The following is a 72,089-nucleotide window of genomic DNA, read 5'->3' on the forward strand; positions in this document are numbered from 1 at the left end:
GGAGCAGGAGGGGATAGAAAAGAAGAGAAAAGAAAACAGAGGCAGCACTGGGGGGGGGGGGGGGGGGGCAACATTAACAATTGCATCGACAATAACAAAAGAACAAAAACATATATAACATATACATAACATTATTTCATTTTATATTATTTTATTTTATTATTTTATTATATTATATAATAATATAATAATAATATCGACAATAACAAAAGAACAAAAACAAGCAGGACTACATCAGCAAATTAATATCTTAAATAATATCAACAGCCATAATAAAATAATATTATTATATAATAATATATATTAATATATTATATAATGTGTATATATTATATTATATTATTATATAATTATATAATAATAATATCGACAATAACAAAAGAACAAAAACATATATAACATTATTTTATTTTATATTATTTTATTTCATTTTATTATTTATTATATTATATAATAATATAATAATATCGACAATAACAAAAGAACAAAAACAAGCAGGACTACATCAGCAAATGAATATCTTAAATAATATCAACAGCCATAATAATATAATATTATTATATAATAATATATATTAATATATTATATAATGTATATATATAATATTATTATATTATATTATTATATAATAATCTAATAATAATATCGACAATAACAAAAGAACAAAAACAAGCAGGACATCAGCAATTGAATATCTTAATTAAATAATATATTATATAATATATAATAATATAATATATATAATATATTATATATTAATATAATATTTTGATAAAAACTGAAGTGAAACACACGTCATACATATTAGTGGTATTAGTAGTAAATACTATAAAATAAAAATATTAATAAACAGAATGACAATAACTATAATCATATTGCCGTAAATTTATGTAAGAAAGTACATATGTACTGCGAGTGTGTATATGTACACGTGTACAGGTATATCTGTGTATGTGTTCATGTATATAAACATGTATACATGTGTCAACTGTATTATTTGTACTGCGTTAAATAAACATAAAACATTGTTGCAGGTTTTATGGCGGCAGTTGGTGTTTGTCGGTAGTCTCTTTTTATGTGTTTTTATATCTTTAGAACGCACAGAAAGGAGAGAGATGTGTGAAGATGATGGACAAAATTCCCCCAAAAGTGCAGTTTTCCATACTTATTAAATATAAAATGTATTGTTACTCACCTGTAATGAAGCACCATTGTACCGTGTACTTATTTAAGATTATTTTATATTTATCATTTATTGCTCTTTAGGGAGCTGACAGAGTCAAGAAAGGTGAACCTCTACCCGGAATCAAGAAAGGGACTTCCCAAGCACTTCCAGCAAGGACTTCCCAGCTTTCCTAGCACCAAGCCCCTGACTCAACCTCCACAACCACAAGCATGTTATTACTTTCACCACATTTTGGTTTTGGATATGGACATAGTTACAGTCAATGGCTATGTACATTTTTTTTGTTTTGTTTGTTTGCTTCAATTAGTTTTGTGCATCCCTGATTTTTCTCTTTGGCTTGTCAGCCTTTTTTCTTTATGTGCAAAAAATACAAAGAGGTTATTGAAAATAACCTAGTACTTCTGAGAAATAGCGTAGCTGGGATAGGCTCCAGCAACCGAACATTTCTATTTTATTTCTGAGAATATTTGTCAAGTATGTTGTTTTTTTTTTTTTGTTTTTTTTTTTCACACATCACCGCTCAAATAACAGCAAATGAGGAACACGGACAAATAATTTAGCAAAGGTTACACCAAAGCCTGGCTTTACTTCAAGATGTTTCCATGCAGATAATGTTTTGCAACAAGTGCAGGATTTCGTAATTGTTTTTTGATGGTCGGTTGAGTCATCTTATCTATGAATCCAGATGCAAATATCGACAAAAGTATTTGGATAATGATAGATTTTATGTAATTTTGCCTGTAAAATGATTATTTATAATATAATTAAAATATAAAATATTATAATATAATAATTATATATTATTATTATTATTATTTTAATATATAATTAAAATATAAAAATATTATAATATAATAATTGTATATTATTATTTTTTTTTAATTATTATGATTATATTATTGTTATATTATTATTGTTATATTATATTATATTGTTATATTATTATATTATTATTATAATAATTATTATTATTATTCATGGTCGTATCAAAGTGAAATCATTAATTATATGCATCATCAGTGACAGACTTGCATCTGCTTCTGGTTGGTTAGGCCTGCACAGAAGGCTTTGCTGGCCCTGACTGCATACCACTAATACCTGTAATACCATGAAACCATTTTAAGGAGAGTGTAATTATTTTAGTAGTACTAAACATGCGCTTGTTGATAAATGTCAAAGGATGCTCGGTGGAAGAGATACTCGAAGGGAAGGAGGATGTTCGTTCGTTTACCGGAAGCTCTGCTTAACGCTGATAAAAATGAACACTTGATTCTAAGGAAGGGAACTAACACGCATTGTTGTGGTTGTGCTGGCAAACACAAGACTGACTTAATTCTATATTTTATATTATATTCAGTAACAAGAAAAACTAATGAAAGTGACCCTTTTTTAATGATAGGACCATGACACCTCCACAGAGTGCTTTTATTAGCCTTGTATTAGCTTAAGGGAAGGCTAAATTGATAATAATAATATTAATGATTCATTGATGTAAACATGGCAACTCTTTCAGACAATCATGGTTGCCCAAATGAAAAATGCATGTTTTTATTTTAAACTCCAAGATGAAAATAGCGTACAGTAAGACAAAAGAGTGATGCCATTTATAGTTGAGATAGAGGGAAAACCCCACTGGCCTGGTTTTCCCAGTTGCTTCCCAGAAGTAGGAGTTGGTTGAATGTAGGAGGGAGCTGAAAAAAAAAAGATGAGTAAAAGCAAAATACAAAATAACCCGGAGAAAACCCACGCAAGTACGGGGAGAACATGCAAACTCCACACGGAGATGCCAAAACAGAGACTCGAACCCGGGTCTTCCCGATCTTGTGACAGTATTGCCTAAATGCTAACCAGTGATCCACCGTGAAAGCCATGTCATACAATATATTTATTTTTTTTTAATTGTTTTCATTATTAGGTTAAAACTATTTCTTTTTGGTCACGAGCTATTAATATTACTACCGTTTAATATTTCAGGTTTAGATAAATTTGTAGAAGGATAACATTGCCTCTACTGTCTCGATTTAAAGGGATACGTCATTCCGCCAGGACGTCAGTGTAAACATGAGAACACGTGACACAACCAGGAAGTGTGAGTAAAGGATAAATCCGTCTGAATTCAACGAGGCTGCTTCTCGGCTGGGGGAGGAGCCTCCGAACGTCTGGCCTACAAAGATCCGGGTCGGCGATTGGCCGAGTAGGATGCAGACCCCGGATTCAGACACAGCCTCAGTTTCTTTGCCTTTAATTCCCTCCCCTTTTGTCTAACAGGAAGCCGCGCCAGCCAATGGGAAAGAGCCGCATTCACTTCCCGTATCACGTGGTTTCCGGCTACTTGCTCGGCGGCTACCAGAACAGCGGCTACATCGTTATGCTAACAAGAAACAAGATGCATACTCCCATATTGGTAAAGTTTTGCACATATTCGCTTGAAACGTAGTTGCGTAAACTTTAGTATCGGTTATTAACTACACTGTTTATTAATATACTGAACACAGTGAGTCGAGATTGTTTGGTATGACGAGCTCGTTGCCTTGTGTTATGTTAGCTAACTAGCTACTCGTAGCCCCTTTTCGTAAGGTTAGCTCGTAGCTCACTTTTTACTCGGCGTTTAACAGTCAGCTGTCATTTAAAGTGTATGACTGCTTTTTCATTAAATTGTCAAATAAAGCATCATTCGCTATCACGATTTCTGGCTAATAATGTGTTTTCGTTATTGCGGTTAACGGTAATATGTCATAGAAAACAAATGTAACAATGTATGTAAAGTAACAATGTGTTTATTTTTTAAACAGGAACCATCTTTGTACACTGTAAAGGCTATTCTCATTCTGGACAATGACGGAGAAAGACTTTATGCCAAGGTATGCTACAGTAAATGCAATGTTTTGAAATTTGCCCTTCTCTACCCCGAATATTAAAGAAGTTAGAGTAGATTTTCTACTGATAAAGAGTGCCTATTTCTAATTATATTTATCTACAGTATTATGATGACACATACCCCACAGTGAAGGAACAGACAGCATTTGAGAAGAACATATTCAACAAAACCCACCGGACTGACAGTAAGAGATGTCACAATAATTGAATTCATCGTTGAAAATGTTTTATTGTGTCTGTAAAAATGTCATATTTTATGCAAATGTGTTTCATTAGGTGAGATAGCGTTACTGGAAGGCCTGACTGTTGTTTACAAGAGCAATATAGACCTTTTCTTTTATGTGATTGGAAGTTCACATGAAAACGAGGTAAGATTTTTGTTTTTTTTTAGTATTTTTTTTAGTATTTTTAGTATTATATTTCTACCAAATTTATGCTGTTTAATCCAAGCCTTTCCTCTCAACAGCTTATGCTTATGGCCGTTCTCAACTGCCTTTTTGACTCCCTGAGCCAGATGCTGAGGTACGTGCTTGTACATATTTGACATTTTATTTCCCGTATGTTTTTCAGAACAAAAACTTTTTTTTTCTTTCCTTGCAGAAAGAATGTTGAACGTAGAGCTTTGTTGGAGAACATGGAAGGGCTCTTTCTCGCTGTGGATGAAATCGTAGATGGAGGGTAAATTAAAAGTGATGGGTGAATCTCAAAGCTAAAATGATGATTGTGTGTTGATGTTGCATGTGCTGCCCCCTGCAGGGTGATCTTAGAGAGTGACCCCCAGCAAGTTGTACATCGTGTGGCCCTCAGAGTAAGCACCTTCTCCTCCCCTATCTTTTTTTTTAAATATAAACATTCTACATCAGAATCAAAGTGAGTAAAAAAATACATAAAGCTATTCCTAAATTGTCCACTAGGGGCACACTGTTTTTAGTCAGAGTAGAAGACTGCACAATGCTGCATCTGCTGCATCTCTCTGAGGATTGTGCACAGTTCTTCGCAACATGGGGCCGTGCATTATCCTCCAGAAACATGACACGATGGTCGTGGATGGATGACACAACAGTGGGACTCAGAATGCATTCAAAACGCCATTATTCAAATATACCCGTGTAGAAACGTTAGTATCTCTTTAAAGAGGACCCGTCATGCTCATTTTTGGCCCCTTTGTATTGAGTTGTGGTCTCCTATAGAGCAGCTACACACAATAACCTGCACAAAAGCTTTCTAGATCTTCCAGAATCTTCACCTTTTTTATTTCCTTGGAGTACCAAAATGGTCTGTTTATATCAGAGCCATCCTAAACTTCCTTTGGTATCGTTTTAACACGAGAATACAACATTCTAGCGACAGTTATGGGTCAGAAAAGTTGTAGTTATGCTATGATTGTACTGTTATGCTACTGTAATTAGCCTGTATTCCTGCTTTACGTTGTGTGAAGATGTCTGACCATGAACTTCCTTATTTTTTTTTTCAGGCAGATGATGTGCCTTTGACTGAGCAGACTGTCACACAGGTTGGTGGGATTTTCCTCCGTATTGATACACTGCATATGCATGTATGTTGTGGGAATAATATATAATGTAATACTATATAGGATTGTTCATACAGGTATAAATGTAACTATAAGTCATGTTGCAGTTAAATACTGTGAATAGGGTTAACTATCTTACAGTATAATGTTATAACTCATAAGCAAACAATACAATATTTTGTTTTTGTGACTGGTTCCTTCCCAGGTTCTTCAGTCTGCCAAGGAGCAGATCAAGTGGTCGCTTCTCCGATAGTCTGCCCCGGAAGAGCCGCTGTACAGCACTGATCCAGATCTTCCTTTTGCTGTCAATCACAGCTGACAGATTCAGCGTCATTGCTCCTTTCCTTCCATTTCCCAACTTTTAGTGCAGTCTCGCACTCGTGTGACATTCAGATCAGCAGGGGGTAAAATAAGGTCTACTGTACATTCCAGCGCTCACGTTGGTGTTTCTCGTAAACCTCGTGACGGCATTCCATGCTTTTTTTTCTCTCATGCAGCATCGTCTTGCCATTATGATTTTGTTATGATTTTGCATTCATGATCCTAACGTATACTTTGATGTTAACCAAGGTTTATTTTGCCTTGCCTTTTTCCCCCAACATCAGACGATTTTAATAAATTTGTTGATGTGGTGTAACAATTTGCACGACACGATTTCTTTTTGTATTGATTTACATGTATGGAGCTTAGCTCAACGTAGCTTTTGTCCTTCACGGTTGTGATGTGTGATACCAAGCCGATACTTCTTGCAAAAAGCAAGCAGCATGAGAGCTAACATACAAAGTTAACATTTCAACCTGCATAGCACTGATTGAAATGATGGATGCCCACATGACTACTGGCTTAATGACTTGATAAAAGCAAGGGCTCCATCTGCTGGTGTGGGCGTCACAGTGCAACACATCCAGTCAATGCATTGTCAAAATAAAGCCTACATTAAGTACAATGTATGTTATACCAGGGGCCCCAGGAGCACCCAAAAATGGCATAAAATGCCAAAAATTTCGGGCGTCAATTTTTGACAAAAAACGTAAGGGGTTAGTATGTCGTTTTTTTCAGTTTTTTCATCTTGCTGAAAATGCACTTTTCTGGTAAAAACACAGGGGAAACCTCACACACACTCAACAGGGGCCCCGGGAGCACCCAAAAATGGCATAAAATGCCAAAATTTTCGGGCGTCAATTTTTGACAAAAAACGTAAGGGGTTAGTATGTCGTTTTTTTCAGTTTTTTCAACTTGCTGAAAATGCACTTTTCTGGTTAAAAAAACAGGGGAAACCTCACACACACTCAACAGGGGCCCCGGGAGCACCCAAAAATGGCATAAAATGCCAAAATTTTCGGGCGTCAATTTTTGACAAAAAACGTAAGGGGTTAGTATGTCGTTTTTTTCAGTTTTTTCAACTTGCTGAAAATGCACTTTTCTGGTTAAAAAAACAGGGGAAACCTCACACGCACTCAACAGCGGCCCCAGGAGCACCCAAAAATGGCATAAAATGCCAAAAATTTCGGGCGTCAATTTTTGACAAAAAACGTAAGGGGTTAGTATGTCGTTTTTTTCAGTTTTTTCAACTTGCTGAAAATGCACTTTTCTGGTTAAAAAAACAGGGGAAACCTCACACACACCCAACAGGGGCCCCAGGAGGATCCAAAAATGGCATAAAATGCCAAAAATTTGGGGCGTCAATTTTTGACAAAAAACGTAAGGGGTTAGTATGTCGTTTTTTTCAGTTTTTTCAACTTGCTTCTAATGCACTTTTCTGGTTAAAAAAACAGGGGAAACCTCACACACACCCAACAGCGGCCCCAGGAGCACCCAAAAATGGCATAAAATGCCAAAATTTTCGGGCGTCAATTTTTGACAAAAAACGTAAGGGGTTAGTATGTCGTTATTTTCAGTTTTTTCAACTCGCTGAAAATGCACTTTTCTGGTTAAAAACACAGGGGAAACCTCACACGCACTCAACAGGGGCCCCGGGAGCACTCAAAAATGGCATAAAATGCCAAAATTTTCGGGCGTCAATTTTTGACAAAAAACGTAAGGGGTTAGTATGTCGTTTTTTTCAGTTATTTCAACTCGCTGAAAATGCACTTTTCTGGTTAAAAAAACAGGGGAAACCTCACACGCACTCAACAGGGGCCCCAGGAGGATCCAAAAATGGCATAAAATGCCAAAAGTTTCGGGCGTCAATTTTTGACAAAAAACGTAAGGGGTTAGTATGTCGTTTTTTTCAGTTTTTTCAACTTGCTGAAAATGCACTTTTCTGGTTAAAAAAACAGGGGAAACCTCACACGCACTCAACAGGGGCCCCAGGAGCACCCAAAAATGGCATAAAATGCCAAAATTTTCGGGCGTCAATTTTTGACAAAAAACGTAAGGGGTTAGTATGTCGTTTTTTTCAGTTTTTTCAACTTGCTGAAAATGCACTTTTCTGGTTAAAAAAACAGGGGAAACCTCACACGCACTCAACAGGGGCCCCAGGAGCACCCAAAAATGGCATAAAATGCCAAAATTTTCGGGCGTCAATTTTTGACAAAAAACGTAAGGGGTTAGTATGTCGTTTTTTTCAGTTTTTTCAACTTGCTGAAAATGCACTTTTCTGGTTAAAAAAACAGGGGAAACCTCACACGCACTCAACAGGGGCCCCGGGAGCACCCAAAAATGGCATAAAATGCCAAAATTTTCGGGCGTCAATTTTTGACAAAAAACGTAAGGGGTTAGTATGTCGTTTTTTTCAGTTTTTTCAACTTGCTGAAAATGCACTTTTCTGGTTAAAAAAACAGGGGAAACCTCACACGCACTCAACAGGGGCCCCGGGAGCACCCAAAAATGGCATAAAATGCAAAATTTTTCGGCCGTCAATTTTTGACAAAAAACGTAAGGGGTTAGTATGTCGTTTTTTTCAGTTTTTTCAACTTGCTGAAAATGCACTTTTCTGGTTAAAAAAAACAGGGGAAACCTCACACGCACTCAACAGGGGCCCCAGGAGGATCCAAAAATGGCATAAAATGCCAAAAGTTTCGGGCGTCAATTTTTGACAAAAAACGTAAGGGGTTAGTATGTCGTTTTTTTCAGTTTTTTCAACTTGCTGAAAATGCACTTTTCTGGTTAAAAAAACAGGGGAAACCTCACACGCACTCAACAGCGGCCCCAGGAGCACCCAAAAATGGCATAAAATGCCAAAAATTTTGGGCGTCAATTTTTGACAAAAAACGTAAGGGGTTAGTATGTCGTTTTTTTCAGTTATTTCAACTCGCTGAAAATGCACTTTTCTGGTTAAAAAAACAGGGGAAACCTCACACGCACTCAACAGGGGCCCCAGGAGGATCCAAAAATGGCATAAAATGCCAAAAGTTTCGGGCGTCAATTTTTGACAAAAAACGTAAGGGGTTAGTATGTCGTTTTTTTCAGTTTTTTCAACTTGCTGAAAATGCACTTTTCTGGTTAAAAAAACAGGGGAAACCTCACACACACTCAACAGGGGCCCCGGGAGCACCCAAAAATGGCATAAAATGCAAAATTTTTCGGCCGTCAATTTTTGACAAAAAACGTAAGGGGTTAGTATGTCGTTTTTTTCAGTTTTTTCAACTTGCTGAAAATGCACTTTTCTGGTTAAAAAAAACAGGGGAAACCTCACACGCACTCAACAGGGGCCCCAGGAGGATCCAAAAATGGCATAAAATGCCAAAAGTTTCGGGCGTCAATTTTTGACAAAAAACGTAAGGGGTTAGTATGTCGTTTTTTTCAGTTTTTTCAACTTGCTGAAAATGCACTTTTCTGGTTAAAAAAACAGGGGAAACCTCACACGCACTCAACAGCGGCCCCAGGAGCACCCAAAAATGGCATAAAATGCCAAAAATTTTGGGCGTCAATTTTTGACAAAAAACGTAAGGGGTTAGTATGTCGTTTTTTTCAGTTTTTTCAACTTGCTTCTAATGCACTTTTCTGGTTAAAAAAACAGGGGAAACCTCACACGCACTCAACAGGGGCCCCGGGAGCACCCAAAAATGGCATAAAATGCCAACATTTTCGGGCGTCAATTTTTGACAAAAAACGTAAGGGGTTAGTATGTCGTTTTTTTCAGTTTTTTCAACTTGCTGAAAATGCACTTTTCTGGTTAAAAAAACAGGGGAAACCTCACACACACTCAACAGGGGCCCCAGGAGGATGAAAAATGGTCTAAAATGCCAAAAATTTCGGGCGTCAATTTTTGACAAAAAACGTAAGGGGTTAGTATGTCGTTATTTTCAGTTTTTTCAACTTGCTTCTAATGCACTTTTCTGGTTAAAAAAACAGGGGAAACCTCACACACACACAACAGGGGCCCCAGGAGCACCCAAAAATGGCATAAAATGCCAAAAGTTTCGGGCGTCAATTTTTGACAAAAAACGTAAGGGGTTAGTATGTCGTTATTTTCAGTTTTTTCAACTCGCTGAAAATGCACTTTTCTGGTTAAAAAAACAGGGGAAACCTCACACGCACTCAACAGGGGCCCCGGGAGCACCCAAAAATGGCATAAAATGCCAAAATTTTCGGGCGTCAATTTTTGACAAAAAACGTAAGGGGTTAGTATGTCGTTTTTTTCAGTTTTTTCAACTTGCTGAAAATGCACTTTTCTGGTTAAAAAAACAGGGGAAACCTCACACGCACTCAACAGCGGCCCCAGGAGCACCCAAAAATGGCATAAAATGGAAAAAGTTTCGGGCGTCAATTTTTGACAAAAAACGTAAGGGGTTAGTATGTCATTTTTTTCAGTTTTTTCAACTTGCTGAAAATGCACTTTTCTGGTTAAAAAAACAGGGGAAACCTCACACGCACTCAACAGGGGCCCCGGGAGCACCCAAAAATGGCATAAAATGCCAACATTTTCGGACGTCATATTTTGACAAAAAACGTAAGGGGTTAGTATGTCGTTTTTTTTCAGTTTTTTCAACTTGCTGAAAATGCACTTTTCTGGTTAAAAAAACAGGGGAAACCTCACACACACTCAACAGGGGCCCCAGGAGGATGAAAAATGGTCTAAAATGCCAAAATTTTCGGGCGTCAATTTTTGACAAAAAACGTAAGGGGTTAGTATGTCGTTTTTTTCAGTTTTTTCAACTTGCTGAAAATGCACTTTTCTGGTTAAAAAAACAGGGGAAACCTCACACACACACAACAGGGGCCCCGGGAGCACCCAAAAATGGCATATAATGCCAAAAGTTTCGGGCGTCAATTTTTGACAAAAAACGTAAGGGGTTGTTAGTATGTCGTTTTTTTCAGTTTTTTCAACTTGCTGAAAATGCACTTTTCTGGTTAAAAAAACAGGGGAAACCTCACACGCACTCAACAGGGGCCCCGGGAGCACCCAAAAATGGCATAAAATGCCAAAAGTTTCGGGCGTCAATTTTTGACAAAAAACGTAAGGGGTTAGTATGTCGTTTTTTTCAGTTTTTTCAACTTGCTGAAAATGCACTTTTCTGGTTAAAAAAACAGGGGAAACCTCACACGCACTCAACAGGGGCCCCAGGAGGATCCAAAAATGGCATAAAATGCCAAAAGTTTCGGGCGTCAATTTTTGACAAAAAACGTAAGGGGTTAGTATGTCGTTTTTTTCAGTTTTTTCAACTTGCTGAAAATGCACTTTTCTGGTTAAAAAAACAGGGGAAACCTCACACGCACTCAACAGGGGCCCCAGGAGGATCCAAAAATGGCATAAAATGCCAAAAGTTTCGGGCGTCAATTTTTGACAAAAAACGTAAGGGGTTAGTATGTCGTTTTTTTCAGTTTTTTCAACTTGCTGAAAATGCACTTTTCTGGTTAAAAAAACAGGGGAACCCTCACACGCACTCAACAGGGGCCCCGGGAGCACCCAAAAATGGCATAAAATGGAAAAAGTTTCGGGCGTCAATTTTTGACAAAAAACGTAAGGGGTTAGTATGTCATTTTTTTCAGTTTTTTCAACTTGCTGAAAATGCACTTTTCTGGTTAAAAAAACAGGGGAAACCTCACACGCACTCAACAGCGGCCCCAGGAGCACCCAAAAATGGCATAAAATGCCAAAAGTTTCAGGCGTCAATTTTTGACAAAAAACGTAAGGGGTTAGTATGTCGTTTTTTTCAGTTATTTCAACTCGCTGAAAATGCACTTTTCTGGTTAAAAAAACAGGGGAAACCTCACACGCACTCAACAGGGGCCCCAGGAGGATCCAAAAATGGCATAAAATGCCAAAAGTTTCGGGCGTCAATTTTTGACAAAAAACGTAAGGGGTTAGTATGTCGTTTTTTTCAGTTTTTTCAACTTGCTGAAAATGCACTTTTCTGGTTAAAAAAACAGGGGAAACCTCACACGCACTCAACAGGGGCCCCAGGAGGATGAAAAATGGTCTAAAATGCCAAAAATTTCGGGCGTCAATTTTTGACAAAAAACGTAAGGGGTTAGTATGTCGTTTTTTTCAGTTTTTTCAACTTGCTGAAAAAGCACTTTTCTGGTTAAAAAAACAGGGGAAACCTCACACGCACCCAACAGCGGCCCCAGGAGCACCCAAAAATGGCATAAAATGCCAAAAGTTTCGGGCGTCAATTTTTGACAAAAAACGTAAGGGGTTAGTATCTCGTTTTTTTCAGTTTTTTCAACTTGCTGAAAATACACTTTTCTGGTTAAAAAAACAGGGGAAACCTCACACACACTCAACAGGGGCCCCGGGAGCACCCAAAAATGGCATAAAATGCCAAAATTTTCGGGCGTCAATTTATGACAAAAAACGTAAGGGGTTAGTATGTCGTTTTTTTCAGTTTTTTCAACTTGCTGAAAATGCACTTTTCTGGTTAAAAAAACAGGGGAAACCTCACACGCACTCAACAGCGGCCCCAGGAGCACCCAAAAGTGGCATAAAATGCCAAAATTTTCGGGCGTCAATTTTTGACAAAAAACGTAAGGGGTTAGTATGTCGTTTTTTTCAGTTTTTTCAACTTGCTGAAAATGCACTTTTCTGTTTAAAAAAACAGGGGAAACCTCACACGCACTCAACAGGGGCCCCAGGAGCACCCAAAAATGGCATAAAATGCCAAAAGTTTCGGGCGTCAATTTTTGACAAAAAACGTAAGGGGTTAGTATCTCGTTTTTTTCAGTTTTTTCAACTTGCTGAAAATACACTTTTCTGGTTAAAAAAACAGGGGAAACCTCACACACACTCAACAGGGGCCCCGGGAGCACCCAAAAATGGCATAAAATGCCAAAATTTTCGGGCGTCAATTTATGACAAAAAACGTAAGGGGTTAGTATGTCGTTTTTTTCAGTTTTTTCAACTTGCTGAAAATGCACTTTTCTGGTTAAAAAAACAGGGGAAACCTCACACGCACTCAACAGCGGCCCCAGGAGCACCCAAAAGTGGCATAAAATGCCAAAATTTTCGGGCGTCAATTTTTGACAAAAAACGTAAGGGGTTAGTATGTCGTTTTTTTCAGTTTTTTCAACTTGCTGAAAATGCACTTTTCTGGTTAAAAAAACAGGGGAAACCTCACACGCACTCAACAGCGGCCCCAGGAGCACCCAAAAATGGCATAAAATGGAAAAAGTTTCGGGCGTCAATTTTTGACAAAAAACGTAAGGGGTTAGTATGTCGTTTTTTTCAGTTTTTTCAACTTGCTGAAAATGCACTTTTCTGGTTAAAAAAACAGGGGAAACCTCACACGCACTCAACAGCGGCCCCAGGAGCACCCAAAAATGGCATAAAATGCCAAAAGTTTTGGGCGTCAATTTTTGACAAAAAACGTAAGGGGTTAGTATGTCGTTTTTTTCAGTTTTTTCAACTTGCTGAAAATGCACTTTTCTGGTTAAAAAAACAGGGGAAACCTCACACACACTCAACAGGGGCCCCAGGAGCACCCAAAAATGGCATAAAATGCCAAAATTTTCGGGCGTCAATTTTTGACAAAAAACATAAGGGGTTAGTATGTCGTTTTTTTCAGTTTTTTCAACTTGCTGAAAATGCACTTTTCTGGTTAAAAAAACAGGGGAAACCTCACACACACTCAACAGGGGCCCCGGGAGCACCCAAAAATGGCATAAAATGCCAAAATTTTCGGGCGTCAATTTTTGACAAAAAACGTAAGGGGTTAGTATGTCGTTTTTTTCAGTTTTTTCAATGCACTTTTCTGGTTAAAAAAACAGGGGAAACCTCACACACACTCAACAGGGGCCCCGGGAGCACCCAAAAATGGCATAAAATGCCAAAATTTTCGGGCGTCAACTTTTGACAAAAAACGTAAGGGGTTAGTATGTCGTTTTTTTCAGTTTTTTCAACTTGCTGAAAATGCACTTTTCTGGTTAAAAAAACAGGGGAAACCTCACACGCACTCAACAGCGGCCCCAGGAGCACCCAAAAATGGCATAAAATGCCAAAAATTTCGGGCGTCAATTTTTGACAAAAAACGTAAGGGGTTAGTATGTCGTTTTTTTCAGTTTTTTCAACTTGCTGAAAATGCACTTTTCTGGTTAAAAAAAAAGGGGAAACCTCACACACACCCAACAGGGGCCCCAGGAGGATCCAAAAATGGCATAAAATGCCAAAAATTTCGAGCGTCAATTTTTGACAAAAAACGTAAGGGGTTAGTATGTCGTTTTTTTCAGTTTTTTCAACTTGCTGAAAATGCACTTTTCTGGTTAAAAAAAAAGGGGAAACCTCACACACACCCAACAGGGGCCCCAGGAGGATCCAAAAATGGCATAAAATGCCAAAATTTTCAGGCGTCAATTTTTGACAAAAAACGTAAGGGGTTAGTATGTCGTTTTTTTCAGTTTTTTCAACTTGCTTCTAATGCACTTTTCTGGTTAAAAAAAACAGGGGAAACCTCACACACACTCAACAGGGGCCCCGGGAGCACCCAAAAATGGCATAAAATGCCAAAATTTTCGGGCGTCAATTTTTGACAAAAAACGTAAGGGGTTAGTATGTCGTTTTTTTCAGTTTTTTCAACTTGCTGAAAATGCACTTTTCTGGTTAAAAAAACAGGGGAAACCTCACACACACTCAACAGGGGCCCCGGGAGCACCCAAAAATGGCATAAAATGCCAAAATTTTCGGGCGTCAACTTTTGACAAAAAACGTAAGGGGTTAGTATGTCGTTTTTTTCAGTTTTTTCAACTTGCTGAAAATGCACTTTTCTGGTTAAAAAAACAGGGGAAACCTCACACACACTCAACAGGGGCCCCGGGAGCACCCAAAAATGGCATAAAATGCCAAAATTTTCGGGCGTCAATTTTTGACAAAAAACGTAAGAGGTTAGTATGTCGTTTTTTTCAGTTTTTTCAACTTGCTGAAAATGCACTTTTCTGGTTAAAAAAACAGGGGAAACCTCACACACACTCAACAGGGGCCCCGGGAGCACCCAAAAATGGCATAAAATGCCAAAATTTTCAGGCGTCAATTTTTGACAAAAAACGTAAGGGGTTAGTATGTCGTTTTTTTCAGTTTTTTCAACTTGCTGAAAATACACTTTTCTGTTTAAAAAAACAGGGGAAACCTCACACACACCCAACAGGGGCCCCAGGAGGATCCAAAAATGGCATAAAATGCCAACATTTTCGGGCGTCAATTTTTGACAAAAAACGTAAGGGGTTAGTATGTCGTTTTTTTCAGTTTTTTCAACTTGCTGAAAATGCACTTTTCTGGTTAAAAACACAGGGGAAACCTCACACACACCCAACAGCGGCCCCAGGAGCACCCAAAAATGGCATAAAATGCCAACATTTTCGGGCGTCAATTTTTGACAAAAAACGTAAGGGGTTAGTATGTCGTTTTTTTCAGTTTTTTCAACTTGCTGAAAATGCACTTTTCTGGTTAAAAAAACAGGGGAAACCTCACACACACTCAACAGGGGCCCCGGGAGCACCCAAAAATGGCATAAAATGCCAAAATTTTCGGGCGTCAATTTTTGACAAAAAACGTAAGGGGTTAGTATGTCGTTTTTTTCAGTTTTTTCAACTTGCTGAAAATGCACTTTTCTGGTTAAAAAAACAGGGGAAACCTCACACACACTCAACAGGGGCCCCGGGAGCACCCAAAAATGGCATAAAATGCCAAAATTTTCGGGCGTCAATTTTTGACAAAAAACGTAAGGGGTTAGTATGTCGTTTTTTTCAGTTTTTTCAACTTGCTGAAAATGCACTTTTCTGGTTAAAAAAACAGGGGAAACCTCACACACACTCAACAGGGGCCCCGGGAGCACCCAAAAATGGCATAAAATGCCAAAATTTTCGGGCGTCAATTTTTGACAAAAAACATAAGGGGTTAGTATGTCGTTTTTTTCAGTTTTTTCAATGCACTTTTCTGGTTAAAAAAACAGGGGAAACCTCACACACACTCAACAGGGGCCCCGGGAGCACCCAAAAATGGCATAAAATGCCAAAATTTTCGGGCGTCAACTTTTGACAAAAAACGTAAGGGGTTAGTATGTCGTTTTTTTCAGTTTTTTCAACTTGCTGAAAATGCACTTTTCTGGTTAAAAAAAAAGGGGAAACCTCACACACACCCAACAGGGGCCCCAGGAGGATCCAAAAATGGCATAAAATGCCAAAAATTTCGAGCGTCAATTTTTGACAAAAAACGTAAGGGGTTAGTATGTCGTTTTTTTCAGTTTTTTCAACTTGCTGAAAATGCACTTTTCTGGTTAAAAAAAAAGGGGAAACCTCACACACACCCAACAGGGGCCCCAGGAGGATCCAAAAATGGCATAAAATGCCAAAATTTTCGGGCGTCAATTTTTGACAAAAAACGTAAGGGGTTAGTATGTCGTTTTTTTCAGTTTTTTCAACTTGCTTCTAATGCACTTTTATGGTTAAAAAAAACAGGGGAAACCTCACACACACTCAACAGGGGCCCCGGGAGCACCCAAAAATGGCATAAAATGCCAAAATTTTCGGGCGTCAATTTTTGACAAAAAACGTAAGGGGTTAGTATGTCGTTTTTTTCAGTTTTTTCAACTTGCTGAAAATGCACTTTTCTGGTTAAAAAAACAGGGGAAACCTCACACACACTCAACAGGGGCCCCGGGAGCACCCAAAAATGGCATAAAATGCCAAAATTTTCAGGCGTCAATTTTTGACAAAAAACGTAAGGGGTTAGTATGTCGTTTTTTTCAGTTTTTTCAACTTGCTTCTAATGCACTTTTCTGGTTAAAAAAAACAGGGGAAACCTCACACACACTCAACAGGGGCCCCGGGAGCACCCAAAAATGGCATAAAATGCCAAAATTTTCGGGCGTCAATTTTTGACAAAAAACGTAAGGGGTTAGTATGTCGTTTTTTTCAGTTTTTTCAACTTGCTGAAAATGCACTTTTCTGGTTAAAAAAACAGGGGAAACCTCACACACACTCAACAGGGGCCCCGGGAGCACCCAAAAATGGCATAAAATGCCAACATTTTCAGGCGTCAATTTTTGACAAAAAACGTAAGGGGTTAGTATGTCGTTTTTTTCAGTTTTTTCAAATTGCTGAAAATGCACTTTTCTGGTTAAAAAAACAGGGGAAACCTCACACACAGTCAACAGGGGCCCCGGGAGCACCCAAAAATGGCATAAAATGCCAAAATTTTCGGGCGTCAATTTTTGACAAAAAACGTAAGGGGTTAGTATGTCGTTTTTTTCAGTTTTTTCAACTTGCTGAAAATGCACTTTTCTGGTTAAAAAAACAGGGGAAACCTCACACACACTCAACAGGGGCCCCGGGAGCACCCAAAAATGGCATAAAATGCCAAAATTTTCGGGCGTCAATTTTTGACAAAAAACGTAAGGGGTTAGTATGTCGTTTTTTTCAGTTTTTTCAACTTGCTGAAAATGCACTTTTCTGGTTAAAAAAACAGGGGAAACCTCACACACACTCAACAGGGGCCCCGGGAGCACCCAAAAATGGCATAAAATGCCAAAATTTTCGGGCGTCAATTTTTGACAAAAAACGTAAGGGGTTAGTATGTCGTTTTTTTCAGTTTTTTCAACTTGCTGAAAATGCACTTTTCTGGTTAAAAAAAACAGGGGAAACCTCACACACACTCAACAGGGGCCCCGGGAGCACCCAAAAATGGCATAAAATGCCAAAATTTTCGGGCGTCAATTTTTGACAAAAAACGTAAGGGGTTAGTATGTCGTTTTTTTCAGTTTTTTCAATGCACTTTTCTGGTTAAAAAAACAGGGGAAACCTCACACACACTCAACAGGGGCCCCGGGAGCACCCAAAAATGGCATAAAATGCCAAAATTTTCGGGCGTCAACTTTTGACAAAAAACGTCGTTTTTTTCAGTTTTTTCAACTTGCTGAAAATGCACTTTTCTGGTTAAAAAAACAGGGGAAACCTCACACGCACTCAACAGCGGCCCCAGGAGCACCCAAAAATGGCATAAAATGCCAAAAATTTCGGGCGTAAATTTTTGACAAAAAACGTAAGGGGTTAGTATGTCGTTTTTTTCAGTTTTTTCAACTTGCTGAAAATGCACTTTTCTGGTTAAAAAAAAGGGGAAACCTCACACACACCCAACAGGGGCCCCAGGAGGATCCAAAAATGGCATAAAATGCCAAAATGTTCGGGCGTCAATTTTTGACAAAAAACGTAAGGGGTTAGTATGTCGTTTTTTTCAGTTTTTTCAACTTGCTTCTAATGCACTTTTCTGGTTAAAAAAAACAGGGGAAACCTCACACACACTCAACAGGGGCCCCGGGAGCACCCAAAAATGGCATAAAATGCCAAAATTTTCGGGCGGCAATTTTTGACAAAAAACGTAAGGGGTTAGTATGTCGTTTTTTTCAGTTTTTTCAACTTGCTGAAAATGCACTTTTCTGGTTAAAAAAACAGGGGAAACCTCACACACACTCAACAGGGGCCCCGGGAGCACCCAAAAATGGCATAAAATGCCAAAATTTTCGGGCGTCAATTTTTGACAAAAAACGTAAGGGGTTAGTATGTCGTTTTTTTCAGTTTTTTCAACTTGCTGAAAATGCACTTTTCTGGTTAAAAAAACAGGGGAAACCTCACACACACTCAACAGGGGCCCCGGGAGCACCCAAAAATGGCATAAAATGCCAAAATTTTCGGGCGTCAATTTTTGACAAAAAACGTAAGGGGTTAGTATGTCGTTTTTTTCAGTTTTTTCAACTTGCTGAAAATGCACCTTTCTGGTTAAAAAAACAGGGGAAACCTCACACACACTCAACAGGGGCCCCGGGAGCACCCAAAAATGGCATAAAATGCCAAAATTTTCGGGCGTCAATTTTTGACAAAAAACGTAAGGGGTTAGTATGTCGTTTTTTTCAGTTTTTTCAACTTGCTGAAAATGCACTTTTCTGGTTAAAAAAACAGGGGAAACCTCACACACACTCAACAGGGGCCCCGGGAGCACCCAAAAATGGCATAAAATGCCAAAATTTTCGGGCGTCAATTTTTGACAAAAAACGTAAGGGGTTAGTATGTCGTTTTTTTCAGTTTTTTCAATGCACTTTTCTGGTTAAAAAAACAGGGGAAACCTCACACACACTCAACAGGGGCCCCGGGAGCACCCAAAAATGGCATAAAATGCCAAAATTTTCGGGCGTCAACTTTTGACAAAAAACGTCGTTTTTTTCAGTTTTTTCAACTTGCTGAAAATGCACTTTTCTGGTTAAAAAAACAGGGGAAACCTCACACGCACTCAACAGCGGCCCCAGGAGCACCCAAAAATGGCATAAAATGCCAAAAATTTCGGGCGTCAATTTTTGACAAAAAACGTAAGGGGTTAGTATGTCGTTTTTTTCAGTTTTTTCAACTTGCTGAAAATGCACTTTTCTGGTTAAAAAAAAGGGGAAACCTCACACACACCCAACAGGGGCCCCAGGAGGATCCAAAAATGGCATAAAATGCCAAAATGTTCGGGCGTCAATTTTTGACAAAAAACGTAAGGGGTTAGTATGTCGTTTTTTTCAGTTTTTTCAACTTGCTTCTAATGCACTTTTCTGGTTAAAAAAAACAGGGGAAACCTCACACACACTCAACAGGGGCCCCGGGAGCACCCAAAAATGGCATAAAATGCCAAAATTTTCGGGCGGCAATTTTTGACAAAAAACGTAAGGGGTTAGTATGTCGTTTTTTTCAGTTTTTTCAACTTGCTGAAAATGCACTTTTCTGGTTAAAAAAACAGGGGAAACCTCACACACACTCAACAGGGGCCCCGGGAGCACCCAAAAATGGCATAAAATGCCAAAATTTTCGGGCGTCAATTTTTGACAAAAAACGTAAGGGGTTAGTATGTCGTTTTTTTCAGTTTTTTCAACTTGCTGAAAATGCACTTTTCTGGTTAAAAAAACAGGGGAAACCTCACACACACTCAACAGGGGCCCCGGGAGCACCCAAAAATGGCATAAAATGCCAAAATTTTCGGGCGTCAATTTTTGACAAAAAACGTAAGGGGTTAGTATGTCGTTTTTTTCAGTTTTTTCAACTTGCTGAAAATGCACCTTTCTGGTTAAAAAAACAGGGGAAACCTCACACACACTCAACAGGGGCCCCGGGAGCACCCAAAAATGGCATAAAATGCCAAAATTTTCGGGCGTCAATTTTTGACAAAAAACGTAAGGGGTTAGTATGTCGTTTTTTTCAGTTTTTTCAACTTGCTGAAAATACACTTTTCTGGTTAAAAAAACAGGGGAAACCTCACACGCACTCAACAGGGGCCCCAGGAGCACCCAAAAATGGCATAAAATGCCAAAATTTTCGGGCGTCAATTTTTGACAAAAAACGTAAGGGGTTAGTATGTCGTTTTTTTCAGTTTTTTCAACTTGCTGAAAATGCACTTTTCTGGTTAAAAAAACAGGGGAAACCTCACACACACTCAACAGCGGCCCCAGGAGTACCCAAAAATGGCATAAAATGCCAAAAGTTTCGGGCGTCAATTTTTGACAAAAAACGTAAGGGGTTAGTATGTCGTTTTTTTCAGTTTTTTCAACTTGCTGAAAATGCACTTTTCTGGTTAAAAAAACAGGGGAAACCTCACACGCACCCAACAGGGGCCCCAGGAGGATCCAAAAATGGCATAAAATGCCAAAATTTTCGGGCGTCAATTTTTGACAAAAAACGTAAGGGGTTAGTATGTCGTTTTTTTCAGTTTTTTCAACTTGCTGAAAATGCACTTTTCTGGTTAAAAAAACAGGGGAAACCTCACACACACCCAACAGCGGCCCCAGGAGCACCCAAAAATGGCATAAAATGCCAACATTTTCGGGCGTCAATTTTTGACAAAAAACGTAAGGGGTTAGTATGTCGTTTTCTTCATTTTTTTCAACTTGCTGAAAATGCACTTTTCTGGTTAAAAAAACAGGGGAAACCTCACACACACCCAACAGCGGCCCCGGGAGCACCCAAAAATGGCATAAAATGCCAACATTTTCGGGCGTCAATTTCTGACAAAAAACGTAAGGGGTTAGTATGTCTAACCAGGCAATATGGTCTAGACATCAAAGCATAAAATGTGTACGGTTGATAGAGTTAACCAAAAAGCATCACATGCATTCATGGTAATGTTAGCCTGTGAGAAATAAAACTTTATGGCTCAAGTAAAAAACGCTGTATAACTCGTCCATGGGTAAAAAAAAAAAAAAGATCAAATGAAGTTGGCATTCCCCGCACTCAGTGAAACCAGATATGGTTGATAGGAGCTAATTGTCTGGATCAGTATACATGTCAGCACAAATTGTTCACTTCATATCCTAGTGGTTTCACTTCTGTCTGGAAAAGTCGTTTTACAGTCGAAAGGCTTGAAATAGACACGTTTCAGAAAACATTTAGTATATCTTCTGGAGGCACAATACTATAGAAATGAAGCTTGGATAGAACCAAACGTTTCATGTGGCAAAATATGCTGACAGAAGAAATTGAATTCATATAACATAATTCAATTTACATGCTTAAATACCGTTTTTTCTGGACTATAAGTCGCTCCGGAGTATAAGTCGTACAAGGCCAAAAATGCATAATTTGGTAGAAAAAAACATTTATAAGTTGCATTTTTTTTGCGGATAATTCATTTTACAAACTACATGACCAAAACCGACATTACATCCAAAAAATAAACATGAACAGAAAAGGTGTCCAGTGTTTATGGAACATAAGCAATTTTTTCATTTATACGTCGCTCTGGAGTATAAGTCGCAGGAACAGCCAACCTATGAAAAAAAGTGCGGCTTATAGTCCGGAAAATACGGTAATTAAAATCTGGAATACAATATAAATAAAAAGAATTAAACCTCAAAAGGATGAAGGGACGCTAGCGGGGTTAGCTTAGTTTAGCACGTTCGTGTGGTTATGTGTGGGACTTGGTTTTTTCAACTTGCTTCTAATGCACTTTTCTGGTTAAAAAAACACAAAAAACCTCACACACACTCAACAGGGGCCCCAGAAGGATCAAAAAATGGCATAAAATGCCAACATTTTCGGGCGTCAATTTTTGACAAAAAACGTAAGGGGTTAGTATGTCGTTTTTTTCAGTGTTTTCTACTTGCTTCTAATGCACTTTTCTGGTTAAAAAAACAGGGGAAACCTCACACACACTCAACAGGGGCCCCGGGAGCACCCAAAAATGGCATAAAATGCCAAAATTTTCGGGCGTCAATTTTTGACAAAAAACGTAAGGGGTTAGTATGTCGTTTTTTTCAGTGTTTTCAACTTGCTGAAAATGCACTTTTCTGGTTAAAAAAACACAAAAAAACTCACACACACTCAACAGGGGCCCCAGAAGGATCCAAAAATGGCATAAAATGCCAAAAGTTTTGGGCGTAAATTTTTGACAAAAGACGTAAGGGGTTAGTATGTTGTTTTTTTCAGTTTTTTTCAACTTGCTTCTAATGCACTTTTCTGGTAAAAAAAAACACAAAAAACCTCACACACACTCAACAGGGGCCCCAGAAGGATCCAAAAATGGCATAAAAAGCCAACATTTTCGGGCGTCAATTTTTGACAAAAAACGTAAGGGGTTAGTATGTCGTTTTTTTCAGTTTTTTCAACTTGCTTCTAATGCACTTTTCTGGTTAAAAAAACAGGAGAAACCTCACACACACTCAACAGGGGCCCCAGGAGCACCCAAAAATGGCATAAAATGCAAAAATTTTCGGGCGTCAATTTTTGACAAAAAACGTAAGGGGTTAGTATGTCGTTTTTTTCAGTTTTTTCAACTTGCTTCTAATGCACTTTTCTGGTTAAAAAACACAAAAAACCTCACACACACTCAACAGGGGCCCCAGAAGGATCCAAAAATGGCATAAAATGCCAACATTTTCGGGCATCAATTTCTGACAAAAAACGTAAGGGGTTAGTATGTTGTTTTTTTCAGTTTTTTCAACTTGCTGTGAATGCACTTTTCTGGTTAAAAAAACAGGGGAAACCTCACACACACTCAACAGGGGCCCCAGGAGCACCCAAAAATGGCATAAAATGCCAAAATTTTCGGGCGTCAATTTTTGACAAAAAACGTAAGGGGTTAGTATGTCGTTTTTTTCAGTTTTTTTCAACTTGCTGAAAATGCACTTTTCTGGTTAAAAAAACAGGGGAAACCTCACACGCACTCAACAGGGGCCCCAGAAGGATCCAAAAATGGCATAAAATGCAAAAATTTTCAGGCGTCAATTTTCGACAAAATCGTAAGGGGTTAGTATGTCGTTTTTTTCAGTTTTTTCAACTTGCTGAAAATGCACTTTTCTGGTTAAAAAAACAGGGGAAACCTCACACACACTCAACAGGGGCCCCAGGAGGATCCAAAAATGGCATAAAATGCCAAAAATTTCGGGCGTCAATTTTTGACAAAAAACGTAAGGGGTTAGTATGTCGTTTTTTTCAGTTTTTTCAACTTGCTGAAAATGCACTTTTCTGGTTAAAAAAAACAGGGGAAACCTCACACACACTCAACAGGGGCCCCAGGAGCACCCAAAAATGGCATAAAATGCAAAAATTTTCGGGCGTCAATTTTTGACAAAAAACGTAAGGGGTTAGTATGTCGTTTTTTTCAGTTTTTTTTTTTTTTTACATCCAAAAAATAAACATGAACAGAAAAGGTGTCCAGTGTTTATGGAACATAAACAACTTTTTCATTTATAAGTCACAGGAACAGCCAACCTATGAAAAAAAGTGCGGCTTATAGTCCGGAAAATACGGTAATTAAAATCTGGAATACAATATAAATCTAAGAATTAAACCTCAAAAACATGAAGGGACGCTAGCGGGGTTAGCTTAGTTTAGCACGTTGGTGTGGTTACGTGTGGGACTCGGAGCTGGATGGATGAGTATCTTCACCGCCTTGTACACACACACACACTCTCAAAACACACAGGACATACTACCGGCCTTCAAAATAAAAGCGCTTTTTGCCGTCTAACTGTGTAAATAAGAGTGTCATAAAAGTATTATAAGTACATATATACTTTGAATTCCACAAGTACAGGTATTACAGTTTGTTAGATTTAGTAGCAATGCGCGCAGACGCTGACGTCCTATTAGAAAAGGTTGCCAGATTGTTACCAATAAATACATTTTGCTTTACAATCTGAGTGTATTTTATTATATGACTTAAGGTTTGTAGCTTTTATACTCTGAGTTAAAATGATCTATGTATACAGTGGGTGCCCGGGTTCGATTCCCCACTGTAAAAATAATGTGTTTTTTGGAAGGGGGAGTTAAACATTTTGTCCACTAGAGGACACTAATACATTTATATTTCATTGAACTGCTTGACTCTTATAACTTCATTTTATTATTTCCGAATACTTTAAAAGACTTGCACGAATACGTATAAAATGTTTATAAAGCTCCTGCTGATATAAAGTGATAAATAGAGCAATGCTGAGCGTCAGTCCCAACTAGCCAATCAGGAAGGCCCAGATGCCCTCACCAGGACTTGATGTTTTTGCAGAAATAAAGTAGTCAATGAAAGTCTTATCGGCGGTGACCTGCGGACTTATTACCTCCTTGGCTGGTTTCCAGTCTGCTTCGGAAAACCTTGAATGAGAGGCCCTTTATGAGGTGCAATGAAAGCATGAATGGACGCTATGTCGGCGCTACATGCTAAGTGTTTTACTGGAGAAAGAGCTAATCATCCTAAATGGACTCTATTATCGCACCAGTTTACTGTTATCACACCAGTTTGCTGCTTGAATGAGGACGGCTTATGGGTGGGTATGGGTGGGGGTATATTGGGGGGGGGGTTGACATGAAGGTTAAGCAGAAGTAGGGTACTAAATGTGATTAGATGAAGCCGAGATAGGGTTAAAACACACCTAAAGTGCATTCATTGCTTCCTGTTTTTTTTTTTTTTTTTTTTTTTTTTTTTTTTTTTTTAAAGCTATCCCTGCAGTGAATGCGCTTCCATTCACTAATTACAGTTGCACCATCATAAAAAAAAAAAAAAAAAAAGCTACGCAGTCATTGAAATTAATTATACAAGAATTTCGAAACACCATGACTTGAAATGTTGTACATAACCGAGCGGTAAATTTGTCAGAGCGTCGCACGTGAAAAAGAGCCCCTCTCTTTCTTCACCATGTGAGCGAGAGTCAATAAATTACCATCATGGCGAAGCTTGGAGTCTTTATGTCATCGTCAACGAGCCCGAGCGGACATCTGATGGCATGCCCTGCAAAAGAGAAACAACAATGAAAAAAAAAGCCATTATGCTATTTTGGATGTAATGTGGCAAATGTATTAAATAAAGCAGGGGTCTCAAACCTGCGGCCCGTGGGCCAAATGTGGTCCGCAGGACACTAGTTTGAGGCCCCCGCCTTGATATGAAATTATATGGATGCTGTATGGTATCATGTACCCAGAAAAAATTATTACGTTTGATTCATGTTAAAGGTTAAATAACTGTTAATAGTTATCCTCCCTATCCGTGTGGAAGTGGTAAGTTTTGGGCTATTTAAGTTGAAAGGAAATAACTTGAAGGCTACCGTTTAGGTCAGGGGTCTCAAACACGCGGCCCGCGGGCCAAATGTGGCCCGCAGGACACTACTTTGAGGCCCCCGCCTTGATATGAAAGTTTAATGTTTGATATGGATGCTGTATGGTATCATGTACCCAGAAAAAAATGATTACGTTTGATTCATGTTCATGTTAAAGGTTAAATAACTGTTAATAGTTATCCTCCCTATCCGTGTGGAAGTGGTAAGTTTTGGGCTATTTAAGTTGAAAGGAAATAACTCGAAGGCTACAGTTTAGGTCGCTAGCTCTCTAGTTTGCGAGTTAGCATGTGTCTCGAGACGCTGCAGTTGCGCAATATGTTGTAAATAAAAAGAGTATAAATGTGACTATAGTCGTGTTTTGTCATGTCTACAGGGCTCTAATAATGCTTTGTTCATTTTAATATGAAAAAAAATAATTTGTCTACCCACCAACTATATGTGGTTTCTTAATTTTTTATTATTTGCTCTTTTATTATTATTATTATTATATTTATTTGTTACTGATTGATTTATTTTTCATCTTATTTTGTGCATAAAAATAAAAATTAAGATATTTAAGAACAGTGGAATGTTTTATCAGAGCTTTTATTGTAGAAAATCGGAACTAAAGCACTGAAAAAGTTTGTATATTTTTCTGTTTTTAATAAATGCGTTTTTTTTTTTTTTTTCCCGGAAAACCAGACCCTAGCTCCAGTGCCCCCCCCCCCCAGGTAAATTGAGTTTGAGAACCCTGAAAAAAAAAGGAAGTGCCATTTTTTTTATTGTCCGAGCGGGACAAAGAGCAAGACCCTCGTGATGTTTAATGGCGTGCTGTATTAAAATTAAGAAGGCTATTTAACGCTCCAACATTTCCGTGCAGTAAGTAATACTAACACATTAAGATACTAGAAAAACCCTAAATGGGATGAAATAAGTCCAAATAACTAACAATATTTATACTTTTTATATTTAAAAAGCAGGTCATTAAAGGTTATGCTAAAGCACGTGTGCTTTTGCAGGCAGAAAAGAGAAGAAGAAGGAGGAGAAGAAGAAGGAGGAGGAGGTGCGGGTCCAGGCTTGCATGCAGCAACTCTGCAGTCTGACATGCTTTATGGCCCCCGCCGGCCTCTCCGGGTCTCTTTATGGATTCCCATAGAACCGGAGAATCATGACTACTCCTGGAAAAGCAAGCCAAAAACAACACCTTCACCGCTGCACTCCTGCCTGCCTTTTGCCGTAATTCAGCAAGCTGTTTATGCTCCCGCTTGGAGGAGGAAAAAAAAAAAAAAAAAAAAAAAGCATTCATTGTAATGACAAAAATGACTGTAAATTTTGATGCTAATGTTTATTTTTTTGTTGACGTCAGATAAAAATGTCACCGTGAGTGAGGTTGTTTTATTGGACGTCGTTACAGGTTGGTGAAAGAAAAAAAAAAAATGGTGGGCTTTGTTAAGTTACTGCTTTTTCCTCCCTCTTTTTTTTTTGGACTGGAAAAGCACCGCCTTTGCAAGATCGGTTATTTTATGATTTTTTTTTTTTCAAGATTTATGACATAAAAATGTCCAACTTTGATAGGAAAATTAAAGCGCTCCACCAAGGGCATTGTTAATCCTGGAAGATGTTACCCCCACATTTTCCCTTTTTTTTTTTTCCCAAAGCTGGGAATTTCAGAGCGCAGTAATGGATTCATTCCGTATGTGAAAGTACTCAACACTACTTTTGTTTAGACAGCGCCGACTTGGCCGCAAATATAACCTTCCTTCTCAGGTTTGCATTGGCATAATACATCGGTCTTAAACATGCGGCCCGCGGTCCAAATGTGGTCCGCAGGACACTACTTTGAGGCCCCCCGCCTTGATATGAAAGTTCAATGTTAGTTTGATATGGATGCTGTATGGTATCATGTACCCAGAAAAAATTATTACGTTTGATTCATGTTCATGTTAAAGGTTAAATAACTGTTAATAGTTATCCTCCCTATCCGTGTGGAAGTGGTAAGTTTTGGGCTATTTAAGTTGAAAGGAAATAACTCGAAGGCTACCGTTGAGGTCGCTAGCTCTCTAGTTTGCGAGTTAGCATGTGTCTCAAGACCCCGCGGTTGCGCAATATGTTGTAAATAAAAAGAGTATAAATGTGACTATAGTCGTGTTTTGTCATGTCTACAGGGCTCTAATAATGCTTTGTTCGTTTTAATCTGAAAAAAAATAATTTGTCTACCCACCAACTATATGTGGTTTCTTAAGTTTTTATTATTTATTATTTTATTATTATTATTATATTTATTTATTACTGATTGATTTTTTTTATTCTTGATTTGTTTATTCATTTTTCATCCTATTTTGTGAAGAAAAATAAAAAGTAAGTTTTTGTAGAAAATTGGAACCAAAGCGATGTTTTTTTTTAATTTTTTTGTTTTTTATAAATTTTTTTATATTTTTTTTTAATTTTTTTAATAAGTTTTTTTCTTTTTTTTGGGGAAAACATGATGCCCAGTCTCACCCAGATCCGAGCTCCAGTGCCCCCCCCCAAGTAAATTGAGTTTGAGACCCCTGGCATAATATATATTAGCACGTATGCAAGCGAGGGCACATCTGGACTACGCCTGTTGGAAACCCCTCATAGTGCTGCGTCATGACAGCCAGAGGTTACTGGGTTAGCGCTGGTATCAAACAGTCAACACTTTTGCATCGGTGATGATGCAAAACAGCACTAAAAGAGGAATGATCACTCATTTTCATTGGAGGAAAGCATCATGGCCGTAAAGCCGTGAACGTTCCTTATGTGTGTTTGGACTTATTTTATACGGAAAAAATCCAATTTGAGTGTATTTTTGCAAAACAACGTAAAGAGAAGCATCTAGGAGCCGTCTCGTTGCTCCTCTCCTTCTGTCATCTGCTCACTTTCTCCCCTCCCTCCATCCCTCCCTCCCTGTGGATTCCCCAAGCACACCACAACACTGTTAACAGAGACGGCCATGACAGATTTACTGCCACCGTATTTCCATTGGCCGCCAGTGTGACAGCTGTGATTTAACGCCGCTCGCTCATTGGCCGAAAGCCGACAGCTTAATTTACGGCCGCACTGAGATTTGATGCCCGCTGCCTTTGAAGTGAGTTACAGCTCGGTGGCTTATAGGACACAGAAACGGTGTCAGGTTGCAATCGTAAAGTCTTATCCCTGAAGGGAGGTGGGTGCTCCGGTATAATAGCTCTGACGTCATAAGGGGGGGGGGGGGCTGAGACCTTGTGAGAAGAAGAAGAAGAAGAACATAATAATGTGTGATGAGACCGAAGAAGGATACGCGTCCTTCTCCGATTAAATCGGTTAAATCTTCTAAAAAAATCCATCGTCATGCTGACTTCAACCGAAGACCCCGGCCGGGTCGGCGACCGCCGGAGCCCCGTGCAGCGTTCGGGCGACACCATCATCTATCTGTCGGACAGGCCATCCTCGCAAGATCAAGGAGAGCAAATGCCCGGCCTTGGATCAACCTTGAACCGGGAACATTTCCATGAGTAAACAGCATGGCTGTCAACTGCCCCTGCCCTGTCTGTCAACCCCCCCCCAGCCCCCCCAGGGTGAATTCACTCAGCGTTTCCCTTGGATATCACATCCTTTGCCGGGGAAAAGTCAAAGAAATGTTCGTCTTTGTAATGTTACAATGCAAAATTTTATTTTTTGGAAGATGCGGCGGGCCGATAAAAAGCGAGCGGTCAGCTTAGCAAATGGCCCCCGGTCCAGACTTTGGACACCTCTGCCTTAACGATATAATTACTGGACTCCAATTTTCCTGACAAGCCAACTTTAGTTATTGATTAAGACGTTTTTGAAAAAGCCACCACCTACTGACCAAAGTGTTGAATAGGAGTAAAATACGTAAACAGGAAAAGATAAAAGATGGAAGACATGCAAAAAAAAAAAAAAACAACAGCAAACATAAGAACATACATAAGAACAACAACATTATGCATCAAACATCTCATCCTGGTGAAAAAGCCAAGTGGAAAAATCTAAAGAAGGTTTCCTGCTTTCTAATTACATTCATCTGCCCTTAGTATTGAGTCGTGGACTCCTGTAGAGCAGCTACACACAATAACCAGCACACAAAGCTTTCTAGTTCTTCCAGAATCTGCACCCATTCCAGTTGTATTCCTTTAGATTCCGTGCTTCCCGTAAAAACGGTCTGTTTTAATTTATTCCACCCACGGCTCGCATCCCGGCACGCCCACTGCGCTGTGATTGGTCAGCGCTTAGGAGGACTTTTGGTGTTGTTACAGTAGTCGGTAATAAACTGTGATTTATCTTTGTAAAATGTCTGTTTTTAACATATGTGTTGGATCCAGAAGTAGACACTCAATTGAGACTTCAATTATATGTAGCGTTAGCATTTAGCGGTAACGTGTAATATGGTCATTACATGTTTTTTGTGGGACTACTAGTGTTTAAAAATACTCGGGTATTTACTCACTGACTGTGGTGGGAAAAGGCTATTAGCAACCCTGCTTCCTGTATGCACACGTTATAATGCTACACAGGCAACAGCTTTTGTTCCATTTACTACACAAAATAAACTCAGTACACTGAAATTGTTACTTACTACTTGCTATTCAGACTCTTAGATAGGGCTGGTCGATATATTGACATTTTAGAAATATTGATATTTCTTTTAAGCACGAAATCAAAAAGTGTTTCAATATGGCGCCGCCAGAGTGCAAGCTAGCTACGTCGTTATCTTCTGCTGTGTTTACACTGGGGAGCCGCTGTTAGCTTTCAGCACCCCTTAGCTACGCTGAGCGATCAAAGATACGACCGAGGAATGCTGCATGACGGGAATGAAGAGCGAAAAAGACAGTATAAAGGTTGCTGTATATAGACACTATCAGTGAGTGGAGATTCAAAAATGAGGCTTTATTGATTATGTATTTATATATTAGATACGATTAAGAAGTGGGACGCGGTTCTTTTAGAGATGCTACACCATGGAAACATTCCAGTCAGATAATGGCCAATTCGTTCTCAACAAGCAGGATCAAAACTAGCCAACTGCATCATGTAACTCCTGTTACACAAGTTCCCCGCTGCTTTCAGGGACGGTCGTAAATCACAACAAGCACACCCATTACTGATAGTATGTCAACCAACGCCAATATTGGCAGCAGGTCTACTTTGAAGCTAATGTCATGTAATTAACACATCATGCTATTTTTACTGTGATGTCATTGGGTGAGTTTCTCAAATAAACATTGCTAGTTATTAAAAAAAAAAACGCCATATGTATTTTCAATGTTTTGTCTAAAATAGTCATTTCAAAATGAATCACCAGTCAACCAATATTTTATGTTCTTAATTCCTCGTTTCGTCGTGATTAATTGGCTACCGATTAAACCACGGTAAGGATTCAGTGTAAGTAAATAGAATATTTTCATAATAAAAGCATATAAACATGTTTAAGACTTTCTAAATATATATACTTTAACCATTATTAGAGCTCTGTCGACATAATAACACCCCTATAGTCACAACTTTAACCCAATTCTCTTTTTTTTGTTATGCACTGAATAGGAAAATTGTATTAAAATTAAAAACTCCTAAAGGAGTCAATGTCTCACTAACCATAAACTTCACCTACAATAGGAATAAACACATATATTCCGGATGATCATGTTTCATAATCACACACTTCAAGTAAGTTAAAAGGAAGAACAATGTTGTCCGCATTCCCACACAACAGGAGTGGACATTACGACGCCCTGAGAAGCACGTTTTCTACAAAGGTGTGTGCATCTCCTCATTAACATACCTTGGCTGTACGCCACTCTTGAACATACAGCTGCTTTGGACAGGTTGGAACCGACAGCCCGGAGATGCTTTTGTAATGAGTAACTAACCAGTCTTGACATGGGAACGCTTGCTTGCTTCTAATTAAGATATAACCTGATTTGACATCAGGCAGGAAAGCACATTTGCTGCAGCCCAATGCATGCGCGGTGTATTGAAATATAATGTAACATGTGATATGGGCATTACATGGTTTTTGTGGGACTACCAGTGTTTATTACTATTATTATTATGAAATTATTACAGCAGTAGCGGCAGGAGCCAATGGTACGGCCTTGAAAAGAGTTCCATGTCATTCCATGCAATTCACAAAAAAAAACACCCCAAAAAACTTAAACTGTATTATGGAAAGCAGGAAGTGAACAAATGTAACAGTTAGTGATTGTAAAAGTACCAGATGGAGGGGTAGGATTTAATAAGCTTTGCTTCTTCCTACTCCTTTTGGACATGTGGAACTGGGAACTGATTATGGGATGCACTCAATTGGAATCTAATCTATACCAAAATAAATAAAAAAATAATAATAAAAATAATAAATAATGAAAAAATAATTAAAAATTTTTAATTATATTAGGAAAGCAGGAAGTGAACAAATGTAACAGTGACTGATTGTAAAAGTACCAGATAGAGGGGTAGGATTTAATAAGCTTTGCTTCTTCCTACTCCTTTTGGACATGTGGAACTGGGAACTGATTATGGGATGCACTCAATTGGAATCTGATCTATACCAAAAATAATAATAATAAAAAAAATCTTAAATTATATTAGGAAAGCAGGAAGTGAACAAATGTAACAGTTAGTGATTGTAAAAGTACCAGATGGGGAGGGGTAGGATTTAATAAGCTTTGCTTCTTCCTACTCCTTTTGGACACGTGGAACTGGGAACTGATTATGGGATGCACTCAATTGTAATCTGATCTATGCCAAAATAAAAAAAATAAAAAAATAATACAAAAAAACTTCAATTATATTTTGGAAAGCAGGAAGTGAACAAATGTAACAGTTATTGATTGTAAAAGTACCAGATGGAGGGGTAGGATTTAATAAGCTTTGCTTCTTCCTACTCCTTTTGGACATGTGGAACTGGGAACTGATTATGGGATGCACTCAATTGGAATCTGATCTATACCAAAAATAATAATAATAATAAAAAAAATCTTAAATTATATTAGGAAAGCAGGAAGTGAACAAATGTAACAGTTAGTGATTGTAAAAGTACCAGATGGAGGGGTAGGATTTAATAAGCTTTGCTTCCTCCTACTCCTTTTGGACATGTGGAACTGGGAACTGATTATGGGATGCACTCAATTGGAATCTGATCTATACCAAAATTAAAAAATAATAATAATAAAAAAAAATACAAAATAACTTAAATTATATTATTGAAAGCAGGAAGTGAACAAATGTGACAGTTACTGATTGTAAAAGTACCAGATGGAGGGGTAGGATTTAATAAGCTTTGCTTCTTCCTACTCCTTTTGGACATGTGGAACTGGGAACTGATTATGGGATGCACTCAATTGGAATCTGATCTATATCAAAATAAAATAATAATAATAATAATAATAATAAAAAACTTACATTATATTATGGAAAGCAGGAAGTGAACAAATGTAACAGTTACTGATTGTAAAAGTACCAGATGGAGGGGTAGGATTTAATAAGCTTTGCTTCTTCCTACTCCTTTTGGACATGTGGAACTGGGAACTGATTATGGGATGCACTCAATTGGAATCTGATGCATGTTCAAATGAAATAAAACCATTACCATTACCATTACCATTACTAATTCTGCGTACTGCAACGTACTGAGACGGGAGTAATATTTTATGCCAGCCATAAATGCATAACGCTTGAGGCCATCCTTGCGGTCGCTGGCCAATCACAGAGAGTGAAGAGTGAATACATAATGAGCATTTACTGTAAACATGATTACGGATAACGACGGAATGCACGCGTCAAAAAGGCATAATCCGTAACGCATACTTATTCATAACTTGTTTATAGTCGCTGTCTTGTTACACAACACAAACTAAAACTTCAGAGTCAACTTCGTGTAAATCTATTTGACTTCACTCTTCTTTAATATTACACACCCGACGATATCATACTTTGCCGTTGGAAATAATCTGCGCTATAATTGAATCACATACATAATTCATATCGCTGAATAATAACCCCCGGTATTAGTGAATATTACAATATTTGGTAATCATTAATAAGTAATGCGTTCACACAATCCGTGCTCAAGGTCTGAGAAGAACTTATGGCAAATTCTCTCGGGCAATTTCAATAATTGTGGATTAAGTGCGGTAAGTCATTTTCTCCTCATTTATGGCGGCCGGAATTGCTCGACATTAAAATGCATGTGAGATGTCTGCAAGGAGATGAAGTATATTCTCGGAAAAAAAAAAATCTGTTGTGTTCCGGTGACATTTCTTTTGTGGGATTTTAAGACAACGTGTTTATCGAAGTGTGAAGCTAAAGTCGGAGGGAAATATGAAATTTTAACGACCGAATGGTTTAAATATCATTACTAATTAACACAGTAAGGTGAGCTGTCACTGGCTTGACGGATGCTTTTTTTTTCAACTATATATTCCTTTATTAATCATATCTCCGCATGAAAAGGTTCTGCAACACCTTGGGGAAGGGATTTAGCGGCGGTTATTACTGGGATGGTTTCGGCCATCTTGTATCCGCTTGATTGTGATGTATTTGCTGAAGCCGTCCAAAACGGAGCTCCGTTGTAGTGAGATTTACTCGCTTTTGGTGGAATTTCTTTTTGAAGCGCCGTACTTTGTTTACACCTTTGACAGGAGAGGTGAGCGGGTATCGAGATTCTGGCTATCCGTCTCCGGCGGCCTACAGCACTCGTACGTTTTACCGACGTTTTACCGACTCCTATGATCGCTGTGTCTGGCGTATAGAGATGATTTCAGACCCGGATGATTTCAGCACTTTGTGTATGAAGATGGAGTGTTATAACCTCCTTTCTGATCTCCTCCCCCGTCTACCTCACTTAAAGAGGTCCATTGTTAAGTGCCGAGGGCCTGTGGGTGTTGTAAATCACACGGCTGAGGGAGGGGATGTCTCCCACGGGGGGAGAGCGCGCACTCCCAGCAGCCTTTCGGGCTGATCTCATCCAGCCAATGCTAATGCTTTAATTAAAGATCTGGTCAATGGCATAGACGAGGGTGCTAAAGGCTACACGAGGTGCACTTCCTCACGTACCTCCCGGTCCAAAAAAAAAAAACTCATGGAGAAAAGTGCTTGAACAAATCCTCTCCTCACTCAAGACGTCATCATCACAGGCAATCATATCGAGACTATTTGACACTTGGCAATCATCTTCAGAAATAAAGTTTATGCTTTGAGTTATACATATTCAACTCAAACCGAAACTCACCCTAATGTGACTGAGTCCACTTGGTTGCACCATCTATGATGTGGATTTGGTCATCAACTTCCAGAAGTCACCACATTGGTAGACTGGCCAAGTACTGTATGTGTTTTTTTTTTTTGGAATGGAGACAGCTCCCTCTTGTGGCTAAAGCAGGTATTGCTGTTAACAGTTAATGGGAAAAATAGGTTAGTAGATGCAGAGATACATACTGCAATAAGTAGCAAGTCATTTAGGCAACATTTGAGTACAGAAAAGTATAGTACTTCATAGAAATATGCAGGAGCTACAATATTTCTTGAGTGATGAAAGACTAACAACATATAAAGTGAATCAAACAATTTTTTTTTCTGCATAAAACATCTTATTCACTTTATGTAAGCAATAATTCCTAAGTACATGATAATGCAGAAAATGTAAATGTACATACACCGTAGTGATTCCCAGTGTGTGTTGATACAGCAGTACTACGAATAAAACCTGGCCTCAAAACTTCATCTATTCTCGTAAATCGTTACCGAAATTCCAAAAGACAAACAGCGTGAATTATGGACTTATTATCAGAGATATGGATTCTCCAAAAAAACAGCGCTTTACAGGAAGATGGATGCAGGATACCACACAACAAACTGAAGTACGGTTGTAGCACCGGCCTACACGGAGGGAGCCTACACCAGGGATTAATCTATATTCAGTGTGATCCTAAGTAACTTTTTTCATATTGTATCATCACATCGATACAATAAATTGATCATAGTTACAGTGCGGTACTGTATACATCAATATTGTACCACAAAGAACAAACAATAAGAAGTAATTAAATGGTATTTGATAGACGTCCCTGTAGTAGGTTCACATTAGAGTTCGGACTGGATCAGGACCAGAGCCTCAACTAAAGCTAGATTGGATTTAGTTCATTAGTTTACTAATTGAAGAGAGACAAGAATGTTTCTGGAGCTCAATCTAATTTAATAATTACCAGTCACTTTTATTACAAATGTTGATCCAAGATTTGGAGTGGGAGGTGCGATCGGTCTCTCAAAAATATGAAATTTTTTTTATGGCCGTCTCAATAATACGCTAGATTCTAGCAAACTACGGCCCGGGGGCCACATCCGGCCCGCCAAGTGTTTGAATACGGCCCGCCCGTTCTTTCCAAAGTATTTCATTTAAAGTGAACATACAAGTTGGCATCATGGCTTAAGCCGACATTTTCATGGTTTGGCTGTTTTATCAATTTCGTTATTTGATGCGGTCTGTTGTTTACAAAGTGAAAAAAGGGACACAAGTACATAATAATAATCATAATAATATTAAATAATAAATTTATTCTTATTATTATAAATTTATAATGCACTTTACATCAAATAAATGATCTCAAAGTGCACATATAGCAGGTTGCATAACACTTTTACAGATACAATAATTTCGTTATTTGATGCGGTCTGTTGTTTACTAAGTGCTCCTGAAAAAAGGGACACAGGCACATAATAATAATAATAATATAAAATAATTAGATTATTATAATTATTATTAGAACTGTTATGATTATTATAATTATTATATTAATGCTAATTATTATATTAATTATATATAATATTATTGTTATATTTGCATATTTTACATAATAATAATATAATAATTATTATTTTAATTTTATTGTAATTATTATAATATTTTATTATTTTTAAAATATTTAAATATAAATATAAAATAATAAATAATAATAGCAGATTGCATGACAATTTTACAGATACAATAATACCAGGTGGACTGTTACGTGTAAAATATATAGTCTGCCCCCCCCGTAAATTTTGTCATATCAATGCGGCCCGCGAGTCAAAAAGTTTGCCCACCCCTGCGCTAGAACATCTACTGTACTGCATTACAATTCTGGTTGAAAAGTTATTTAGTAAAACAGTCGTTATGGAGTGACTTCCTGTAAGCATCAGAATATTAGAGTGGATTCATTCGGTATATTTGACCCTGAAATGGTATAATATTGAGTCCTTCTATAAAGCGTCTTATTAAATGAGAGAACATAACGTGCACTATGAAACCAATTAACATTTTATTCAGACTTAGGGCCCTAAAACGCCATGCACAATACAATATAATCAGCTATAAAATGTATTTCATTTCACCTCTAAAATAAATAAAGGTGAAGTCTATACATTTATACAAACTAAAATAAAAAATAAAAAAAAATCTGACAAATAATCATGGCTGATGTACTAAAGGGAAATAAGTGGCTTCCTTTAAACTGTAATTTCACATTAAAAGCTTTGTGTCATTAAGCTACATTTTATAAGTTTGTCAATATTTGTTTTTTTTTTTTTTGGAATGTAGGGCCCAAATAAAGTTGTCATCCATCCATCTGCTGGAGCCTACCCCAGCCAATCACAGGGCACATATAGACAAACAACCATTCACACTCACATTCATACCTATGGACAATTTGGAGTCGCCAATTAACCTAGCATGTTTTTTTTTTGGAATGTGGGAGGAAACCGGAGTACCCGGAGAAAACCCACACCACGCACGGGGGAGAACATGCAAACTCCAAGCGGAGAATGGAACCCGGATCATCTGACCTAATTGTATTACTTCTAATACAATTTAAATATATATATTAACTTAATGAGCAGAGGGCAAAGCTGGGCCCCTGACTCCTGCCGTGACATCTAAAATGGCTACCAGTCTAATAAAAAACTATTTAAAAAAAATAAAAATAAACTTGCTGTCTAAGACAGGTAACGACTAAATCAAGTGTTCTACAAACGAACTAATAAGTTGAGGCCAGTGTTTGCAGATTTGAACCATACACAGGTCTCTAGAGACGTGATATAATGTAGGATATCATGAATAAAAACATCACCTAAGAGTCGATCATCTTCATCCGAGGATGTCTAGTAGGTGTTTACGACTGGAGATGAAATGACATGGCACCGTATCTTCACATTCAATCGGGTCGTTCCTTTTTTCCCAGCAGGTCTAAAACTAAGCAGCTGTGTACTACTTTGGTTGTCCTGCTCCATTCCCGATAATAGACCTCTGAAAAAGACGAACTCGATCTGACGGAAAATGTGTTGATGCGGTTGTAACTGTACAGCAAAACGCAGAATAGCATTTCAAGTCATTATTTTTGATGTTAGAAAAAAAAATCCTAATTGAAATGTATTTTTTTTAAATGCAACATCATTTAAAACAATGTGTTGAGATTTTGACGTGAGAGAACTACGTGATGGCAGTGACACATCAAAATGTACTTCGTGACACCAACCCTGCATATTAGACGGGTTGCTAATTACTACAAACGAACTGCTAGTGTTGTTCTCCGCAGAGAGACGCGGGTCTCGAGCTCTGGGCTCAGCAGGACAATCAAAGGTGATCAAAGATCAGCTGTTAGAAACGCCGCACATTCGTCCCATAACGTGCGAGTACGTACGTGTCATTCACTTATTGCCATCATAAAGTGGACTGTTGCGGTTTAATTCCTTCCCCCTTTTGACGTCTACAATGAAGAACAGAAGATACCAAAAAGGTACAAAAAAAATCAAACTCAACAAGTCTGGTTGTGTTAAGATAGTTACGCAAGCTAAGTTGTGTTCAGGTTTTAGTTGCGTTGCAGATCAACGCAACAATACCGAGTCACCAACTGTCTATTGGGTACTTTGGGGGGTGGGGAGTTTATATGGGTCAGACTGTCAGGCGGTTGTTGGAAGGCTGTAGGGGGCTCCATGAGGCTGTGTGGCCAGATGTGTCCTGCGAGTACACGGACGTGCGACTTTCACAACAATCATCCTTGCTGATCCCGCCGGCCGTGCAGAGCCGCCGGTGCCTCAGCAGCCGGTCTGTCCGTGAGAAGGTCTGGAGTTGAAAAGGGGAAAAAGATGGTTTCAGTCAGACTTTGTTATGATACAGTAAACCTCGGATATATCGGAAATTCGCTCACAACGGACAGATAAAAAAGAACCGATTTTTCTGTAATGTATTTCCAATAAAAATTCATTGCATATATCGGATTTTTTTATAACGGATTTCGCCTATTTCGGACAAAATCTCCAGTCCCGTTCCAATGCATTCCCATTAAATTTCCCTCGCATATATCGGATGGCCGCATCGTGGCGCTCCGATTCGCCGAATCGTGACAGGCCGCTATACGACGTCGTTTGCAGCGTTTGCAGCGTTGCCTGCGCGTCCAGGTACATTGGAAACATAGTCAAGGAAGTGCCTTTTTATAACGGATAAAATCCGATTTACGCATATACCGGATATAAATCCGATATATGCGTAAAACGGACATTTTCCGGTATACGCATATAACGGATTTCGCTTATATCGGACAAAACCAGTGGGAACAATTGAATCCGATATATCCGAGGTTTACTGTACATTTAATGGCCACCACATTCGGAACGGCCAACTGGTTTTGCAAGGCTTTGACAAGGATCAGCAAAAAGTGACGACAAAAGAGAGAGAGACAGACAAAGTGTGTGATGAAGGAATTATGAGGCTGTTCAATTGTGATGCTTATGAAGACGACTTTTGTGGTTTCAGTCCCGACTAGAAAGCATCATCGGTATTCGTCAGGAAGGGCATCCGGGAATATAAAAGGGATCAAGCCAAAAACCGGTATCAAGAGGATCTGCTGTGGCGACTCCGTAATCGGGAAAAAGCAGAAAGAAGTTCAGAGAATTATGATTAACGACTTTTCTGGTAGGCTACTGTTGAACTAGCCGTTTTACATGCAATATTTAGAAAAAAGGATTTATTTAATAAGTTAAAAAAATTATTTCTGTGTATTAAATATCCCATGTTAAGACGTGTACAAATATTTTTTTTCTCTTTAAAGTTTGTGGGTGTAGCTTGCATACAGATGCGCTCTATAATCCAGAAATTATGAATTATCTCAATATGGATTTTAGACCATATTGCCCCACCCCTACTATATGGTACAGTCCTGATTTATATCTCAAGACCCGTTGAAAAATATCTCCACCGTTCTTTTCCCCGCAGATACCGTCTGATGGTTATTGTGCTGCAGTTTGCACCAGTAAGGGCCTTGATTTGGGTCGAGGACCACGGCATTGGGAGCCGACAGTCAAGCGTGGTGGTGGTGGTCATGTCATGGGAACGGGGATCTGCAGTTCATCGAGGGAAACGTGGTATTCCGAAGCATAGCCCGGTCACCTCGCTTCCCTGAAGGCACTGCTACATAACGACGGTACTCACACCAACTTTGGCCATTAATACTATAAGCTGTACTCGCTTGCGTTCTCAACTGTTTAGAATGGATGTGTGTTTAGTCATTTTCAAAGGTAAATAAATCGATACTACAGTAAACCTCGGATATGTCGGATTCAATTGTTCCCACTGGTTTTGTCCGATATCAGCGAAATCCGTTATATGCGTATACCGGAAAATGTCCGTTTTACGCATATATCGGATTTATATGCGGTATATGCGTAAATGGGATTTTATCCGTTATAAAAAGGCACTTCCTTGACTATGTTTCCAATGTACCTGGACTGGGCAATGAAAAGAGACGTAAGGTAATGAGAATTTAACTTTATAACAAATTGTTAATTAAGCTAGGCCCTGTTACGCCCGTCAGGCCTACGTTATTTCCAATAGTGAGGTTAAGATCTCATTCACTGCTGTGCTAGTATTATTGACGTCACTCACTTTTATATTTGTCCTAAATCTGGAGCCAGGAGAAAGACAATAGCCAGTGACATCAACAAGATTAGCATAACGATGCGGCCATCCGATATATGCCAGGGAAATTTAATGGAAACGCATTGGAACGGGACTGGAGATTTTGTCCGAAATAGGCGAAATCCGTTATAAAAAATCCGATACATGCAATTAATTTTTATTGGAAATGCATTACAGAAAAATCGGTTCTTTTTTATCTGTTTGTTGTGAGCGAATTTCCGATATATCCGAGGTTTACTGTACTACACAACCCGTGGTATCCAATATGAATTGTATTAAAAGCTACGAGTGCTATATTGACTTTTGTGAGACATTGTACACGGTAACGATGTTGTGACCGGTGAGTGTAGAACTCGCACCGACCGGCGTACTAACCTGATTGCAACGATCGCACTGGTACGGCTTCTCGCCACTGTGCACCCTCTTGTGTCGGTCCAGGTGGTAACGCTGAATGAAGCGCATTTCGCAGCTGTCGCAAGCGTACGGCTTTTCCCCTGTGGACGCCCAAATGACAAAATGACACATTTCTCATTTTTCCGGTTGGTGTCCAAAAGAACCGCTCAACTTAAGAGAGAAGTAGTAAATAATTTTCATTTTCACCTGTGTGTGTAAGTATGTGTCGCTTGAGGTGGTAGCTGCTTCGGAAAGCTCCGTAGCAGTGGTCACAGATGAAGTTCTTCTGAACTTTCAATGCACTGTCGTCGTCGTTGTCCATGTCGAGCTGCTGCAATAAGGGCTGCGAAGAAGGGCAGAATGAGTCCACTGGAGTCTTCTGTTCATGTGCCCGGTTTAAGTTAAATCATTATTAATCCATACAGTGCAATAGTATTGTGTATTAATGTCGATGTTTGAAGAGGAAAAACATACCCGCACTTCCTCCTTGACTTTAACAGACCCTGATTTTTTGTGTTTTTTCTTATGTTGTATATTCTTTCCATCCAATATTCTTGACGTGTGGTAATCCCCATCCTTTTGGATCAGCTTAGTGAGTAAATAAGAAGACATATTTATTGTGGCTTATGATTTTTTTTTTACAAAGCACACACAATAACGGAAGAAATTAAAAGTCTTCTGCGACTTGCATCTTCAGACGATTCAAGGGTATTGTTCTCACCAGTGGTGGACAGCTTCCCGCGGACAAATGGTGTGCATGGTGACCTTGGTGCCCATGGTGGTTGTGGCTATGGTGTGACTGGGTGTGGTGGCTCTCGGAACTGGACCTGTGACCATGACCCATGTGTGACATCATCTTCTTCTGACCCGGAATGTTGTTGGCTTGCATCAGGGCCATGCTGGACAGCACCGCCTCACAGCCCAGCAACCCAGCCTACGAAGACCATCAACAAATCAGAGCAAGTTGTGGAATTAATGAGCGGGGGGGGAAAATGGGGCTGGAAAATTTAAAGTAAATGTGAAAGCGACAGGCCTTGTGGGGCTGGGAACACAATTTTTCAAAAACGGTGATTTGGCAGATGAAGAGACTTTCACTGACCCATTTCATATGGTCTCGGACAGAGTTGTTTGATTGGTGTGTCATCGTCGTGCTTTGAATGTGTGTGTGTTTGAGGGGGGGGGGGCAGTGCTGACTTCAGTCAGGATGAGGGCTAACAGAGGAGACCACAAACACCCAAATCATGGAGGCCAAAGCCTGAAAATAGAGGCACGACAACATAAAGCTACACGCTTCATTCAGGAGCTGAAATACGAGGCGTATTAAATTTTTGTATTCTTTGATTACCCATCAATATCAGGCATAAAACGGGGGGAGATTTTGGTATAGCAGTACAGTCACTGAAACAATTATTAGACCACCATGTTTCTTAAATCGTACCTCATACTTCAGTATGAGGTACATTATTTAAAAAAAAAACCTTAAACGGTATTATGGAAAGCAGGAAGTGAACAAATGTAACAGTTACTGATTGTAAAAGTACCAGATGGAGGGGTAGGATTTAATAAGCTTTGCTTCTTCCTACTCCTTTTGGACATGTGGAACTGGGAACTGATTATGGGATGAACAAATTGAAGAAACAAGGGTGGTTGAATAATTTGTTTACCATGACTGTATAATATATGCACGTTATTACTTATATCCAGTCAGCCTCAATGGTTTGGTGTACAATGTATGTTTGAATGGTCACCAGAAAACACAACAGCAAAAAAAAAAGAAAAAAAGAAACACAAACAGTGGAAGTGCATTATGAAATTTAAAGAGTACATTAATAATAACACTTGTGAGAGAAATATTTAACAGAAACTTTAAAACACAAACAGGTTTCAGCTGCTGCTGGATTTGATTTGATGAAGTAAAACTACTTGCTGCTGCAGTATTGCTATTTTATAACAACACGGTCTGTGTACTTTGTGTGTTCGGTGTTGTGGATTAAAAGCAGGCTGTTGTAAGCATTTACATTAACAGTAACTTAACTGACAATAATAAATACACATTAAATAACACAAAAATATATTAGTTAGCACCAACTTACACAGGGAATTACAGCGTTACTGAAGAACTATGAATTAGAAATGTAAAGAAAACCAGAAAAATCAAACCATTATTTGTATTATTCGGTGTTTTGAACAGAGACAATTAACTAAACGTTGCCGTTAGTCCGTCACACGGTATTAAAACTTACCACAAACGTTCATATTATTTTCAACTGTATTGATAGTTTATCGTTATTTTTTGTGAATTTACCCAGTTACATTTTAAACCAGGAAAAAGTCACACACCAAATTGTATGGCACGTTTCGTGATAACATAATAATGAATCCAACGGTAGAGCATCTCCAAAAAGCAGATGTTTTTTTTCTACGAATAATCAGTGATAGATTCAGTTCTGGTACAAATATTTCAGATTTGGTTAAGCTTGAAGATTCCATTCGTAAAATGTGACACATTTACAACTGTGCAAGTTTGCTATTTACCAACTTACCCCAAAACAGCTCGGCTCGCTGCTTTATCGTCAGAAGAACTGAATAACAAGGACCGGGGATTATTTTGGAGTCGTCTGCTATTTTAGAGTCGAATTTTGACACTGCGAAGACAAACACTGAGTGCGCGCTAAATGGAAGAGACAAGGCTAGGTTAAAAAGCTAGCATGCTAGCCAGTTGTTCGCGTTGGGGGCTGCTACTCTTCCCACCCCCCCCGCCCGCCCCAGACAACACAACAGACAAGCAGGGCGTTGTAATTTCTGCATCTATGCTACAGCCTCCACACACGCGTAAGCAGCTCGTAGTCGAAACTATTAGACACATAGGCGTAAATCGTGCGGAAGAAGCGACTTCTTACCTTTTAATTATTATAGTTTTGTAGATAATTGCTTGCCGGACTTGCAATTTTTTTTCTCAGTTTACAAACAGACAGGAAAGGCTACCGGAAGTGTTCCCTCTGGGGTCGTTGTGATTGGTAGAAGCCCACCCACGTGACTGAACCCGAACGACCTTTATCGGCCGCCATGTTTTTTTTTTACGAGATGCGGGTAATGACGAGTAAGTTCAGCATACAATATAAAATACAATACCGTGTATGTAGCGTGTTATACTGCAATAAATTGGTGAATAATAGACTAGATAAATGTTTACTGTTTTTAATTACTGTACATACGTATTTGGTGAACAATAGACGAGAGGAATGTTTATTTTTTTTTTCAACTACTGTACATACGAATATGAATACAAGTTAACTAATGACATAAATGTTTACCAGTGGTGCTAAAGTAAGTTTTACAAGTAATGTAAACATTTTTTCCACGATCTCAAACTGAATAAATCCTTGATGTCTGTCACATACAAACTGCAACAGGAATAAAAAAGTAGTATTACAAAAAGTATTTAATAAACAAAAAGATGTGGTACACATCAATTAATTGGTATTAAGACCACTTACACAATATAATGTGATCTATTACAAGCTGTCTCAGAAATGTGGTCTTTGAAAAGACATTATTTTTTTTCTTTTATGTGAAACAGGAACACATTTCCATTTTCTGTGCCTTATAACACAAGAAGACGAGTTAATATGAGCATTAATGAGTTAATATTACAATGCTGTCATTGGGATACACCTATTTAGACTATGAATCCTTCTAAAAAACAGCGTTGCATTGTTTGATAGCCATGCTGTAATCATGCATTAACACGTACTCTGTTGGTAACGTGTAATAGTTGCAGTATCTTGCCCTATTTTGCTGATTTAAAACAGAAAATTATTTTCTCAATACATCGATACACATAGTAATACTAGTTCTGTCAACAGCAGCGACAACACTTATGATGTCCGCTCTCCTTGGGATGGCCGCGTCTTCCAGCACAAGACGTGTGCTCCAGTCCTCAGGTAACAAATGCTGACGGCAAACGAGCATCTTGTTGAGTCAAAATTGAGAGCGAGGTATCGACTCTTCCGTCTGTGAATGACGCTGACGGGAGAGAAAAGTAATTTTTCATGTTAGCTGCTACAATAACAATATAGCAGTAGCTTGGCTAATATACAAGTCAATTATGTAAATGTTTTTGCGAGGGTTTTAGCGTCAAAATAGGTATATCCCATGACGCCTGTTGCTAGCTAACTTATATTAACTCGTCTTCTTGCGCAAGAATGCACAGAAATGGGAAAGAAAGATGTGTTCATGTAAGGATTGAGGATGAAAAATTCCAAAAAAGGTAAGAAATTTAAAAAACGCATCTTATAAGACACACAGTGTCCAAGCTTCCAATTATAAAAAGGGAAACAAATGTTACAAATGGCCCGAGTCGGACTCTATCAGAAAGTCAATCCTCTCAGGAGGCAAAGCCCAGTCGTCTTGACTCAGCAGGGCGTGCAGGTAAGCGGTGGTGGCCTTTTCCCTCTGGCGTATCTTCCAGTAGTTCAGCATTGCAAACACACGCTCCACAAGGTTGGGGTGGTCCTCTTCAATCTGTTCCAGCTTCACATTGGGGATTTCTAAAGCAAGTCTGCCGATTTCCCTCCATGATCGTCCTACGCCACGTGCTACAGTCATCAACTGCTTCTCCGTTACTATGGGAGCATCTTTAGAGAAGAGGAGACACATTAGGTGGATGCTGGGCGGATTCACTTTAATTGATTTGTGATATTTGACTTACTGCTGCGCATTTGTTTGGGTTTAGTCTCTTCTACGTCAGGAACTGACTTTCTTTTTCTCTGGGTGTCTTTGTCATATAAGAAGAGGAAACATAACTTCAACATTTAACAGTATTTGAATATAGACTGCAGGTAATGTAGAATAGGTGACATTTTACCGGAAGCCAGTGAGCTGACTTGCAGATCCTTCAACACATAAAGCATCGGGAAGGTTTCTTGCAGCGGTGGCTCCTTCAGCAACTCCAGCAGACCCTGTGCCGACACAGGCCCTCTCTGGATGATGTGATCAAGAAGCTCTGTCACTTTTTCACTTGGAATTCTGCAGGCTTTCACCTGCTCGTATCCGGATGAAGAGAGCAGGGAACAAGAGTCCGCATGCTGCAAAACAAAGTCGGCGTCCGCACTGAGGATGTCTATTAGCTTGACCTTCTGGCTTCGGAGGAACTGGGTAACGTCCATCATCACGTTTAGTCAGGGAACCCTGAGAAAGAACATTTTATATGAAATATTACATTTGTCAAAAGTCAAGCATCTCTCCATTTATGTTTTGAGGTACAAGTAAATTGAGTCAAGTTACTTAGGTGCAAAAATATATTGTTATTTGTATAATAAACATTTCAACTATTCTAACTTCTTTATTGGTATGTTTAAGGCATATAATCAGTTGGTTTTTATACACATAATATATAAAAATAATAAATTTGCCACTAGTTTCACTGAGGAAAACGCAGTAGGTGGCGGTAATTTGGCAAGACTTTATGGTTTTCGTCGTCTTTAGTGCTGCATCTCTCTTACCATCAAAAACACAACATGAACAAAACACACCTGAAAACACAAATATTTACACTTACGACTTGAGAGATGCCGTTTTCACTAGTCTTGTCGTTTTTCCATTGGGAACCAAAGAGAGTATGCAATGAGGGCATCGACTCGGCATCCACTTCCGTATTATGCCCTTGGCGGGTTTGGCCGCCATGATAGAGAGCAGAATACGTCTAATACACTGTAACGTGTTGGCCGCCTAGCCCCGCCCACGTCTTTTGCTCTCTATCATGGCGGACTTTCAGCGCCATGCCATACTTCACTATGTTCCAATGCTCATCCATTCGTAACTATACAATCCTTGTTTGTTTACAGTCCTTCTTGACTGAGTGAGCATTTAGATGAGTGCTGCCATTTAGCGGCATGATGAACACACTGCATCACGACATGGCTGACTTTTAATGTCATCTTAGTGGCTACTATTATATTATGCACTGCGAAAAGCAGCTATATATTTTGACACTGTATTTGATCCATCTTGTCTGGTTGATATAAAAAATACATGAATACAAAATTAAAGATTTTTAATTGAATGCCTGTGTTTAAGGATCAATTAATTAAAAAGTCCCCACAAAACACGTCAAAACAGCAAAACGCTGCCATCTAGTGGTCACATGATACACAACAGTTTAATATACCGCATTTCATGAACCCACAACATCAAAAATGAAAGTTGCTGCTCCAAAGTATTAAATTTTTAAAAAGCCTAAAGAAACAAATGCATGTCTTAATATGTCAAATATTAATTTGGGCAGTGTGCATCATTATCACAAAAGACAAAGTAAAGAAAAGGAAAGAAGAGAACACTAGTGCAATCTGAAACAAACCACTAGAGAGCGCTCTTGTACTTCTAAAGTGGAATTTGGCCAGAGATGTTCAAGTATTTATTTGCCTTTGTGTGCAGAATATTTACAGTGCCTCTTTGTCCGGACATACCTTGCAAAAGTTGAAAAGCCAAACTAAGAAAAACATAGCACTAGTAGCTAGTTAATGTGTCGACTGTGGGAATGATGATTTTTCATCCACAAAATCCATCCATCCATATTTTCTATGCCGCTTATCCTAACCAGGGTTGTAGGGGTATGCTGGAGCCTATCCCAGCTGACTTCGAGCATGAGACGGGGTAGACCCCGGAATAAAAGGAATAGAGCTATATCATCACTTATACATGGAAACATGGCGGCACAGTATGCATTGTATGAGTCGGTCATTCCCGGTGGGAGAAAACCAGGAAATGTGAGAGTCATTGCAAGATAGGTTGCTTAAATGGTACTTAACGAATAGTACTTATGTACTTAACACATAAATATTTCCATTTGTGTAACACTGTCTCTGTAGAGCTCGGTGTCTGAGTGTAGCCTGCTAGCCACAGATTGCCTCCCTGGACGATGAAAATGAAAAATGACGCAATGAGCGGTCTACCTCAGCGCAATAAAGGTTCCCTCATTCAGCACTGTCAGATTTGCGTGTACCGATCAAGCCGGGTCCGTGGTTGGTGTCGACATGATAACGGCACGCTAATTAAAAAGCCATTTGTTCAGTGAGAGACCAATTAAAGGCCAAGCGTTTGAGTACCCACAGTAGCAAACCCACCTAGGAAAAATGTATTAAATGTGACTGTAATTAATATCCAGGCAGATTAATATGCAACTGAATATCAGCGGTGCAATAAACGGGAGGATGGGCCGATAGTGACCTACAAAAACATTAAAACCTGGGAATATATAATATTAAATGGTTAATAAAGCCCATTATGTGTGTTTTACAACAAGCCTCGCAGTGTGTGAAACAGTATCACTCAGCATTTTCAGTCTTTTGCAAGTTTGTACGTGTCACGGTTGGACTTGAGAGCTTTACGGTTCGACCCCGCGATGCAGAGAACAGGACCAAATGCAAATAAAACGTTGAATTTAATGATTTAAAACCTCGACCGTGAACATGTAGATACCCAATTTTCCCAGTTTTTTTGTGCGGGTGTAAACCTCCAGGTTACACCAGTGTCATTTAATTTAACATTTAATCTTATTTTTGTTACCTCTTTGTAGGAACGTAGTGCAGATAAAAAGTATTCTTTTTTAATAATAATCGCAGATAAGCAGAAAACACGGCAATTCGCCAAGCAAGGCAAACAAACGACAACAAAAGAACCAACAACCAGAGGGAGGGAGCGCACACCTGAACTAAATAGGACGGATTGAAATTAGAAACGATCGCAACCGGAAACCAGGCAAGACAGGAAGTCAATACAAAAATAAGAGCATTCAAGGAGAAACTAAACTAGAAAGGGAACAACAAAGGAAGTAGTGACAAAATAAGGGCACGGACACAGGAACTGAGGCAAAGAAGGAAACGGAAAGAGATGTCACGAGAGGGTAACGCCCATATTGTGTTATTAAATTTGATATATTAAACCAGGGGTGGGCAAACTACGGCCCGGGGGCCACATCCGGCCCGCCAAGTGTTTGAATACGGCCCACCCAATCTTTCAAAAGTATTTAATTTAAACTCAACATACAACCTGGCATCATGGCCTGAGCCAACCTTTTGATGGTGGTATCAATTGCGTTGTTTGACATGGTCTGTTGTTTACAAAGTGCTCCTGAAAAAAGAGACACAAGCACATAATAATAATAATAAAAATTAAAATAATAATTATTATATTATTATTATAACTATTATGATTATTATATTTATTATATTAATGCTAATTATTATATTAATTATATATAATAATATTGTTATATTTGCATATTTTACATAATAATAATATAATAATTATTATTTTAATTTTATTGTAATTATTATAATATTTTATTATTTTTAAAAATATTTAAATATAAATATAAAATAATAAATAATAATAGCAGATTGCATGACAATTTTACAGATACAATAATACCAGGTGGACTGTTACGTGTAAAATATATAGTCTGCCCCCCCCCGGAAATTTTGTTATATCAATGCGGCCCGCGAGTCAAAAAGTTTGCCCACCCCTGTATTAAACAGTAGTAATATAAAGAGCTCCTTTATTTTGTTAGTACTTTTTGGCTACTTTGTTCATTTCAACACATACATTTTAATACATGTGTTATTTGATGGCATACTGTATATGAGGTTATGTAGTATAACAATGTAGCATCCTGCTACCAAGCTGGAGGGCAGAAATAATAATAAATAATAAGCCAAAGGAGGCCATCAGTGATGTTCTATGGCGGTACCACCCATACTGCGGCTCCATCCTGATTATTTTGAGTAGTTGGTGGTACCCACATGTACAGTCGGTCCTCATGAAACGTGTGTGTCGCAGTATCAAAGCCACAATAATCAATAAATGAGTAAGCAGACAAAGCACTATATTCGAACTTGACTGCTTGAGAGCTGAGATGGATGAGCGAGGAGTGAAGGTGGGTGTTGGGGGGGGGGGCTATTACCGAATACTATATATACACGTATAAGCAGGAGAGAGAGACCGAAACATGAGCGAATCAGCAGGAAACGTTTGCTGAATGGCGCTTAGATCAATACAAATAACCACACACAGAGAATGACTTCCTCCCGTCCCTAATAATTCACACGGAGAGGAGAGCAATGGAAGTGTTCATCCACAGGAGGGAGGCTGCTAAATGAAATATTGGAGAAGGAAAAAATGAGCGTGCAAAATTGTCTGTTTGGCAATCTCCATTGTCTCTTGCATTTTCAATGTCTGGTTGTTTCGGTGAGGTGGGCGCAGGGGAACAGGCAGCCATATTTGAATCTTCAATGTTTCAGAAAGTTGGTACAGTGCGTCTCCTCCTCCTGTAGCTGTTGCTGAGCATCATATGGGAAAAAAAAAACTGTAGTCAAGTCTATAGCATTTGTGGGGAATTAGATTGCTCTAAGAGCATCTGTCAATAAACGGCTGCTGAGTTTGCCTTAATGCCCTACAATTTATTATGCTTTTTCCATTTTTCTGACCTATAACGGTAGTTAGAATGTTGTATTGTCTTGTTAAACGATGCAAAAGTTCCAGATAACAAGGTTTGGGCATTTGGAAGTCAGCCCTGGAAGTAGTTTGGGATGGCTCTGAACGCTTAGTGCAGGGGTGCTCACACTTTTTCAGCATGCGAGCTACTTTTAAAATGACCGAGTCAAAATGATCTACCCACTACAAAAATGCAAAACATCTATTTATTTTCAAATGTATTGAGGATTATTTGTACGTACAATGTATGTTGATGTACCTTACATAACCAAATGAGCCAATATTGCAAAACACACATAATTAACTATTAACATTTTTTGTAATTACCTGAGTTTACTTTGATGACTTGCACTGAATTGAACCAGCCAGGGATGCATAGTCCGGACAGTAGCTGCTGATAGCCAGCCTCAAGCACACTTCCAAATGTTTATCAGTCATGGATAATATCCGTATCATAATATCCGTATAATATTCCATATCCGTATGGAAGTGATATGTTTTTTGCCTTTTTACTTGGTCCAGTTTTTGCCTTTTTACTTGGTCCAGCTCCTTCACTCATTTTAGTGACCATAAACTTTAGCGAGGGCTTTAAAATCTCGCAATTCGCCGACTAGCTTAGCACTTTGCATCGTTGTTTACGCATGAGCGGTGACCTAAAGGTCAAAATTCAGTTGTCATCTGATTGGTTGTCCTGTATGTCAATCAAGTAACGGGGATGGATGATAGGCTGACATCGTAAGTTCTGCTGCACTTAGAGACGTCGTTTGATTTGATTGGTCGCCCGAAGGGCAACATTCAGTTGTCATCTGAATGGCTGCCCTGTATATCAATCAAGTGACGGCATTGATGCTAGGATGATATTTTTTTAATGTCACGTCGCGATCGACCAGCGATCGACCAGTACCACCTCCGCGATCGGCCGGTAGCTCGCGATCGACTTAATGAGCACCCCTGGCTTAGTGTGACCAATTACGCTGGAGTGGGCGTTCCGTGGGTGGAATGAATTCAAACAGACCGTTTTGGTCATACAAGGAAATAAAGCTGGAAAATGTGACGATTCTGGAAGATCTAGAAAGCTTTCTGTGCAGGTTATTGTGTGTAGCTGCTCTATAGGAGACCACAACTCAATACAAAGGGGCCAGAAATGAGCATGACAGGTCCCCTTTTAAGGGATACTAACATTTCAACACAGGTAAATTTTAATAATGGCGTTGTGTCATTCATCCACGACCATCGTGTCATGTTGTAGAACGTCGTATTCTCGTGTTAAACGATGCCAAAGTTCCAGATAATGAGGTTTGCACTTTTGGAAGTGAGTCTTGGAAGAAAATTGGAATGGCTGAAAACGCTCGGTTTCAAAAGGCGTGGTAAAACTGTCCATTTGTGACATCACAGAGGGGCAGACTTCCTTATGTAAAAACTCTTTAGCCTCCCCCAAGTGCTGTTCTGCTGTTTACTCGCTAGCAAGCCACATTTGTTTTTAATTCCTAAAGACGCCACAATGGTTGGAGTTCCTGATTCCCTACCAGAAAAAGAAATTCCACACTGGACTGTTTTGTGAACGTTCAATAGCAATAGCCGAGTACCATCCAGTCGCAACAGGTGAGCTTGAGTGGGTGATTGGAACGCAGAGCGGAGTGACCGAATCTAAATAAGGCAACAAAATCAGTATCCAGTCCAACAAATCAACAAAGACAAAGACAGAACGTAAATTAAATAAAAAAAACTGGACTGAGAGCCAAGAAAGGCTTTAGCGTGAATCCCACGATGCCCTCTGCTCTGCACAATTATTGTAACCAACGTATGAAATTTAATTACGCCGCAGATCTAATTTAGTACATCAGATAAGAGTTATTCTTAACATTCTCCCACCCTGCCTCCTTTGTCTTCGGCTAATCCTTTTTGCAAACATGGAGATCCAGCGGAAGAGAGGAAGAGACAAACTGAATTAGTGTTCTTTTCATCATCCATGACCGGCAAGGCATCTGATAACCCTGATCTCATTAGGAAGAGTAATTGTTAAATTGTCCCTCCCCTCTTCCACGCCGTATACACATTAGGTGCCCCTTTCAGCCAGAGGAAGCGTTTGTGTACGTTTCTGAGTAGGTACTTCCTGCCTTCTAATGGCGCCAACTTCACTTTTGAGCATACTCGTTGTGAACGGAAGCAAATGGAGATTCGTGGCTGACTGAATGCAACCTTTGAAATAATTCCCCATTTGTCTAATACAGGGGTGGGCAAACTTTTTGACTCGCGGGCCGCTTTGAGTTAACAAAATTGTCCCGAGGGGGGCCCGAATATATATTTAATACGCACTATTTTACGCTTATAATTCTGACAGTCCGCATTGAATTATTAGTCTAATTTTATCTGTAAAAGTGTCATACTATCAGCTGTCACTATCAGACCACAGCAAATTACGAAATTGAATTTTACAGTTTTGTTTTTCTGAATCATACATCCGACTTGACTTATGTTGCCAGCTGTTGTATGTTAAAATTTTAAATAATTAGAAGCAGTTGATGTTTGCGAAATAATCACTAATAAATACAATAAATCACTATATTGACAGTTACTATGGTACCCATTATGTCATTGTATGGTCATATCACCTCGTACTTCGGTACGTGACAACAAAAAACCTTACACCATATTAGGAAAGCAGGAAGTGATCAAATTATTATGTCATTGTAGAGTCACATCACTTCTGTACGAGGTACATTATTAAAAAAAACAACAACAAAAACCTTAAACTGTATTATGGAAAGCAGGAAGTGAACAAATGTAACAGTTACTGATTGTAAAAGTACCAGATGGAGGGGTAGGATTTAATAAGCTTTGCTTCTTAAAGAGAGGAGAAATATGATCTCAGGGAAGAAGTACATTTGAAACACTTCCATGTTAGGACTACGTTATGCTAGCCATAGCATTTAGCATAGCATAGCATCCAGTATGTGGAATCAAACTATGGAATGGACTGAGTATACTATATATATCACTATATTGACACTTACTATGGTACACATTATGTCATTGGATGGTCATATCACCTTGTACTTTGGTACGTGACAAAAAATAAAATAAAATAAAACAGAATAAAATAAAATAAAATGTGTCCTTAAACTATATTATGAAAGCAGGAAGTGAACAAATGTAACAGTTACTGATTGTAAAAGTACCAGACGGAGGGGTAGGATTTAATAAGCTTTGCTTCTTCCTACTCCTTTTGGACATGTGGAACTGGGAACTGATTATGGGATGCACTCAATTGGAATCTGATGCATGTTCAAACGAAATTAAACCATTACCATTACTATAGAAAGCAACTGGCGGGCCGGATTCAACCGCTTAGTGGGCCGCATGTGGCCCCCGGGCCGTAGTTTGCCCACCCCTGGTCTAATACCATGCGCATGTATGTATGTACTATTTAATGTAAGTTATTGCATTCATACCTCAAACTCCAGACAGTTCTGGTTTGTCCTTGGTTAAACCGGCCAAAGTCGTGAGTAAAAGACAAGGGAGCATCAACCCGTGTTTGGATTATTGGATTCCTCTGTGGTCTTGCTGTGAGTAATGACCACCACATTTATTGGAGGTCTTACCAGTGTCCTGCTATTAATTAAAGCTTGATTGGAAGAATAAATTAATCTAGCTGTGGCCCGCCCAATCAATAACCCATATGAGGGCTCCATTAAGCACGGCGGCCTGAGTGGTCGGCATGTGATGAGTGTTTTGAACGAATTAGGGGACTCGAACGGTCCTCTTCGATTGAAAGCGATTTTCTTGCCTATTAATCATAACAAGCTCATCAAGTCATTGGCTGCACGTGTGCCTCCAACCAGCCATCCGTGCATGTCGGCGGCAGGCTGTCAAATGATGTCATAAGTGAACACAAAAACAAAAACTCGCTTATAAAAGTACAGTAGTCCAGAAAGCAGGCTGCATTTAACTGGGCAGGGAAAAATTATTCATTATTATGATGTAAAAGCGATACATTTTTTATAGGAAGGCAATTGTGGCGCATCGGGCATTTTTAATAGCAAGTTTGTTGCAATTAATACTGATCGATCTAATTATTGGATCAAAAACTTTGGGTTTATGTACCGTAATCCTTATATGGTAACTGGCGGGGTTGATTTACTCATTTATACAAAAGTACAAGCATCTATTAAAGGTGAAAAACAAAACTAATAATAAATATTTCAGTTCCTCAATAGGTGCTGCTGTTTTGTTTAGCAACAGATTCTGAAATTGACATGGATTGATCTGAAGTTGCGATACTTATTATTATCCTGCTTTATGTGTACTTTGTATGTATGTAAGCTATCTGTAAGACTTATTATTTAATTATGTTTTAATGATGTGTGAAGTCGCCGATTCATTCAAACATGCAATGATGGTTTCAGGATATGAAACTGCATATTCATTTTGTACTAATTTGTCATTTCGATTAGTTTTATTTTATTCATATTTTATCGGCGTGAAGTATTTTGTTCTGAAAATAAGTATTTTCAGCTGTTTATTTGTAGATAAAGTAAAATAAATTGCCTGCATAGATAGATTATTTCACTAGTTTGAAATATTTCTTCCTAATAAAAAGTCTTACATTTGGGGAGCCCTTTTTCATTTAAGATGGATTTAGGCTTACGGTGTTATAAAAAGGTTTTTCCTGTATAAATCACTTAAATCACTGTTTGCTATATGATATATTTAAGTGAAATTTCTGATCCCAACAACCAAACTTTTTCATACCCGTGTATACATATTCAAATTCATTCGGACTCGTTCCATTAAAACAGATCAAATCTTGTGAGTTCAGGCCTCACAGTTGCTGACAGCTGGTGGACACGATGTCAGATGTTCAATAAGAAAGGAAAGCTCACACACCAGTCAAGTTTCCACCGCCGACTTGTTTTCCCAAGACATCAATTTACAAGACTTGTGTAGCAGTCTTCCTTTTGGCTTTCAGCATTTTCGGGGTAAACTCATGCTAACTTATTTACCACAACGTGAACGTAAAAGTAAAAGTACCTCGGCATTGACCTGCATGGATTACATGCTCTATGGGAGTCAAATTGATTACATTTGTTTTACATAATGTCTTAAATATATTCTTCTTATTTCCACATTATTGTCCAGGTTCTCGTTGTACAGGGTAAGATAGTAGAAATATTGCTATATCCATTCTTCATTGTTCGGGCCGTCCCCGAGGTCTCGGCAGCATCGCTGAGGTGGAAAGCTCGTCCAGTCGAGGAAATGAGTCTCGCTGCTCAAACGGCTTCTCTCACACGGATATTATTAAACACGCAGGACAGCTGTTAACGGTACTGTTATGAAGTTGTTCGTGTGAGTGGCGGAAACAATGAACTCCGGCTAACGTCATTAATCGCAATCATGAATCTATTTCTCAGCTGCTCTATCAAATAATGAGGTGGGAGAAAGCAGGCGAGATTTTTTTATATTCGACTTTGAAAGCGCCTCAGTGCACGGACGGATGTGACAAAAGAAGCGATAAAAATGTATGCATAATCGGGGGAGTTTTTTTTTTGTTACCTTTGTGTGAGACCTTGCTTTATTGCTGTACAGGAGGAGAATGGTGAGAAAATACCTTCAACCAGACGGTATTGGGTCATTGGACGCTTTAGGCACCTGCAAATGATTACAATGAATTACAATGAATCGGATGGATATCAATGACTTATTAATCTAGCATTCAATGGATCATATTCACATCAATGACATTTCCAAAATCTCTTTTGTAAGTTTTGTACACATACACATTTTTGTACACGTTTTTTAACTTACAATTAGTTACTTGAAACTCTACGTGTTGACCTTGAATTAGAAATTCTAAACAAAACTTAAATCGTCTCTAATTCTAAGTTGCGAGGAACAAAGTACCTTTGGGAGGAGGCGGGCCATCCGGAACAGATCGGACTGCTTGAGGGCTTTGCCGTCATGGGAAGAACCAGGTATTGTGCAACTCACACTCACACAGAAGCTGTGGGAAAATGATCAGAGTGAATTGTTGTGTAATTTGCGCTGCTTAATTATGGCAAAAATCATAATATAATTCATTCATTTTCTACCGCTTATCCTCACGAGGGTCGCCTATCCTTTGGGGCGAGAGGCGGGGTCCACCCTGTCAAGGGCACATATAGACAAACAACCATTCCCGCCCACATTCGTACCTATGGACAATTTGGAGTCGCTAATTAACCTAGCATGTTTTTGGAATGTGGGAGGAAACCGAAGTACCTGGAAAAAACCCACTCATGCACGGGAAGAACGTGCAAACTCCACACAGAGATGCCCGAGAGTGGGTCGTAATATCATATAAATATAAACGATCATACAGTATATACTAATCATAACATTACACACAATTTCCATAATCTTAAAATTATATTTAAATAACTAAAACTGGAAATGGTATAAACCTTGCCATTATTTGTCATCGCACACTGTCTGGAGGACATATAGCAAGACCATCCCTTCCTATTTATGAAGTCCCTGTAGACATCACTGGGAGGCAAACAAGGGATGCGATTCCCGCCCACACAGCCTATAAATAAAAGAAGTTTTAATACATATGTAGGGTCTAGTAGTCATACCTACATTTACAGTCTAGTACACATTAGCCCCCCCACACAGAGTACAATACACATGTAGCCTATCCATGGTACGCTGCACACAAATGGTCAAGACTAAAGACAGCAGAAATTGAATCGCGGCAGAATAAGTCGACTATTTCTTTCACGGTGCTCATGTGCTCTCCGAACTGGTTAGCTATCACACGGTACTCCTCAAAGCTGGCTACTTTTTATAGCACAATTGCAACACGCGTCCCTGAAGGCACCGGTGTTCGAACGGGGATTGCACAGGGCTGCATCACTCACTCCATCATCTGGCAAAGTTTAGAAAAGGATCGCCGCAACATACGGAAATCGGCATCGGTGAACTCCATCAGTGTCGTCTTTTCTGGCGCACTTATTCCAATTTTACCAAAGGAGGTGAAGTTTGCTGAACTTGAGCAATTCTTGCAGTTTGCTGCCTGTTTTGGGTCTTTATTATAAATTAGCCAAAGCTAAAGTTTGTTTCTTTAAGTTGACGTCACATGCTTTGGTGGGCTTCAGCTACTGGTGTGAAAATGGGCATCTTCGAACAATAAATTAATATGTTTCCAGAAAAGGTGCTAATCGGCAAGTATGTGTGTGTGTGTGTGCCTCACAACGGCAACCCTTAATCATCCAGCTGCAGCGAATTAATTACTACAATCATCAACCCACAGCAAATTAATTATTACAATCAATCACCACAAATGAAACCGGGCCCTAAAATAGCCCTGGGGGTCAAGCGGCAATCAGCATCGCTGGCCTCCCCACAACGCGGGACAAACATGGCGGCCCGCCCACATTGGAAACAAACAATGTTGCTAATGCAGATGATGTTTGATTTCAGTAGCTTTTTGTTTCTTAGTCTGTTATAAAAATGCTTCTGTAATAAAATTAAATCTGTTTGAGTTGATGATGATTTATGGCTTTTTTTTTAGGCTGTAATTGGTAGTGCTATTTATTCCAACACTGCTCATATTTCAGGCTAAACAGTTAGCTAACACACGTACACCAACCGCAAATGCAAGCTAGCAGTAGCATGAAGCTAGCGAACTTGACCAAACTAGTACAACTTTTGAAAAAGCAGACGCATCTATGTAAGTGCTTTATATACCAATATACTTACAAAGACGACAATTTAACAGGAAACAATCGTTTAGAGCAACTTTCGGCGAGTTTATGAGGTTTTCAGGCTTCGTTTCCGCCGTGAAGCCAGCCTGCTTTTCACCAAAGAAAAACGACAAAGCTTGTCTATAAGCGAGAGCACTCTCTAGTGGCCCAAAACGATACTTTCTAGAGAAGACGTCTCACTCTGTAAAACTTTTTAAACCTTAGCGTTTTTAACAATATTTATTAGAACTTTTAGCTGTTTATTACTTTCATTTTAACTAACTTATTTAAACTTGTGAATTATTAATGTCTTTGACCCAAAGACATGACAAAATGCATTAATTAAATCAGGGGTTTTTAACCTTTTTGACGTTTTTGCCTGATTTTTTCAATGCAGAGAGGCCCCGGGTATCGTTAAATATTAACACTGTATAGATTTAATTGATCTCATTCATTTGTTTTCACAGTTTAATAAGCTAACAAGTTTTTACAAGATTTTTATTTCAAAGATTTAACTTTTGTAAGTCTCTAGGTCTCAATGGTCTGAATTTACAAAGCCGTACTTGATGGAGTCAGGATTGTACTTACGTAAAAAAACCCCAAAATATTTTTGGGGGGGACTGGCACCAATTTTGTTTTCATTTTTTTTCATTTTAAAAACACATTACCACCACCGTCTGGTCGAAAGCTGCACTGGAAATGAGCATCTTATGGCTAACATAGCACTAGCATTAGCATTAGCATTAGCATTAGCATTAGCATTAGCATTAGCGGCTAGCCTATCTCTGGTGTCTTCACCTACCTATAGGTGGCGCTTGAGGCCCAAGTTTGGTTGAGAATCACTGAATAAAATGACATATATTGCATGTAGCTAAATGTTAAGTTTGTGTGTTTTGAAGTGGCAAATATTAAACAGGAACTGCACTTTTTAATAAAAAAAAATTTGCCCATCATTCATAATCCTTATGTGAAACATGAATATCGTTCACTTTTCTTGTGTCTCTTCTTTGTCACCTTTCCTCGGCTGTGCTGAACTGGCAGAAACTGAGCAGACCCTGTTTAGGTCCTATGGGACTTGCCTTCAACCATATTGGGTGACATCCCGACGCCGTCTTGGAGACACCCACACCCACACCCGCACACACACTTGGCATGCACGCATGTTTACTGTACGCGTCGAGGATTAAAGGAACTACTTCATTGTGTGTCAGTCCCTCGATGGCCTTTAGCTCCCCCATCAGGGCATACGCCAATACCACAGTCTGATTGGTCTCAAACCGTCCTGACAGGAAATCTATTTGCGTGCGTATGTGTATGTGAGGGATGCGTCTGCATGACAGCTAAATTGAATGCCATCGCCAGCAAGGCCACGAGATCACAATGAGAGAGATGGGGACAGCGCGGCACGGAGAGAGCGACGTTGTTGCCATTAAGCCATCGACAGACAGGTGTGTGTGTGTGTGCGTGTGCATGAGTGTGTAACTGATGGAGTTTTAATGTGGTCCCTGATGCGGAGTCGCTGACACCTTGGGGGAAGGAGGGGGGGTGGGATGGTTATGGGAAGTAGAAGAGGGGAAGATGAGTAAACACTGTTTCTTCAAAGTGAGATAAAAAAAGGATGTGGACTCTCCACAGAGATTTTTTTATTTTTATTTTTGTCTGGGTGGTGGCTTTATGTTGCATTTTTCACCCAAAGTGCAGCATTTATAGTATGAAAAATGTTCAAGATTTGTTGGGATTATAAATTTAAGTTTATAGGATTTGTAGAAGTGTGCAATAATTATTTAAACATAAACATAAGCAGGTGGCTAAATTTGGGAATCCTTGTTTTATTGATTTGAATACCTTTAAAACTAATTATTGGATCATAAAATTCATTTGGTTCAACATCATGGTCTAGGGGAAGAATATAAATAGGATTTATTGAAGTGTGCAATAATTATTTTAAACAAATGTAAGCAGGTGCCTAAATTTGGGAATCCTTGTTTTATTGATTTGAATACCTTTAAAACTAATTATTGGATCATAAAATTCATTTGGTTCAACATCATGGTCTAGGGGAAGGATATAAATAGGATTTATTGAAGTGTGCAATAATTATTTTAAACAAACGTAAGCAGGTGGCTAAATTTGGGAAACCTTGTTTTATTGATTTGAATACCTTTAAAACTAATTATTGGATCATAAAATTCATTTGGTAAGCTTATTGACCCTTGACCTGCATACACACACGAAGCCAATCACGAGAAAGGCTATTTAAGGTGGCCAATTGCAATTTACATCTTCTCTGAAGAGCCTCAAAACAACTGATTGTTCAACATCATGGTCTAGGGCAGAGGTCTCAAACACGTGGCCCGCGGGCCAAATGTGGCCCGCAGGACACTAGTTTGAGGCCCCCGCCTTGATATGAAAGTTTGATATGGATGCTGTATGGTATTATGTACCCAGAAAAAAATATTACGTTTGATTCATGTTCATGTTAAAGGTTAAATAACTGTTAATAGTTATCCTCCCTATCCGTGTGGAAGTGGTAAGTTTTTGGCTATTTAAGTTGAAAGGAAATAACTTGAAGGCTACCGTTTAGGTGGCTAGCTCTCTAGTTTGCGAGTTAGCATGTGTCTCAAGACCCTGCAGTTGCGCAATATGTTGTAAATAAAAAGAGTATAAATGTGACTATAGTCGTGTTTTGTCATGTCTACAGGGCTCTAATAATGCTTTGTTCATTTTAATCTGAAAAATAATCATTTGTCTACCCACCAACTATATGTGCTTTCTTAAGTTTTTATTATTATTATTATATTTTTTTATTACTGATTGATTGATTTTCTTTATTCTTGATTTGTTTATTTATTTTTCATCTTATTTTGTGTAGAAAAATAAAAAGTAAGATATTTGAGAACAGTGGAATGTTTTATCTGAGCTTTTCTTGTGGAAAATCGGAACCAAAGCACTGAAAAAGTTTGTATATTTTTCTGTTTTTAATAAATGCGTTTTTTTTATTTTTTTGGAAAACCTGATGCGGCCCAGCCTTGCCCAGACCCTAGCTCCAGTGGCCCCCAAGTAAATTGCGTTTGGGACCCCTGGTCCAGGGGAAGGATACAAAAGCTAGCTCAGAGATTTCAGCTGTTTGGTTCCACTTTGCGGAACATAGTGAGGAAATGGAAGACCACAGGAACAGTTCTAGTTAAGTCCGGGAATGGCAGGATAACAAAAATCCTGGTGAGAACTAGGGATGAGCGAGTACACCACGATCTGTGTCTTTGTTCACTCATCTAAATTATCTGTATCCGTATCCGTATTTGGAGTGGGTGGGGCATAAACCGGACATGGGTGGGGTTTAATGTACACAGTTCACTTTCAAAAAATTTCATGAACAATTTAGTCAACAATACCCAACAGTCCAGTTCTCGGGTTCCCGATGGATACACAGATTGACTCGGTTGGACCACATGGTGGATTGTAGGATTTATTGAATGAGGGGGTAATGTCCAAATACGCAAATTGTCCAGAATATGCTAGAAGTGAAATTTGAAACAGTCGATGTGAGAAGGTGAAGGCTGTCGAGCGGTAAATAAGAATTGTGTACTTGTACAGGATTTATCGGTCACCACTGACACGGGAGAAAGCGTTCTGCTGACGGAATAACAGGAAGATTTTTATTTTGTTGACATTTACGGAAGCTTAGCACTTTGATTTGTATACTTGCCATAAAAATAAAGGATCGGCGCACTGAGGACCGTACTCCCGGTTTATAGAGACTTCTATCTGGAGCTTTGTTAGTATTCTATACAAACATCTTCTTGCTCTCCTTTCTTCTCTCTCTGCATCCCTCACTCAGCCTTTCTTCTGGGTGTTGCTGGAGTGTCCAAGGTCACTCGCTGCACTGTTGAGCTGAGCCTCGGCACTGACACAGCCGTTTGATGTTGTCAAAGGTGGGGAGTTGGGGGCAGGAGGAGAGAGAGAGAGAGAGAGAGAGAGAGAGTGGGGGCTTTGTGAAGATGAGGATGGAGGGAGTCAGAAGAGAGAAGGAAAGCTATGTTGTTACTTGGGAACGGAAGACAAGAGACAGAGTAAATCACCATGCAGTGCAATTGTGTCCCTGGACTCAGCTAAGAATGGGCTCAGAGTCAGTGCCATGCTCATGGGCAACACCTTCTAAAATCTAGTAAAATTAAGCAAAATAAACAAAGGATCGTTGAGGTTGAAAAACGTGAATATTACATAAAGTATAAAAGTATACAAAACTGTTGTGAGACCAGCAATGTTGTTTAGTCTAGAGACACTGAGGAAAAGACAGGAAGCAGAACTGGAGGTAGCAGAGACGAGGGTGCTGAGGTTCTCATTGGGAGTGACCAGGATGGATAGGATCAGGAAGTAGTACATCAGAGAGACATTACATGTTAGAGGCTTTGGAGAGAGAGGCCAGACTGAGATGGTTGGGAACTGGAGGCAGCAGAGATGAGGATGCTGAGGTTCTCATTGGGAGTGACCAGGATGGATAGGATCAGGAAGGAGTACATCCAGAGGGACAATACATGTTAGAGGCCTTGGAGAGAGAGGCCAGACTGAGATGGTTGGGAACTGGAGGTAGCAGAGATGAGGATGCTGAGTTTCTCATTGGGAGTGACCAGGATGGATAGGATCAGGAAGTAGTACATCAGAGAGACATTACATGTTAGAGGCTTTGGAGAGAGTGGCCAGACTGAGATGGTTGGAAACTGGAGGTAGCAGAGATGAGGATGCCGAGGTTCTCATTGGGAGTGACCAGGATGGATAGGATCAGCAAGGAGTACATCAGAGGGACATTACATGTTAGAGACCTTGGAGAGAGAGGCCAGACTGATGGTTGGGAACTGGAGGTAGCAGAGATGAGGATGCCGAGATTCTCATTGGGAGTGACCAGGATGGATAGGATCAGGAAGGAGTACATCAGAGGGACATTACATGTTAGAGGCTTTGGAGAGAGAGGTCAGACTGAGATGGTTGGGAAACAGGAGGTAGTAGAGATGAGGATGCTGAGTTTCTCATTGAGGGTGACCAGGATGGATAGGATCAGGAAGGAGTACATCAGAGGGACATTACATGTTAGAGGCCTTGGAGAGAGAGGCCAGACTGATGGTTGGGAACTGGAGGCAGCAGAGATGAGGATGCTGAGGTTCTCATTGGGAGTGACCGGGATGGATAGGATCAGGAAGGAGTACATCAGAGAAACATTACATGTTATAGGCCTTGGAGAGAGAGGCCAGACTGATGGTTGGGAACTGGAGGTAGCAGAGATGAGGATGCTGAGTTTCACATTGGGAGTGACCAGGATGGATAGGATCAGGAAGGAGTACATCAGAGGGACATTACATGTTAGAGGCCTTGGAGAGAGAGGCCAGACTGAGATGGTTGGGAACTGGCGGTAGCAGAGATGAGGATGCTGAGGTTCTCATTGGGAGTGACCAGGATGGATAGGATCAGGAAGTAGTACATCAGAGGGACATTACATGTTAGAGGCCTTGGAGATAAAGTCAGAGAGGCCAGACTGATGGTTGGGAACTGGAGGTAGCAGAGATGAGGATGCTGAGTTTCTCATTGGGAGTGACCAGGATGGATAGGATCAGGAAGTAATACATCCAGTGGGACATTACATGTTAGAGGCCTTGGAGAGAGAGGCCAGAGTGATGGTTGGGAACTGGAGGTAGCAGAGATGAGGATGCTGAGGTTCTCATTGGGAGTGACCAGGATGGATAGGATCAGGATTACATGTTAGAGGCCTTGGAGATAAAGTCAGAGAGGCCAGACTGATGGTTTTGGACATGTCCAAAGGAGAAATATTGTTAGCTTAGAGGGAGTCAATTGATTTGCTGTGGCGACCCCTGAAGGGTAAAGCCCAAGGAGAAAGAAGAAGATATCGTACGTCATCAATCTGATTCCCAATTCACGATAAAAACCTCCCAGTAACAGTCGGCATTGTGAAAAGGGTTAACAAATGATGTCACTGTAAGTCTGATAGACCGGTCATGTGGTACATTTGTGGGCGCGGCCCTCTCCGATTAGAGAATATCAGCCTGCGGTTGATGTATGGAGGCTTGTCAGGGATATGAGGTTTAGCTTCTAGCATTCCGGGGGTAGATAGAGTTTGTGTAATGGAATCCAGCTGCACATCGCTCGCTGTGGGCTGCACTTGGTGGGGCTAATTCAATTGTACTCCTCCACACTCGGTCTGTGGCTGGGAGAGATAAAAGGATGGACTCCTTTAGGAGGTGGGTGCGGCAGGAGGAAATCTATTTGTCAATCTAAACCTTGTTTTCATAGGGATAATTTATGGTTCAGTCCGGTGTGATTGTCATCTAAAAATCAATGAAATAAACACCAATTGATTTTCATTGTGTGAGACCTTTGGATGACACAGAATTTACTAAATGAATAGGAAACCTATTATCAAATACCTGTCAATGGAAACTTCAACCGATCTCGGAGAATAGAGATCCCTCTGGATGTACTCCTTCCTGATCCTATCCATCCTGGTCACTCCCAATAAGAACCTCAGCATCCTCATCTCTGCTACCTCCAGTTCCCAATCATCAGTCTGGCCTCTCTCTCCAAGGCCTCTAACATGTAATGTCCCTCTGATGTACTCCGTCCTGATCCTATCCATCCTGGTCACTCCCAATGAGAAACTCAGCATCCTCATCTCTGCTACCTCCACTTCCCAACCATCAGTCTGGCCTCTCTCTCCAAGGCCTTTAACATGTAATGTCCCTCTGGATGTACTCCTTTCTGATCCTATCCATCCTGGTCACTCCCAATTTAAATCTCAGCATCCTCATCTCTGCTACCTCCAGTTCTGCTTCCAACATGACTGGTCTCACCACAGTGTTGTATACCTTTTCCTTTCATTATACTTTATGTAATATTTGCGCTTTTCAACCTCACCAATCCTTTGTTTATTTTGTTTAATTTTACTAGATTTTTGGAGGTAGCAGTAGTTCAGTTTCCTTAGTTTCCATTGCCGGTCTCACCGCATCGTGTTAAAGGATGCCAAAGTTTCAGATAATAAGGTTTGCGCATTTGGAAGTGAGCCCTGAAAGAAAACTGCGATGGCTCAAAACGCTCGGTTTGAAAAGGCGTGGTAAAACTGCTCCTTTGTGACATCACAAAGGGGCAGACTCCCTGATATAGAAACTCTGATTTGTTTCCTATTCCTAAAGACGCCGCCATCGGGCGCAAGTGGTTGGAGTTCCTGATTCACTACCACGATTTTAATCTTTCAACAGCATTTCACACTGGACTGTTTCGTGAACATGGGCCACTATGCACCTGGACTAGCCCACAAACTTACAAACTGAAGCCCTACGCCTTTCCAACGTTACTTAGTCGTGCGGAAGAGTCAGAACGGCAAGTAGTAAGTAACACTTTATCAGTGTCTTATGCTGCTAATCTTCAAATAGAACCTTAGCTTGTCAAAATTAAAATTAACATGTTGATTGAGAACAAACACCATTTAAGTGTTAATTGTTGAGTTTCATATGCTGTGACACTTTAGCACCCGGCATGAGTCACAGCACATTAATTTACAGCACAGGAACGTGCAAATGAATCTTCACAAAGGATTGTATCAATATCGGAGCTGGGCATCATCTTTCGTTGAAAAGGTGAAGTAGTATTGTAGCTTTTCTGTTCAAGTAATTTGTTGCAGATTGCAGCAAGATTATTATATATTTTTTCTTTTCCGACTTAATATTCCTACAAAATTATATTTTCGTGTTAAGTAATGTCAATATTTGCACTTTTGGATTGAGCTTTGAAAGCAGTTTTTGCATGGTTTTGGGTTTTTTTTAACACCAAATTCTACTGACGTCACTGGAACTTCCTTATATGGTCACTCAGTAAACGTGAACCGACGTTTACGGAAATCTTTGTGCATTGGCAGTGGGATTGACAGGAGGAAGTGGAGTAAATTATACAGACCGTTTGGACGGAAGGCAGGAAATGCAATAAAACACAGCTGGAAGAGGAGATCCAGAAGAGATACACTATCAGTGTAGCTTCTCTATTGGAGTCCATGACTCAATACAAAGTATTGAATGAGTATAATAGGTGACCTTGAACGAAGGTGTCATGATGTGGTTCATCCTTGGGAACAGATGATTTGTTCCGTTATTTTCTCGTGGGAAACATACATTCCAACATGTAGACCGCTGTACAAAAGTTGATTGTGTTTGACTTTAGATCTTGTAATATGTAGTAATACACGGCTGTTAAAAGCACGGCTTTTAACAGGAACCAAAAAGGGGGAGCACATCACCCCAATTCTGGCCTCCCTTCATTGGTTGCCTGTTCGTTTTAGGATTGATTTTAAGATTTTATTGTTTGTTTTTAAGGCGTTGAATGGGCTGGCCCCCAAATACATCTCGGACCTCATCCAAGTTTACTCTCCAGCTCGGTCACTGAGGTCCGAGGGCCAGCTCCAACTTGTGGTGCCCAAGACGAGACTTAAGACCAGGGGGGACCGAGCCTTTTCTGTGGTCGGCCCCAAACTATGGAACTCTCTGCCCTCCCAAGTAAAAAAGGCCCCCAATATCGAAAGCTTTAAGTCTCGTCTTAAAACCCACTTTTATTCTCTGGCTTTTAACTCAGAGTGAGTCGTATGGTCCTGTGTCTTTTAGTTCTTTGTTTTTATTGTAATTGGTTCTATTTTTTATACTTTTATTGCTTTGTTTCTTGTTTTTAATATTTTAATATCTATTTTATTATTTTATTTCTTAAATGCTCTTTTAGTTTTGGATTATTACTTTTTATTTTTACTCGTCTGTGCAGCATTTTGGAAACTCTGTTTATAAAATGTGCTATATAAATAAAGTGGATTGGATTGGATTGGAGTGGAATATGTAGTATAAATATACCAGCAGTATACTAACATCCACCAGCTGCTTCTTAAAGTGAGCATCCGCACTTTCTCACGTTTTTGCTTTCCTCTCTTGTCAGTAGATTCACAGAATCACAGGACAGAATATTCTCGAGCTGTCGTCACAGCAACACGTTCCGAGCGTAATGTCGCATGCGGCGCGAGTGTAATAATAACACAAATAAAACATTACATATTGCGTGTCGTGCGACAGGAAAACATCTGTTGAGCGAGCCACTCTCGTTCTCTCGGATGCACCTTTCATTCCGGCGGTTGTCTAATCACATTCATTGCTTGCAGCAATCTGCGGGGCACTGGTTAAAAGCAAAAGCAAAACAAACAAAAACTTCAATGCATCACTGTAGGCATTTAGAAATAAGCCACACGCCTCAGGGATGACTGATTCCAGACTTCCTATTTGGGAATGCATACAGTGGTTTCTAAGAATCCATCATTTCCATCATTGCAACCATCTCCATAATATGTTTTTCTCCGGTGTTCTCAAAGTCTATTGACTTGGGTAGACCCGGCTGTCCTCTCTTTATTGTCTTATTGATCTGTGCCACTACTCTCCCTCCCGAGCACTAAATATTCCCAGGACACACCGCTATCCTGTCTCTGACCTTCATTTTACACAATCTTCATCTTTCTAGCGGTGTGTTTCTATTTTTCTGTTGGACTTTCTTACTCCCTTTGCCCTCCTCCTCCCTTGTCTTAGCTTTCTGCTCAGTGAAGGAGAAAGGAGTTACTAAAGAGGACTAAAGGGTGATCTGTCCCCACAATACACTGAACTCTTATAAAGCTCCAGTAGAATGGGCTGAGAAAACAAGACTTACTATTAGTAGTAATGTGTATTATTATTATTATGCTTTTTTCCACTTTTATGACCTATAAATGTCATTAGAATATTGTATTCTGGTGCAACTTTTTAACTTTTAACCAATTGCACCGTCTACACAAATCCAAGAAAATACAACTGTAATAGGTGCAGTTTCTGGAGATCTAGAAAGTTGACTGTGCTGGTTATTGTGTGTAGCTGCTCTATAGGAGTCCACAACTCAATACAAAGGGTCGAAAAATGAGCATAATAATAGGTCCCCTCTTGTTTACTGACTACATCACCTCGTACGAGATATGAGGTACATTATTAAAAGAAAACAAACAAACAAAAAAAAACAACCTTAAACGGTATTATGGAAAGCAGGAAGTGAACAAATGTAACAGTTACTGATTGTAAAAGTACCAGACGGAGGGGTAGGATTTAATAAGCTTTGCTTCTTCCTACTCCTTTTGGACATGTGGAACTGATTATGGGATGCACTCAATTGTAATCTGATCTATACCAAAATTAAAAAAAAAATAAAAATAAAAATAAAAAAACTTAAAAAAAAACTTAAAAAAAAAACTCTGATCCATACCAAAATTTAAAAAACAAATAATAAATTTTTTTAAAAAATTAATTTTTTTTAAATAAAATTAAATTATATTAGGAAAGCAGGAAGTGAACAAATGTAACAGTTACTGATTGTAAAAATACCAGATGGAGGGGTAGGATTTAATAAGCTTTGCTTCTTCCTACTCCTTTTGGACATGTGGAACTGGGAACTGATTATGGGATGCACTCAATTGGAATCTGATCTATACCAAAATTAAAAAAAATAATTATGAAAATAAATTAAAAAAAAAAAAAATGTAAAAAAATTAAAAATAAAAATAAAAAAAAACTCTGATCCATACCAAAATTTAAAAAACAAATAATTTTTTTTAATTAAAAAAATGACAATGAAATTAAATTATATTAGGAAAGCAGGAAGTGAACAAATGTAACAGTTACAGTAAACAGTAAAAGTACCAGATGGAGGGGTAGGATTTAATAAGCTTTGCTTCTTCCTACTCCTTTTGGACATGTGGAACTGGGAACTGATTATGGGATGCACTCAATTGGAATCTGATGCATGTTCAAATGAAATTAAACCATTACCATTACCATTACCATTACCAATACCAATACCAATACCATAACCATAACCATAACCATAACCATTACCATTACCATTACCAATACCAATACCATTACCATTACCATTACCAATACCAATACCATAACCATTACCATTACCATTACCATTACCATAACCATTACCATTACCATTACCATTCCCATTACCATTACCATTACCATTACCATTACCATTACCATTACCATTACCATTACATGTTGACATATAAGTAGTTCTATGTATTTCTTTAACTAGCTGGAATGAACGACAATCCAAGCTAAGGCAAGGATTTGCTAGCTAACCTCTGCCAGCATAGCCATAGTGTTATATGTTTTGTAGAGCCAGACTGTGGATACACACACACACACACACACACACACACACACACACACACACACACACACACACACACACACACTAATCTTCTCTCTCAGAAGGGCTCAGTATTGTTCTAAAGCACAAATGCCATCCATAAAGAGATCATGTGTGGGAGGAGGCAGGATTCCATTCCTTTTGTTCTACCTCTTGCAGGCGAACATGTCAATCCTGTCTTCTAAAGAGGGAGCACATACATATTGTGTGATAGTGTTAAACCCAGAGTGGGTGTTTAAATGTCAGGTCCCATTATTGCATCAGTTCCTTCCTGCGTCTGCGCCCCGAGTAAAGCTAGCTGTGTTTATTCCGAGGCGTAGCAAGATAGTTGCAAAAAATTCCATATACATTAATCGACTCGGCGTGACAAATTTCGTGCTACTTGAGGGGGAAGTAAGTTTGGATGATTGTGACCGAGCGGCTCCGTCATCGACTGCGGGTGATACACACACATGGCAGCACATACATGATACACCTCTAGTCCGGTTCATAAACATGCAATGGATGGTGGACATCAGAGGTCAGGGCTGCCGTTAAGCTGAAGAAGGAGTCCTCTGGTTCTACTAAGTATGTCTGGTTCTGCGAGTATGGTTCTGCTAAAGCATACAGCAGGGGTCTCAAACTTAATTTACTTGGGGGCCACTGGAGCTCGGGTCTGGGTGAGACTGGGCCGCATCAGGTTTCCCCCCCCCCAAAAAAAATGCATTTATTAAAAACAAAAAAATTTAAAAAACTTCGCTTTGGTTCCAATTTTCTACAATAAAAGCTCTGATAAAACATTCAATCTTACTTTTTATTTTTCTACACAAAATAAGATGAAAAATAAATAAACAAATCAAGAATAAAGAAAATCAATCAATAAATAAATATAATAATAATAATAATAATAATAAAAACTTAAGAAAGCACATATAGTTGGTGGGTAGACAAATGATTTTTTTCAGATTAAAATGAACAAAGCATTATTAGAGCCCTGTAGACATGACAAAACACGACTATAGTCACATTTATACTCTTTTTATTTACAACATATTGCGCAACTGCAGCGTCTCGAGACACATGCTAACTCGCAAACTAGAGAGCTAGCCACCTAAACGGTAGCCTCCAAGTTATTTCCTTTCTACTTAAATAGCAAACTAAAAACTTACCACTTCCACACGGATAGGGAGGATAACTATTAACAGTTATTTAACCTTTAACATGAACATGAATCAAACGTAATCATTTTTTCTGGGTACATGATACCATACAGCATCCATATCAAACTTGCGCGGGGCCGCACTGACATTAAACTTTCATATCAAGGCGGGGGCCTCAAACTAGTGTCCTGCGGGCCACATTTGGCCCGCGGGCCGTGTGTTTGAGACACATGCTAACTCGCAAACTCGAGAGCTAGCGACCTAAACGGTAGCCTTCAAGTTATTTCCTTTCAACTTAAATAGCCAAAAACTTACCACTTCCACACGGATAGGGAGGATAACTATTAACAGTTATTTAACCTTTAACATGAACATGAATCAAACGTAATAATTTTTTCTGGGTACATGATACCATACAGCATCCGTATCAAACTTGCGCGGGGCCGCACTGACATTAAACTTTCATATCAAGGCGGGGGCCTCAAACTAGTGTCCTGCGGGCCACATTTGGCCCGCGGGATTGCGTGTTTGAGACCCCTGCCATACAGCGTCTCAGAAAGGGGAAGCAGCACCCAATCCACACTGGGGGACGGGGGCCTCCTGACCTCAACTGGGGATATAGTTGGAAGGAATACTTTGGAACCCTTCCCAATCCCACTGCAGGGCTGTGCAGAGACCTTTGGAGGGGAAAGTACTAGTTCAAAGTTCAAAGGGGGGCACCGGGATACAGAAAAACTGGCACGGAGAAAGTATTTGTCGTACGGAAGACACACAGCTAGCAAGTGTACACTTGCATGTCCCCACCGGGACAAAGAGACTGAATGACTGACAGGAAGGTGCACTCACGCCGTTCATTCTTCTATCGAACGAGATGCACAGAAGGTAGAGAGAGAGGAAGAAAAAAAAAATTTATGTCAATATATCGACACCAGATGAATGAAATGAATCAATGAAAACCAAAAATTAAGTCAATAATGACTTAATTTTGCATTGTTTTTCAATGCAGAGGTAGGCTGCCCTACCTAGCCTATACAATTGCAGTGGCACTTCCTTATTAATCATCCCATCATCAAGGTACAGATGTACATTTTTTGTGTCCTGCACACACACACACACACACACACACACACACAAAAAAATACACCCCATAAGTCATCTCCACACATTTATGGAAAGACTTGAATCGATAGGCAGACAGCCTCTGGCCAACACAAATCAATACGGTGGTGAGGGGCACGAGGAAAGAACAAAGCTGCACCATGGATTCAGACTCACACACGGAATACGCATATACTAGTACACAACGTACACAAACACACAGCTCCTGTGACCACTCAATGATTGTTGTTCACGTTTTCCATGATAAGGTATCCATTTGGCGCTAACCTCAGCCCTGGCCTCCGGTTATCCGCGGATAAGGGCAGACATATTGGAAAGGAGGCCAAATATATATATGCATTCCTGACATATATTATATTATATGTACATTGTACAGATATGAGGATTGTAAATATCTGTGTGACGGACGACCTGATACGCATCTAGATACACGATTTACAGTATCTCAGTCTGGCCGGTAACTGACTTTATCTCCAAGGCCT

At 39.3% G+C, this 72,089-nt stretch overlaps 3 protein-coding genes across 11 annotated transcripts; 1 reads left to right on the forward strand and 2 right to left on the reverse strand.

Moving 5' to 3' along the window:
• Positions 1–3,436: 3,436 nt before the first annotated feature.
• On the forward strand, positions 3,437–6,236 carry LOC131136871 (coatomer subunit zeta-1-like). Its single transcript, XM_058084184.1, has 9 exons — positions 3,437–3,590; positions 3,979–4,047; positions 4,167–4,248; positions 4,340–4,431; positions 4,530–4,585; positions 4,664–4,741; positions 4,820–4,871; positions 5,538–5,576; positions 5,800–6,236. Exons 1-9 carry the CDS (start codon positions 3,471–3,473, stop codon positions 5,845–5,847), a joined length of 636 nt encoding a protein of 211 aa, XP_057940167.1. The 5' UTR covers positions 3,437–3,470; the 3' UTR covers positions 5,848–6,236.
• Positions 6,237–36,622: 30,386 nt separating this feature from the next.
• On the reverse strand, positions 36,623–43,890 carry LOC131137009 (zinc finger protein 740-like). 4 transcript variants are annotated; one of them, XM_058084450.1, is made up of 7 exons: positions 43,769–43,890; positions 41,968–42,123; positions 41,590–41,802; positions 41,343–41,456; positions 41,076–41,211; positions 40,851–40,969; positions 36,623–38,624 (listed from the first exon to the last, which is right to left on the reverse strand). In XM_058084450.1, exons 2-7 carry the CDS (start codon positions 42,010–42,012, stop codon positions 38,454–38,456), a joined length of 798 nt encoding a protein of 265 aa, XP_057940433.1. In that variant the 5' UTR covers positions 42,013–42,123; positions 43,769–43,890; the 3' UTR covers positions 36,623–38,453. The 4 variants fall into 4 exon arrangements, with proteins under 4 accessions (XP_057940433.1, XP_057940432.1, XP_057940434.1 ...); XM_058084449.1 differs by lacking the exon at positions 43,769–43,890 and adding an exon at positions 43,412–43,641; XM_058084451.1 differs by lacking the exon at positions 41,968–42,123 and having other exon boundaries at positions 43,769–43,886.
• Positions 43,891–44,100: 210 nt separating this feature from the next.
• Positions 44,101–58,207, reverse strand: LOC131137530 (uncharacterized). Of its 6 annotated transcripts, none has more exons than XM_058085619.1 (7): positions 56,450–58,196; positions 56,262–56,361; positions 55,914–56,009; positions 45,911–46,058; positions 45,736–45,829; positions 45,580–45,645; positions 44,101–45,505 (listed from the first exon to the last, which is right to left on the reverse strand). In XM_058085619.1, exons 4-7 carry the CDS (start codon positions 46,037–46,039, stop codon positions 45,213–45,215), a joined length of 582 nt encoding a protein of 193 aa, XP_057941602.1. In that variant the 5' UTR covers positions 46,040–46,058; positions 55,914–56,009; positions 56,262–56,361; positions 56,450–58,196; the 3' UTR covers positions 44,101–45,212. The 6 variants fall into 6 exon arrangements, with proteins under 6 accessions (XP_057941602.1, XP_057941599.1, XP_057941598.1 ...); XM_058085616.1 differs by having other exon boundaries at positions 45,736–46,058; positions 56,450–56,925; positions 58,101–58,161; XM_058085615.1 differs by having other exon boundaries at positions 45,736–46,058; positions 58,101–58,207.
• Between the last annotated feature and the right edge of the window lie 13,882 nt (positions 58,208–72,089).

This window comes from Doryrhamphus excisus, chromosome 10 (assembly GCF_030265055.1).
Source record: "Doryrhamphus excisus isolate RoL2022-K1 chromosome 10, RoL_Dexc_1.0, whole genome shotgun sequence".
Classification (NCBI taxonomy): Eukaryota; Metazoa; Chordata; class Actinopteri; order Syngnathiformes; family Syngnathidae; genus Doryrhamphus; species Doryrhamphus excisus.

What these genes read in the sequence shown, in the direction of transcription:
- LOC131136871 (XM_058084184.1), top strand. Translation starts at nt 3,471, where the DNA reads ATGGGAAAGAGCCGCATTCACTTCCCGTATCACGTGGTTTCCGGCTAC. An exon ending in TCCCTGAGCCAGATGCTGAG is followed by an intron (nt 4,586 to 4,663) that starts GTACGTGCTTGT and finishes CTTTCCTTGCAG; the next exon opens with AAAGAATGTTGAACGTAGAG. An exon ending in CTGAGCAGACTGTCACACAG is followed by an intron (nt 5,577 to 5,799) that starts GTTGGTGGGATT and finishes GTTCCTTCCCAG; the next exon opens with GTTCTTCAGTCTGCCAAGGA.
- LOC131137009 (XM_058084450.1), bottom strand. Translation starts at nt 42,012, where the DNA reads ATGACACACCAATCAAACAACTCTGTCCGAGACCATATGAAATGG. An exon ending in CGGGAAGCTGTCCACCACTG is followed by an intron (nt 41,457 to 41,589) that starts GTGAGAACAATA and finishes TTACTCACTAAG; the next exon opens with CTGATCCAAAAGGATGGGGA. An exon ending in ACACATACTTACACACACAG is followed by an intron (nt 40,970 to 41,075) that starts GTGAAAATGAAA and finishes GGGCGTCCACAG; the next exon opens with GGGAAAAGCCGTACGCTTGC.
- LOC131137530 (XM_058085615.1), bottom strand. Translation starts at nt 46,039, where the DNA reads ATGATGGACGTTACCCAGTTCCTCCGAAGCCAGAAGGTCAAGCTAATA. An exon ending in AGTCAGCTCACTGGCTTCCG is followed by an intron (nt 45,646 to 45,735) that starts GTAAAATGTCAC and finishes TATATGACAAAG; the next exon opens with ACACCCAGAGAAAAAGAAAG. An exon ending in ACCCAAACAAATGCGCAGCA is followed by an intron (nt 45,506 to 45,579) that starts GTAAGTCAAATA and finishes TCTTCTCTAAAG; the next exon opens with ATGCTCCCATAGTAACGGAG.